Here is a 72,089-nt window from a genome sequence, read left to right on the forward strand (position 1 = left end):
TGACTTAGACCAGCGAATCCAACCGTCCATCATGTATTCCTGAACCATGGTACGCATGGCACACTAGTACTTGTCCCAAGAGTCGAATCACCCGATCAAATCATCATTGTCGGTCGGAGATGACATGGTCAAGCTGGAAGACAGGAACATGGATGATCCATCTATCTACAGTAGTGATGGCTCGGTGATATGTAAATCCAGTCCACCATCTCTTGCACAAAAGTTTTGTCTTAAAAATTATAACTATCAAACAATCCTATCTATCTGATCTGAATCTAACAAAATCGCTATGGACAACAACAAACAGTCACTGATCAAATTATCTGGCCATCTGGGAATCAATTAATTAGTTGTAGGATACCTGTTATAAAAATAAACTGTTGAAAAGTAATGAATATAATTGATACATAGGTTTATTTTCAAAAGAAGACATCCATCCTGGTGGAAGTACATGCATGGACAGGATTGATACATCACCCTGCAATGAATCTACAGAGAGGTAGCTCTACCACATTCCGGTTCTTCTGCCTCTCTAGTATCATCTCCCATCCATTCCTTTGAGTGCATATAAGCCATTGGTTGCTTGAGTGCAGATAAGAGGGTATAGTTTGCTCTACGTTCAAATTTTCAAGTTTTTAAGATTGGCTTCTCTTATGGCAACTCCCTCCTTGCGGTTCATTTTTCACTTGACATGGTAAATTGATTACGCTATTATCTGGAGCTTGATGATTAGTTAGTTGTGTTGGTGATTAACCCTTCTCTTTTAGAGGGTGTTTAGCTCGTGAGTTACTTTACATATTCTAGTCATGCATTAAGTAACTTATCTTAGTTTTTACTAATTGATCAAATAAATATATTTGATAGACAATGTAATCATGAGCCAAGAAGTTAAAAAAACATATGTTGGGTTTCTAGCTTTACACAAGTACTTATTCACGAAGTTTGTTCAGTTCGCTCTTAACATCCACCATCCATCATGTGGCCTAACCTTTGATGTTGACCATGAGCCAAAAAGTTAAAAAACATATGATGGGTTTCCAACTTTACACAAGCACTTATTCATGAAGTTTGTTCAGTCCGCCCTTAACATCTACCATCCATCATGTGGCCTAACCTTTGATGTTCACCATTCATTATGTTGGGCCCCACCTTGGCCCTACAATTATGTGGCCTAACCTTTGATGTTGAAGTTCATTATATTGGGCCCACCTTGGCCCTATCTTCAATATGAACCGTCCATTGTGTGAGGCCGAACTTCAACATGGACCATCCACCTTCGATGTGGGCTATCCATCATGTGGGGCTCACCTTAGATGTGGGTCGTCCATCATGTGGGCCCACCTTTAATGTGGAACGTTCATCATGCAGGGCCTAACTTCAAACTTGTCTGTCCATCAAGCGGGGCTCGCATTAGATATGGGTCATTCATCATTACGAGCTGACCTTTAATGTGACGTCCTCATGTGAGGTTGGTCTTCTATCATGTGTGGCCCACCATCAATGTTACAACCTATCATGTGGGGCTCACATTTAATATCCATCACCCATCATATTAAGCCCACCTTTGATGTGGACCATACAGTATATGGGGCCCCACCATAATTGGGTTATCCATCATGTTGAACTCACCTTCAATGTCCACTGCCATGCATGTGGATCCCACCTTTTATGCAAAAGGTCCGTAATGCGGGCCCCACCTTCAATATGGGTCATCCATCATACAGGGACCGGTTGGATGTGGGTCATCCATCATGTGGGCTCACCTTCAATGTTATTATGCATCATGTGGAGCCACCTTCAATATCCACAACCCCTCATGTGGAGCCCACTTGATATAGTGAGTCCATGGTGTGGGACCCACCTTCAATGTCCACCACCCCTCATGTTGAGCCCACCTTCGATGTGGACCGTCCATTATATGGGGCCCCACCATAATGTGGGTTATCCATCACGTTGAACTCACCTTCAATGTCCACCGCCATGCATGTTGTCACTCCCCAAATTCGAGGACGGACAACTTCTGTGATGCGCCGAATCCGGCACTCGACTTCCATAGACCAAGTCCCGAGTTCAGCACACCACAAGGAAAATTTTTAACTATTTTTTTTAAAAAATAATAATACCTGAGCATGATGATCCGTAATCATGATACTAAGCAACAGTTTCCATTATAAAACCTGATGGTTACAAGTACAATGCTTTTCCAAAAGCTACACAACGTCAATATTGCCAAATCACAAAATAGATACAATGCATTGAGAAAGCTATGTCCTCCAAGCTACTCCTGCCCTAAAAAAATGGAAAATAGGAAGCTTAAGTAAAAAGCCTAGTCAGTACACTCATGTGTGCGTAGTATACAAGCATGCAGTAACAATTAAAATATCAGAGTACAAAAGATGAAGCATAGTGACCAAGTAATTTTGTATAAAGCCAAGAGGATGGGATGTAATGCAAGTGATGACATGCAAAGGTATGTTGGATATATGTATGCATGCAAGTCCTCTAAAAACCACATCACAATATAGTCATCACCATTGGAAATCACTGGGGCTAGGTATCCAGAGCAAGTCTGAAATTTGTTGAATAGAGGCCTTGCATACCTGTCCTGTCATTGGGAGTCTATATAGCCATGCTAATACCCATCTGACACACCAATAGCAGATCTATTTCAGAGGCTGATCAAACCCAACCACATTCGCTCTAACTCTTCAGCTAGGCATGGGCGAACCTCTTCTCATTCGACCGTGTCGACGGGAGTCAGGCCTATTATGGTCTTCGGTACCAGGTGACCCATGACATCCACCCAGTCTCGACAATGAGCCTCGAGGGTACTACTCGAGGTTTAGGAAATTTCACCTAGGGGTCTGGGACTTAGTATAAGAAACCCAAATTTTCGGTGCCCACAAATACCAACTACGATGCTGTTGTGGTGGTCTCATCAGTATAACCACGATGTTACTGTGGTGTTCAATCCATCTCATGAGGATGCTATGCAAAATGCAATGATAATCCGCAAGTATGCTATGCAGTATAATTGCACTTAAGCAATGCTATGCATATGTAAGCCACATATGCATACAAGGCAACCCTAATACCAATTGGGCTCCTCTGCCAACCACATCTGATCCGCAATCCACGCTCATCGTGGAAAGGATATACATGTAATATCAACATCGATATAAACATAAATTACAATGTAACATCAAGTGAGCTTTAGAGACTTCAACCCAGGGACCGTGTCCGATATATTCTCTTAGGGACTTCAACCCAGTGACTGTGCCCGATATATTCGCTTAAGGACTTCAACCTAGGGACTAAGCATTCGATCTCTCAGATCAGATAACATTTGCACATACTCCATGGTGTGCACCCCACACCAACATCCTCTACCACACACTCCATCATGTGCACCCCGCACCAACATCCTCTACCACATACTCCATCATGTGCACCCCACACCAACATCCTCTACCACATACTCCATCATGTGCACCTCACACCAACATCCTCTACCACATACTCCATCATGTGCACCCCGCACCAACATCCTCTACCACATGTATATGATCTCCACATGATTAAACTATGCACACCATGCACTCCTCATTCATGATGCATGTACATGTATGCATGCGTGCATATGCAATATGTACAAATATCATCAGACCAATAAAAAATGATCACGGTACCTTCATGGAAAAATAGTATTCTAATGCGCACTCTCTCCCATGATCATGGGGTTGTGCAAGTGTCCACATCTTCCACGTGACAAGTGTGAACCAACCACAATATCACAATTAGGCTTAATCCATCATTCGGTACCAATCGCATGGCTAAAATCTCATACAGTGTCACCACAACAGACTGTATATCAAACATGTGCAAGGAATATGCACATACCATAACATGTATCAAATCCATATATAGAGATCGAAGCATTTGAACACAAGCTACCATTATAACATATAATCATTGCATCAAACTATATGTATCACATCATATAATCACCGCACACATGTCATCACCACATTCATAATTCGATTTCAATCCAACATCTCAACAAGACTAGTTATCATCCCAAGTAGACTAAGGCCCAGTTCATTGCCACATTTAAATAAGCTGGTTAGTGGGTCGCTACATCTTAATCTTCTGGCTTGTTGGGTGGTCCAATAATCATACACACGAATACAAGGCTACACTAATTATGCTAAGTCTTAGGTAACAACTGCCTCATACTTCACACGGCTAATAATCTGGGTTTAGTGTCACATGATGAATGGACCAAGGGCCACATTTAATCACATCACTTAATAGTTTAATGGTACTTACTTCCGCTTCACTAATGAGTTAAATGTAGGGATTATATTCATGTCACATAATATCGAGTTCAAGACCACTCTATTATCAAGTTGTATAATCCAACCTATATCACAATTCTCATGACAAAGAAAATCTACAACGTACAACCCAATTGTTCATGGTTAGGTGACCATGGCTACGCCTAAAAGCACGTGGTCATATCATTAGGTGGCTACCAATGCCACCTGATTTCGTGTAGTTGGTTGGCTTAGTGTGCATTTCACATTCATATAGTTAGATGACTACATATACTCCACCATTGCCTATGATTAGGTGGCCATACATACATCAAATACCCACATGATTAATGGGCCAAACAGGTATATCACACCCTCACACCACTAGAGTCTACATATTTGTCATAATTGAACATGTTTAAGGATTTAAACACAAGTCACACGATCCCATTACTTGGGGCCACACTCCAACCAAAGTGCCAACTGGTCAAGGGTTGTCCACTCATTATATAATTGTCTAATCTAGGGTAGCAACCCAATCCCACACGATTTAGGGTAGCAACCCAATCCCACATGATTTCGGGTAGATAGCACATCACAAGATCACGTGGTGGTAGACCACTCATGCCGCACAATTTCACATGGTTTACGACATCATATATATTACAAGTTCATATGGCTTAGAGGCTGCCCGAGCATCACTAGATTTATGGTTAGGGACCTTAAGTTCACATGTTAGTGATCATCTAAGCACCACATAATCAGAGGATTTGGGCTATGCATTCGTCATAGTTGTATCAATTTCAGGCTATCCACGCATTACATAGTCACATGATTGTACATCTCCAATATATAGTAATTTTAACAAAGACCTGGACCATCCACATATCACATTTGCAAACTATCACACCCGAAACTTGAAAACTGGGCTCACGAAATTCTCGATCGCGGAATCCGGCACTGACAGTCTCCGTAGTACCCCATTCTCGACTCCTGCCACCCATACACCAGGTTCCGATCCTGGGATCCTACAAGGAGGATTTCTATAACATAAGTCTATTTCATAATCAGCATAATGAAGATCATAACCCACAAATAATAACTATAGGAACACTATAACAAAATCCAATAAGAATAAAAACTTTTACAATATAAGGTGCATAAAGGGAAAAATACAATGGCTATAATAAAACTTCAAAAGCTTCGTGGCATGCTCCTGCTCCTGCTCGGCTACTGTCTAGCATCACCTACATGCATCAATCGTGTATAAGCTTATAGATAGCTTAGAGGGTGGTGTAAGCGTGTACAGGATAGGTGCCAAGTATGCAATATCAGAGTATGCAAAATATGTTGGCGAGACCATGAATACCACTAGCCGTAATAAGGTTATGCAATACAAGGTAAGAATGCCATCAGCCATCCCAAGGCTATGCTACACCAAGCATGAATGCTATCAGCCATACCAAGATAATGCAATGCGGGGCTTATATAGCCAAATACTATATGCAATATGCAATGCGATCATGCTAGTCCTCATATCAAGTCCACATATCAGTATAGTTCCTTTCCAGGAAATCATCGGGGTCAAATATACTCTACACTAACTGCCGCCTCCCTAGCCACGCAGCTTAGCGAGCAAAAGAGACCTCACTACACGCCTGGCCAGTAGTCTACTAATCCACCCAGCTTGTCGATAGCAGACCCATTTGCGAGCTGGTCAAACTCAGCCTAGCTTACAGCCCCCTCACTTGGGCGAATAAGGCCACACCCCCTTCCAATCGACCACGGCATAGTGAGAAAAGCGGCCTAAGGGTATTCGGCACCGGCGCTCATGTTTCCACTCGGTCTAAATGTTGGAACATGTCCTAGTACCAAAAAGGTTCTGGGACTTTCGCTCAAGGACATCCTACGTGCCCACAGTTCTAGAACCAAGCATTTCCAGTGTCCAAATTGGTCATCCACGATGTGCCTATGGAGGCTATGACTGTGATGACAATAGGGTAAATAATAACAGTGCCATGCAAATGCGAGATGAATGAAACATACCAATCAATCATGCAATAGTCCTGTGCATACAACGCGCTTATGTGAGGCAACTCCATCACTCAGGGAGTCCCATAAACAACTTGCCCAATGGCTCATACCATAATCAATCACTCCTCAACCAAGTATATATATGATGCACATGGGAATGAATCATGATGATAATTAAGCATAACATGCGGTGATGATGTACTCTTCTCTTAGCAAGGTCGGGTTTACGTACTTAGACGATTCTACATGGTATGGAAGAAGCATAACCAATAGTGGGGGCCCAACGGTTTGGGGTAGCCCACAAAGTCTAGGTAATCAATACTATGGGCCCAATAGATGAGAATGGGCCTATCAAAGGGCATAGAGAGGTTCACACAAATAATCCAATTTGCATAATTAATGGGCCACTATTCCATCGTACCTACACATGGACACATATATGTAGGGTGGATTCTATGCCAACGAGTAGCATGGATAAGATGTATACACCGAGATAGATCTCACTATGCACTAGAATGGTACATTCTCATGACAAGGTGGCCTAGGAGTTTGGGTGGTAAAATATATAAGAGTGGGTCTTGTACCGCCCAACCTATCGAGATGGACGTTGTAGTTAAATACATGTGTCAGGTGGGTCACACGGTCTAGTGGGGCCACCACTCATGTAGGATATGAAATTAACATCATGATGAGCATTAAGAAGGCTTTACCAATGGGTGCAACCAACTGCTTGCAACAGTGGGGCCCACTAAGATGGATGGATGGTGGATGGATCCCATAATCACATTGGGTCTCTAGATATTGGGATCCACGCTAAATTGGTATGGAGAAATGAATGAACAGTTAGGATAGAACATATATATTATGGTTAAGCCCATGGGGACCTCCCATAAGGTCGAGTTGTGTGGGTCCCACCATGATGTGTGTCGACCCTCAACACCATCAGTCAGATGCACCAATCCATGGTGGGCCTGGGGCTTAAAATCAAGTCAATATGTGGCTTGTGTGAGCCACACCACACATAAAAGTTGAGAGGGTTACCTTCCATTAAACATTCATAATCATTTGTTGGGCCGACCAAGACGTGGTTCACGAATCCAGCCCATCCATTATGTGTGTCCCACTTGGTTGAGGGGTCAGACCAAGTTCCCCAACAAGTGATTTTATATGATTTACCTAGTCTTCACATGATATTAGATGGTGTGGGCCACCTGAGTTCCGTGTACGGTGGATTTTTGGGGTGACCCATTATTTAAAGGGGAACCATCAAATGCACGGTGTAAATACTCAACATAAATCATGGTGGCGTCTGTGGTGGGACCCACAGTCTCTGCCTGCTGGGATGCTGGGGCATTGCTTGCTACAGCATCCTCTGGACGCTAACAGCAAGTGGCGTCTAGCCCTGCTTCTTTTTTTTCAATGGATTTTCATAGGTGGGGCCCACATCAGGACGATCCACTTCGTATGTTGGGTTCTCTTGACAGGTCCAATGAGCCCAATATTGAATATGTTTAGGCATATAAAAACATCACAGTGGGCCTTAACAGATTTTTAATGGTAATTGTCACTTATCACTACTATTTTTAATGGTGTGGCCAACCAGAGATTTGGATTGGCTTTATTTTTCAGCTCAATGCCTAAAATGAGCTAAAAATTTGAATGGATGGCATGGATCAAACACATACGTCATTGAGAGGGGGGGGGGGGGGTGGTCCCACAGCCCCTCCCTTGTTCTCAAGCGGCATTCATCCTTTTATATATATATATATATATATATATATATATATATATATATATTGCATTATATGTGAACGTGTGTGCATGGGTGCGCGTGTGTGGCTTGCCTAATGGGCTACACTTGGGCATGTTGAATTTTTGCATAGACATCATAGGAGACCTTAGTCCTAAACAAGCTGGTATTTATGTTTTCTCTTCATCTAGATCCTTGTGACTGTATACCCATGTATGATGGTTAGTAAACATAAAGGAGGGCCCATGGCTAGTGGGTCCACACAAGCTTTAGATCAAGCTAATATTTTACATTCTTCCTTCACTCACATGTATGGAACCTTTGTGAATGGATTGGATGGCATACATCATCATGATGGGGCCCACTAAAATAGGGTTTTATAGCTACAATACAAGAATGAGAACATGAAAACAAAGAGGAGGAAGGGTGAGGGGGTGTACTCACTTTGATGGATAAGATGGATGGAAGGGATGGGGTTGATGAAGTTGATGGTGGCCCACCAAGATCACCTTTCCTTCTCTCTCTCTCTCTCATGGTAGAAAAATGGTGAAAATGTTAAGGGATGGAGGAGAATTTGTAGAGAAATGGATGAAAATGTGGTTAGGTTAGATTAATGTGATTATGGTTAGCTTAGGCTAGGATTATGGAAATTTATGCATGATTAGGACTTAATGGTGTATTAAAGAGACATGGGGTGTTATGGTGTGATGAGGTCATGCATAAGATATGGTATGGAGAAGAGTTGACTTTGAGGTACTCATAAGAGAGGGTTGGTATGGGTGTGTGACATCACACACATGGGTAGAGATTCTCTCACCCATGTGTGGCATGGTGCATGTGTGCATGGCATGTGTTGTGCACATGCGTGGAATGAAGTATACGGTGACATGCGCACATGATATACCAATGATTCTTCATGGCGTGTCTCACTAATGGAGCATCGTACAGATGCACGGGTGGTACCTCCGCGATCGCGTGGATGGGGCGGTTGATATGAAATAGGTTTCGAAGTCTTGGGTTTTCGGTTAGTTGGGTGTGCACTATGCATGGCCAATCTAGGTCTTGCCATGGGCGTTGATCATCGCACACATAGGCATAAAAAATGGTACGGAATGGATGGGTCTTACACATGTGGAGCCCACCTTTTATGGAAATGTGAGACCCACCTTCAATATGGGCTACCATCATCTAAGGACTGGTTGGATGTGGGTCATCCTTCATGTGGGCTCACCTTCAATGTTGTTATACATCATGTGGAGCCACCTTCAATATCCACCACCCTTCATGTGGAGCCCACTTGATATAGAGAGTCCATGGTGTGGGACCCACCTTCAATGTCGACCGCCCTTCACGTTGAGCCCACCTTCAATGTTCATTGCCAATGCATGTGGAGCCCACTTTTTATGTGGAACGTCCATCATGTGGTTCCCAACTTCAATACGGGCCATCCACCATCCAGGTACTGGTTGGATGTGGGTCATCCATCATGTGGGTTCACCTCCAATGTTATTATCCATCATGTGGGGCAACTTTCAATATCCACCGCCCCTCATGTAGAGCCTACCTTCGGTGTGGGTCATCACATTATCCATAATGTGGAGCCCACTTTAAATGTGGGACATTCATTATTTGGGGCATACCTTTGATGTAGACAATCCATTCTGTGGGCTCACCTTAATGTGGGTCATCCATAATGTGGGCCCACCTTTGATGTGGACTGTCCACTATGTGGGCCCCACCTTTGATGTGGACAAACCATCATGTGTAACATTCTTTAAGATGGACCATCCATCACATGGAGAGAGGGGGAGGTCAAAAGTTAAAAGGAAAAATAAATAAATTATGGAGATATGCAACTTCCATCACCTAAGTTAATTTTTATAATAGTGCTTACCAAACTAAATTAAGTTAAAAAGTAATTAAGTTCAAAAAATTAATTAAGTTACAATGTTACTTATTGGGTGGATCCAAATGGTCCCTTACTTGCCATTAGCATATACGAATATATATGGACCTATGTTGTGGATAGTCATGTTTTCTTTTCACATGGCCCAAGCTGTGGGCTCTTTTTAATTACTTTTATTTCTCACTTTTGGCTTTGCAGCAGATAATAGCATTTAGGGGTCAAAGTTGGGCAGGTTCAACCTAACCGATCCGTGATTGACTCGACATTGGGTTGGGCTCGGGCAGGATATATCAGGTTTGATCTTAAGCTTGGGCTATATAAACAACAACCCAATAAAACTTGGGTCGGGCTCAGGTTGAGCTCTCGGCTTGCCCAACCCAACCCGAACTCAATCGATACACACACACACACACATATAAGTTACTTATAAATTATAGTTAAGTGTGGATCGTTTGTGTTGAATGCACATGAAATTTTAGTGTCGTCAGGTCTTATTGGTCCACGCCATTTACAATGACTCAAGCTACTAAGATATGCTAAATTTCTCTCCCAAATAGATAACTTGCTACACAACACAACTTTTAAAGGAGTAGTTGTCTTATTATTTTAGTTTGTCTATTAAAAAAAATAAAGTTTTTATTTATTTATTTATAGTAAATAACTACACATATTATTAATAAAATCATAGGTACAAAAAATAAGACGTGTATTGAAATATAATAGACTAATGTAATATCAAACATATTAGCATGTATCCACCCCTCTAACTCGACTAACCCAGCTAACTTGACCGATCCCGCTTGCGTTGGGCTTGGGTTGAGAATTCCCAGCCCAAGGTTGGGTTGGATTGGGTTAGGGTCGAGGTATCGGAACCTTGGGTTGGGCTAGAGTTAAGCACCAACCCGACCCAACCCACCTGACTTTCAGCCCCAATAGTATTTGCTTACCTTCAAGAAATGGCCATGGGAGAACAAGCTTCTGAGAAGCGTGAGTGGGGCTTGTTGGAGTGTGTAAATGGCATCAAACGTATTCTGTAGGGTAGTCCACCAAAAAGTTGGACACCCAAGAATCAAGCTGATGTAACAATTATGTGGCCCACCATCATAATTAAGAAGTTTTATGATAGTTGTCCTTAGCTATTTATGGTGTGTCCCACCTAATGAATGTTTTCCATATTGTTAGAGAAACTAGTATGTAAGCAATAAAATGTTGAGAAAATAATGTTATAAAGCATTGGTGAATCGCAATTGTTTCATGTATGTAAACAACTCTCTCTCCCTCCCTCCAGTAACGTGTGAAGCCTAATTTTCTTATGGGTTTAGGCAAGTGTCTCCTCTCCTAGGTTGTTTTTTCTATAGAAGGGATAAAAGTAAAGAGAGGGATTAGTTCTTGATCAAAGTAATTGTAAATGATGAAGGGAAAGAGAGCCATGCATTGTATTTTATGCTTTCTCTTATTTTAATAAAGAAGAATATCTTTATTGATGTGGGGGTATATTATCAAATGACATTTTTTTGCCTCCTTTCTTGTTCTTCTTTTGGACTTTTGGGCTTTAGTTTCAAGTACATGTCATTTATGTTGAAGGCACAAGAACTTCTTATGGCATTGCCGATGAAACGGGCTCCAAAAACACACCAATTTTCTCTATGAGTAAATTGCATACTACACAACACAACTTTTAATGTGTGCAACTTCTCTGAGCTCTATCATGATTTATTTATTAGATCCACATCATCCATCAATATTTCCATATCATTTTAGAGCATGAACCAAAAAATGAGGCACATACAGTGGTAAAGTGGACCACACCATAGAAAGAAGTTAGAATTGAATGAACTACCGAAGCATGAATTTAATGCTCAAGAATTACCAAAGCAAGGATAGGATCTTTGGTGGTCAAGTGTTCACACCCCAAGTGCAGGGTTGTGATGTAGTAATAAACTCGGTAAGACCGAGGTCGAATCCACAGGGACTGAAACCTGTACGTTATCTGAAAATAACCAGATCTAGAACTAGGCTAAGATGAAATCTAAACCAATTGTGATTTGAGGAATAATGGTGAAATATTAATTTAAACTTAAAGAATTCAGAGAAAGTGAACTAGGGATTCAGAGGATCCACTTGTAGAGATCAGGGAGATCTTATGCCTGCTTCATGGATATTATACTGAACTTACTTGATATAGTTTTTAAGAGATGAAAGGTATAAGAATTAGGTATGATTCCATCACAAATCCATGCCTAAGAGACAAGGTAAACAACAGAACTTAGACCAATCCATAACCAACCAAAAGATGTATGAGTGTTAGGAAGGATCCCATCATCCAACCATGTCTATGAGACGATGACGAACAACAGGGTTTCCGAACATCAAAATAAAAGGAAAGGAATTATTCAAGCCATCACAGATCTACTGTAATTTAAATCACAACAAACCATTAATGACTAAAAGAATTTCTTAAATCAAAATAAAGTCAATCAGTTCAGTTCAATCAAACATGTAGAAGCTCCCATCACGCCACAAGCTTCACCTCTTAGCCCTAGCTAAGGGATTTAGCCTAACATAATCATAGGAAAAAGAAGAAAAATAAAGAAAAAATATAAAAAAATTCCAAACACTTCTCTCTCCGCCTCTCTCTCTCTATTTGACGTCTCCTATTCAAGCATACCCTCTTCTCCACGTTTGGAACTCTTTTTATAGCTTTTGGAGTGGTGGAAATCGGATTTGGGAAGCTATCACACGCGCAGTGAAAGCCTTTTCGCAGCCAAGTTCGGGGCTTCATAACTCTCCCGTTCCTTACATTATTTCTGTAAAATCAGCGTCTCTTGGAAGTGTTTTGGCTGGCCTACACGATGGACGGTTCAGATTTGCCATATGATCAAAGATGGTGGGCCACAACTGCTTGGAAAGTCCGATTTCACGGACGTGCGTAGCCTTTCGCACGTCCGGCGCTGATGTGATCGGTGGGCCCCACAGAGGTATTTTCTGGGAAATCCACCCCATCCATTGGATTCAGGATGAAATTTCGGTCAAGAATGGGTGGTTTTGAACGTCCATTGATGCGGAATCAGAGAAGAAATCACCCAAACATCAATTTGAACGTTGCAGGGTAGTCCACTTATGGCCTCTGTATCGTGCACGTGTGCTTGCATGGGTCCAAAAGTTTAGCATGGGTTTGAAGAACTCATGGCCCTCTACAATATGGACGGCTTGGATCATTCACTAGGACAATGTGTGGGGCCCACTAGCGTCCGCAAAATGGCCAGCATCCATCCGTTTCAACGTGCCAAAACGGCAATTTTCGTTTTGGAAGAAGATGCGGGTCAGCGTTGCTGACCCGCTTTAGTAAGTTCGATGCGGCTCGGGTACGTGTACATGTGAGGTGTACACACCTCACGTACGAGCCCCACTGTGATGTGATTCAAAAATCCGATCCATCCATTTACTTTCTCATCTTATTTAAACCGTCGAGACAAAAGTTAAGATAGTTCCAAATATCAGGTGGGCCCAGAATCAACGGTTTATGGGCTGATCTGTCACTTGGGGTACTTCTATAGTGATCCGAGGGATGAAATTTGATATGTACGGTTAATTTATGGCCCTCAGGCCATGTATTAAGTTTTGAGCCAATCAGATGGTGAGAACTATGTGATCTTGTATTTTTCACCAATTTCGGACCTCTTTAACGTGAATGGCTTGATTTCCTCGGATCCCTGGTGTGTAATTCCATCGATCTTGGTCCCCTGGAGTCCGTCCCTAGCCTTGGGTGTCATCAGAGCGTTAAATTCATGGTTTAAGCACTCTTTTTCAGTTCATGCTTGTAAATACACTCTGCATCACAAAACTGTAACGCCCTGAAATTCGGGGGTCCATCGCTAAATCCAGTTGTTCTGGAGAATTTTTGGAAGATCTGGATCGGACCTGGACTGCGCGTCGAAAGTCCGATGGTGATGATCTTAGGCTGTTGCGGTCACCGAGTGGGCTTGACCATCACCTCGAAAATCAAGTCCATGTGATGTTCTGGGTCGATTTGCTTGAGCTCGGAGTGAAGAGTGTGAGAACGGTTGGAATTTATTAAGCTTTTTATGAATCTGAGTCGTATCGCTTGCGCGACGATTTTAAGCTAACTAACCGTTGGATTCTGACCCAATTTCACCCTCTGATCAGGATAGTTGGCCCAGGCATATCCTAGTGCTTGTGGACCTGATCGAGATTCCGTGACCGTTGAATTGAGTGTGGTCCGCCACGGCTAATCTGAAGAGCCGGTCGGTATGAAAACTCAGCTTGACCTAGATCCATGGTCAAGGAGCTTAAGTCCGACCTTTCGTGGTTATAGGCCCACCAGAAGTGCTTCGTTGGATCGAGAAAGGCATGCTTTGGTTATAACCTAAGTATACCTTGACCCTGGGGTTATTTTCATCAAGAATAGGCCTATTTATAGTCCTTAAACCCTAGCTCTCTTTTCCATACGAATTTTCTCTAACCCTAGCTTGGAAAGAGAGTGGAAAAGAGAGAGGAAGTGAGAGAGATAAGTTGGTGAATCATCTTGGATTCTTCTTTGTTCTTCTTCATCTTTGAACCTTCACTTTGAATCGTTCTTCTAACGGTTCTGAGTTCTTTTGGGGTAAGTTAACCTAACCCTAACCTGTGTTAGAGCTTAGATTAGTCTTGGTGTTGTTGTATCTCACGTCTATCTTTGTTTTAGGGTATTCTAGCGCCGTTGACGAAGACAACTCGTCTAAATCAGTTCGGTGGTTCTTTCTTCGCTTAAGGTGCAGACTTTAAGTGTATAGTTTATGGTTTTCAAGGCTTTCAACGCCAGTTAGTGATTTATTCTTGTTATGGATGAGATTTCACATGCCAAATGTTGTGTTTACATTGCTTTCCTGATATGCATGTGCTATATTGAGATTTGTGTATTCTATGTGTATTTATAAAGTACCGTATACGTATAAAATATGCACTTATGATTGCCATGATTATTTGTCATGTATGTATGCTAGATGCATGTATGACGACTCCTTAGTAAAAGGAATTGTCTAAGTGCATGTATTCCAACATCCGTCATGTATGTTATTCCATGTATGCTAAGTGTTTGTAGAAATGCATGAATGATCTAAAGTGTAACTTATTACACTTATTGCGGGCGTTGAGAAGTGATTCTCAACACTCCTATTGATGCGCATGATTTCTTTTATGCAAGTTACATTCCAAGTTATTTAAATTCAAGCATCTCCTATGCTTACATTTATGTTAAGTTGATATTCCTTAAGTGCTTATGTACCATGATTTGAGTTGCTGTTCCATTATTGTTTTACATTCCATACGAATATCTGTAGTAGTGTAAGATGTTTGGGACTATGCCTTAGTTCAGGAAATCGGTAATTGACCCTATGTTCGTGGTTGAGATCGCTTTCGCCACGTAGGACGTATTAAACGAACCCGAGCTGTATTAGAGTTGGCGGTAGTGGTTTGGCCACGCGGAGTGTTTGCGCACTCTATGTCGTTCAATTCAACGTGCGCTCGTGCTAGTCGAGTTCGTCAAGTAACCCGATTGTCTGATGTATATTCACCTTGTATTGGACGCTACTACTTGAATCTAGGGTACCGAACTTACCAGTGAAATCCTAATTAACTATGGTACTTGATCCGCTAAGACTCATGAGCCGGACATGGTGGTATGGGACACCGTGGTCGAGCTGTCGGCCTATGCTGGGGTGACGAGCCTCCCCGTAGTGACCAGTGAGCAACTAATCTCGTGAGCCGATTATGGTGGTATGGGACACTATATTCGTGCTGTCGGCCTACATTGATTGGTGACGAGCCCTTTGTAGTGACCTCGAGCATACCTGGATACCGCAATGAGGTGACGAGCCGAACTGTGGTAGGAAGGGCATGAAAGGCGTGCATTGATTGGTGACGAGCCCTTTGCTACGACCTCAAACATATGATTGTATGAGATGACTAGGATTGACGACCCTAGTATGGATCACTGTTTAGATGGTGACATGAGGAAGGTATCTTAGCTTCCCAATCCTGCTGTGTGAAATGGACTAATAACAACTTGGTAATCATATCTATGCACCGCATTTGCACGTGCTTCGTAGATGTGGCGCACTTTGAGGCGATGTCATGTGTAACGTAAGATGAAGACGTTGAGGGTGTACGCGTGAGGGCACGCATCATATTGCATTCATCCTTGCATTAACAAGAGTACTTAGGATTTATTTAATTGTTCTGCTTTATCATTACTGTTTGATTGAACTGATAACATGTTAACCAGTGCCTTATTGTTCCACTGAGTTGATCACTTACTCCCACGTTTCTGGGGCTGTGTTAAACACCCACCAGACTCTGTCTTAGGATCTGATGTTGCAGATGTGGATGCAACTTCTGAGGCAGAGCGGGAGCTGGATGATGACGAGGCTGCCTTCTCCTATATGCAGTTTTCAGAAGGGTTCTAGAGAGCCTCGGTCTGATGTGCGGGATTTCTGGGATTATTTTTGGGAACTGAAATGATGTAATTTGATACTTATAATTTTGTTAAATAACACTTTCATACGATCTGGCTTGTATATGTACTTCAGGGATTTACACTTGTACACATTTTACTATAAGTCTTCCACTTGCTTTATTCACTTATCCCTGAATCATATCTGCATTTTGGCTTAATCTATTCCATGTTTTATGCACTAATACATTCAACATGCATCCTTCATTAAATATGTTGCATAAGTGATGTTTTGGAACTCGGGAGCTGAGTTATGCTCAACCCCCAAATTTCAGGGCGTTACAAAAACACGATTAAGTCAGGCTATTAAACGGTATCATGCTTGTAAATCCATGCAATAACTGGGTCTGATATGCAATATTTGACCCTCAACACAACCCCCAACCAGCATTTTGCTACTCCCGAGCAAAATATACGAAAAGTAAGTTGAGAATTACAGAACAATTTCTATAAACTCGAGTGATTTTTTGTAGAATAATCCAGATATGAGAATTCCCAGATTCATGAATGTTGGACATCACTTTCTCCTAGACTCAAGTGCACGGTAAACTTCATAATCAAGTTCAAAGTATTATTCCATTAATTAGAAAAATTCTAATCATTGAGATCTATGAGCATACAGTGTAATCTCAGCTTATCATCATTAAAATTTACTTCTCTATTTCAGGATATCACTGGTAACCAATAAGAAGATTCATGATAACCAAAACTTGCCTCACAGATCATCTTTTCATTCCTTTAGCTTTTGATTTTTTTCATTGAAAGTAACGCCAAGAAGGGGAAATCAAATCCTCACCTACAGGGAGCAAACCTATGATGAAGACTGTATACCCAAATTTTTCACATACCTCATAGAGAATTAAATCTACACCTATAGGGAGCAAACCTATGGTGTAGACCATTCGCCCAATCCTTTCAAATTCTCAGGTTGGTTCCTTTCAAGCTTAGTGATTACCAAATTAACCCTTCCATATCAAACTGAAACCTTTATGTGAAAGCAAGATGTGTCTTGTGAGATCATGACTCAATCAATGTTTAAAACCTCTAATCATGGATTAACAATTCAAACTTAACTGTGGAATCTAAAAGATACTGAATTCAAGAGTCATAAATTACCAACATCACTTATCTTGTAATTCTAAATCCAAGATGGCCGTCAAAATCACTTCGAATTCATACGAAATTCCAGAAAAATTTAAAATTTTCACAATTTTTACTCAAGACCAAGAAAACACTGATTAGGAAACCTAATCTCCCACCCCCAACTTAAAATCTACATTGTCCTCAATGTAAAAGAAATAAGCATGCAATGCACATGGGACAACAAAAATATAAGAGGAGTGATGGAAAGACAGTACCTGGACGAAAGAATCAAAAGGCTTTCCAAAGATATCTACGTAAGATCGGGTCAGCACAAGAGAGAAATCAACAAAAGTAAAATAAAAATAACAAAAATGAAATCCTACCTACACCACTTTCGCAGGTACTCTCGATTGCATTTAGCGTATGCAACAAGCCTTTAAACCCCTAGGTTGCCCCTAGTGGACGAGTTGTAGTCTCGTGAGGGTTTGCAGCAATGTTACCCACAAACATTGAACTAACTAACTAGGAAAATGAAATGGAATGAAAAGTTAGATTGGCTCGCATGAGCGCTAAGTTTACCGTCTATCCTAAAACAGCATAAAGGAAACTACCTTAGTCCTATCGGACTAGAGGTCAATCTCGGTAAACAGGATCAGTCAGAGGTATGGACATGTCCTCTGAATCAAATTTCTCGACAAATGGCTTTAAGCGATGTCCATTTACTTTAAACTCCTTGCCATTGTCGGGGTCTCTTATCTCGACGGCCCCATGAGAGTAAGCGGTGATAACAGTAAAAGGGCCGGTCCAACGAGATCGAAGCTTACCCGGAAAGAGATGTAATCGAGAGTTATACAAGAGGACTTTCTGGCCTGGCGTGAATGATTTTCGTAAAATATGTTGGTCATGAAACACCTTCATCTTATCCTTGTAAATTCTCGAGTTCTCATAAGCGTCGTTCCGGATTTCTTCGAGTTCATTTAACTGAAGTTTGCGTAGCGAGCCAGCGTTGTCCAAATTGAAATTCAAACTTTTGATTGCCCAATAGGCTTTATGTTCCAACTCCACAGGCAAGTGGCAAGCTTTCCCATAGACAAGTCTAATGGGAGACATTCCAATAGGGGTTTTAAAAGTAGTACGGTACGCCCATAAGGCATCGGTCAATCGAATTGACCAATCCTTACGGTCAGGGTTAACCATTTTTTCCAAACTGTGTTTCATCTCCCTATTGGAAATCTCAACTTGCCCGCTTGTCTGTGGGTGGTATGGGGTGCTCACCTTATGAGAGATACCGTATTTCTTCATTAAACTCTCAAATGGTCTATTACAAAAGTGTGAGCCCCCATCACTAATGATAGCTCAAGGCGTTCCAAATTGGGAAAGGATGTTTTCCTTCAGGAATTTAATGACCATGCGATGGTCATTAGTTCGACATGGAATCGCTTCGACCCATTTAGTGACATAGTCTACGGCAAGCAAAATATATAAATTCCCAAAAGATTGGGGGAATGGCCCCATGAAATCGATGCCCCAACAATGAAATGCCTCGATGATAAGGATATGGTTCAAAGGCATCATATTTCGACCGGACAACGCTCCTAATTTTTGACAACGCTCACAAGCTTTGCAAAACTCGTGAGTGTCCCTGAACATAGTGGGCCAGTAAAAGCCACACTGCAAAATCTTGGCCGTGGTCTTTTTAGCAGAAAAGTGACCACCACAGGCCTGTGAGTGACAAAAGGAGATGATACTTTGATGCTCATCGTCTGGCACACATCTCCTCAGGATTTAGTCTGGGCAATATTTAAACAAATACGGATCATCCCAGAAAAAGTTACGTACCTTGGTGAAAGATTTCTTCTTATCTTGCGCAGTCCAATGCATCGGTATGGAACCTGTGGCAAGATAATTAGCAATATCAGCGAACCAAGGTGAATGGGAGACTCTGAACAATTGTTCATCGGGGAACATGTCATTGATATGTGTTGTTTCAAGGGAATCAGAGGGATTAAGGCGAGAAAGATGGTCAGCCACTACGTTCTCTACTTCCATTTTATCTTTTATCTCTAGGTCAAATTCCTGGAGTAGAAGGATCCATCGTATCAGGCGGGGCTTAGCATCATTCTTAGACAGAAGATACTTAAGCACTGCGTGATCAGTGTAAATATTGATCTTGGATCCAATCAAGTAGGACCTAAATTTGTCTAAGGCGAACACTACGGCTAAGAGTTCCTTTTCCGTAGTCGAGGAGTAGTTCACTTGGGCAGGATTTAGAGTCTTACTTGCGTAATGAATAACGTAGGGTTTCTTATCTTTTCTCTGGCTTAGAACTGCCCCAAGAGCATAATCAGACGCGTCGCACATAAGTTCAAAAGGAATGCTCCAGTCAGGTGGCTGTATGATGGGTGCACTAGTCAATATGCCCTTAAGCTTAGTGAAAGCTTCCTGACATGGTTCAGTCCACTCGAATGGTGCATCCTTTTGAAGTAGATTACATAGAGGACGAGAGATGAGACTAAAGTCCTTTATGAATCTTCTGTAAAACCCGGCGTGTCTTAGGAAGGATCGCACGTCCCTTATGTTCTTGGGTGGAGGTAGGTTAGAGATAAGATCGATCTTTGCCTTATCCACCTCGATTCCTTTGGATGAAATAATGTGTCCAAGGACAATTCCCTTCTGAACCATGAAATGGCACTTCTCCCAATTAAGTACCAAGTTCTTTTCTTCACATCTCTTCAGCACGCATTTAAGACTTTCCAAGCACTCGCTGAAAGATGGACCGAAGACAGAGAAATCATCCATGAAGACCTCTAAATAATGCCCCACCATGTCAGAAAATATGCTCATCATACATCGCTGGAAGGTGGCAGGAGCATTACATAGTCCAAACGGTATCCTTCAGTAAGCAAAGGTGCCGTAGGGACATGTAAACGTAGTCTTTTCTTGATCTTCAGGGGTGATCTCTATCTGGTTGTAGCCCGAATACCTGTCAAGGAAACTGTAATAGGAATGACCAGCTAACCTTTCCAAGATCTGATCAATGAAGGGCAAAGGAAAGTGATCTTTCCTCGTGACGATATTTAATTTTCTGTAGTCAATGCACATCCTCCAACCAGTAGTGACTCTAGTCGGCACGAGTTCATTATTGGCATTGGCTACGATGGTGATCCCAGACTTCTTAGGAACCACCTGAGTTGGACTCACCCATTGACTATCAGATATAAGGTATATGATACCTACATCCAATAGTTTAAGAACCTCGGCCTTAACCACTTCCTTCATGTTTGGATTTAGTCTACGTTGTGGTTGCCGAGCGGTCTTCACATTATCCTCAAAATATATGCGGTGAGTACAAATCGGGGGTCGATTCCCTTGAGGTCCGCGATTGTCCATCCAAGGGCTCCCTTATGCTCCAGGAGAGTAGATATGAGCATACTCTCTTGTTCTTTCTCAAGGTGGGCAGAAATCACCACCGGGTATGTCTCATCTTGACCTAAGTATGCATATTTTAAATCAGAGGGCAAAGGTTTTAGGTCAAGCTTCGGTGGCTTGAGGTTAGATGGTAGAGGCACTTCATCAGTTTGGGGTAACTCTTCAAATTGTGGCCTCCACCGGTTAACTTCAAGTACCGGTACCGCATCAAGCATGGCACACGTCTCCCTAATTATGTCATCATCAAACTCATGGGAGTGGGCCAGGCACGTCTCTAGAGGATCAGAGGATAAGGTAAGGGGTGTCCTGTCATCCACGAAAGTATCGATCATGTTAATATCATAGATATCGTCATCTTCCTCTATCCGTCTGGCCGTGTTGAAAAAGATATTCATTTCTAATGTCATATTCCCGAAAGACATACTCATGACACCATTCCTGCAATTGATAATTGCGTTTGAAGTGGCAAGGAATGGGCGACCAAGAATGACGGGAATCTGAGTGCTTGTGTTACCGATGGGTTCGGTATCCAGGATGATGAAATCAACTGGGTAGTAAAATCGATCAACCTGGACCAACACATCCTCAATTATCCCTCTTGGTATACGAACAGAGCGATCAGCAAGTTGTAGTGTGGTTAAGGTGGGTTTTAATTCACCTAAGCCCAACTGTTTATATACCGAGTAGGGGATAAGATTAACGCTCGCTCCTAAGTCAAGAAGTGCGTGATCAATTCGATGGTCCCCAATTACACATGATATGGTTGGGCTACCGGGGTCTTTGAATTTTTGTGGCACATCTTGCTTTAGGATGGCACTCACTTTCTCAGTCAGGAAGATTTTCTTTTGAATATTTTGCCGTCTTTTGGTCGTACATAAGTCTTTCAGGAATTTGGCATATGAAGGTATTTGTTTCACGGCATGTAACGACCTTGGAAATTTTGTGCTAATCTTTCCTTAAGTAGTTGTTTTTGGGGTAATTAGCGCTCTACTTGATTGCTTGTGAAATTCGCATCAATCACTTTAAATTGTATCTGCATGGCTCTAAACGTGCAGATTAGTGAGCGCTACGTTACTCTGAAATCTGGGATCCATCGCTAAATCCAGTTGTTCTGGGGAATTTTTGGAAGATCTGGATCGGACCTAGACCGCGCATCGAAAGTCCGATGGCGATGATCTTAGGCTGTTGCGGTCACTGAGTTGGGCTTGGTCTTCACCTCAAAAATCAAGTCGATCTGATGTTCTGGGTCGATTTGATTGAGTTCGGAGTGAAGAGTGTGAGAACGGTTGGAATTTAATAAGCTTTTTATGAAATCTGAGTCGTGTCGCTTGCGCGACGATTTTAAGCATTCTGACCGTTGGATTCTGACCCAATTTCACCCTCCGATCGGGATGGTTGGCCCAGGCATATCCTAGTGCTTGTGGACTTGATGATTTTGTGACCGTTGAATTGAGTGTGGTCCGCCACGGCTGATCCAAAGAGCCGGTCGGTACACTCGCTGACCTAGATCCATGGTCAGTGAGCTTAAGTCCGACCTTTCGTGGTTATAGGCCCACCAGAAGTGCTTCGTTGGATCGAGGAAGGCGTACTTTGGTTATAACCTAAGTATACCTTGACCCTGGGGTTATTTCCATCATTTTAAGGCCTATATATAGTCCTTAAACCCTAGCTCTCATTTCCATACGAATTTTCTCTAACCCTAGCTTGGAGAGAGAGTGGAAAAGAGAGAGTTAGTGAGAGAGATTGGTTGGTGAATCATCTTGATTCTTCCTTGTTCTTCTTCACCTTTGAACCTTTGCTTTGAATCGTTCCTCTGACGATTCTGAGTTCCTTTGGGGTAAGTTAACCTAACCCTAACCTGTGTTAGAGCTTAGATTAGACTTGGTGTTGTTGTATCTCATTTCTATCCTTATTTTAGGGTATTCTTGCGCCGTTGACGAAGACAACTCGTCTAAATCAATTCGGCTATTCTTTCCTCGCTTAAGGTGCGGACTTTAAGTGTATAGGTTATGGTTTTCAAGGCTTTCAATCCCAGTTAGTGATTTATCCTTGTTATGGATGAGATTTCACATGCCAAATGTTGTGTTTACGTTGCTTTCCTGATATGCATGTGATATGTTGAGGTTTGTGTATTCTATGTGTATTTATAAAGTACCGTATACGTATAGAATATGCACTTATGTTTGCCATGATTATTGGTCATGTATGTATGCTAGATGCATGTATGACAACTCCTTGATAAAAGGAATTGTCTAAGTGCATGTATTTCAACATGCGTCATGTATGTTGTTCCATGTTTGCTAAGTGTTTGTAGAAATGCATGAATGACCTACGTGTAACTGATTACACTAAATGTGGGCGTTGAGAAGTGATTCTCAATACTCCTATTGATGCGCATGATTTCCTTTATGCAGTTACATTCCAAGTTATTTAAATTCAAGCATCTCCTATGCTTACATTTATGTTAAGTTGATATTATTCAGATGTGTATGTAACATGATTTGAGTTATTGTTCCATTACTGTTTTACATTCCATATGAATATCTGTAGTAGTGTAGGATATTTGGGACTATGCCTTAGTCCAGGAAATCGGTAATTGACCCTATATTCGTGGTTGAGATTGCTTTCGCCACGTAGGACGTATTAGACGAACCCGAGCCGTATTAGAGTTGGCGGCAGTGGTTTGGCCACGCGGAGTGTTTGCGCACTCTATGTCGTTCAATTCAACGTGCGCTCGTGCTAGTCGAGTTCGTCAACTAACCCGATTGTCAGTGTATGTTAACCATGTATGGACGCTCTTGCTTGAATCTAGTGTACCGAACTTACGTGAAATCCTAATAACCATGGTACACGATCCGCTAAGACTCATGAGCTAGGACATGGTGGTATGGGACACCGTGGTCGAGTGTCGGCCTACGTCGCCGGGTGACGAGCCTCCCGTAGTGACCAAAGTGAGCAACTAAACTCGTGAGCCGATTATGGTGGTATGGGACACTATATTCGTCTTTGTCGGCCTACATTGATTGGTGACGAGCCCTTTGTAGTGACCTCGAGCATACCTGGATACCACAAGGAGGTGACGAGCCGATCTGTGGTAGTAAGGGCATGAAAGGCGTGCATTGATTGGTGACGAGCCCTTTGCTACGACCTCAACTATATGATCGTATGAGATGTCTAGGATTGACGACCCTAGTATGGATCACTGTTTGGATGATGATATGAGGAAGGTATCTTAGCTTCCCAATCCTGATGTATGAATTGGACTAATAACAACTTGGTAATCATATCCATGCACCGCATTTGCTTGTGCTTTGTAGATGTGGCGCACTTGGAGGCGATGTCATGCGTAACGTAAGATGAAGACGCGAGGGTGTACGCGTGAGGGCACGCATCATATTGCATTCATACTTGCATTAACAAGAGTACTTAGGATTTACTTAATTGTCCTGCTTTATCATTCCTGTTTGATTGAACTGATAACATGTTAACCGATGCCTTATTGTTCCACGAGTTGATCACTCACTCCCACGTTTCAGGGCGGTGTTTCACACCCACCGGACTGTCTTAGTTGCAGATGTTGCAGATGTGGATGCGACGTCTGAGGCAGAGCGGGAGCTGGATGACGACGAGGCTGCCTTCTCCTATATGCAGTTTTCAGACGGGTTCTAGCAAGCCTCGGTCTGTTGCGCGGGACCTATGGGATGACTATTTTGGGAACTGAAATGATGTAACTTGTACTTATAATTTTGATAAATAACACTTTTACACGATCTGGTTGTATATGTAATTCAGGGACTTACACTTGTACACATATTTTACTATAAGTCTTCCGCTTGCTTTATTCACTTATCCCTGAATCATATCTGCGTTTTGGCTTAATCTATCCCGTGTTTATGTGCTAATACAGTCAACATACATCATTCATTAATTATGTTGCATAAGTGATGTTTTGGAACTCGGGAGCTGAGTTATGCTCGACCCCCGAATTTCAGGGCGTTACACGGCATCAAGTAGTGGAATGTTGACCTTCACTTGTTTCAACACCTCTAGAATATCCTGAGAGTTAGAGAGCGATTTTGGTGCAACCAACCGTTGGGGAAATGGAGCAACCGGCTTTCCTTGAGGTTCCGGTTCTAACTCTGGTGGGGCATGGCTAGATCCATCTTCTTTATCCACTTCCGGGTCCTTAGGCTTTTCAGCCCTAACCGGAATGGTTTTGTCAATGATCTTTCCACTCCTAAGAGTGGTGATGGATTTAGCTTGCTCCATCTGATTTAAAGAGCTTGGGTCGCTAACTTCATATTGCGGTTTAGGATTGGGAAGAGATTGAGCTGGGAAGCTCCCCTTGTTCCCAATCGTATTTTCAGCCTTAAGTCCTTGTATTGCTTTTGTAAGGTCTTGGAAGGCCTGTAGCATACCCTGATTGAAAAGCTCTTGCTTTTGAAAATGTTTCAGAACCAAATCCTCTTGAGGTTTCTCTTGAGTTGGATTTTGATTTAGGTAACCTTGAGGTGTAGCGGTTTGTCCATTCCTCCAACTGAAGTTGGGATGATTTCTCCAGCCAGGATTGTATGTGTTAGAGGTGGGCCCACTGAAAGGTCTTTGGTAATTGCTTACAGCATTGGATTGCTCATTTAATACCTCTTGAAAGGCAGAGATAGTTGGACAGTTTTCAGTAGTATGAATGTTGCAACCACAGATGCTACAAACAATTTCCTTACCCTTATCCTTCTTAAATTCCATGGCCTCAAGTTTCCTAGTGAGATTAGCTACCTTAGCATTAATATCATCGTCTTCTCTCAGGAGATACATTCCACCCCTTTCCTTGGAGTGAGTCGGCCTAGACGTAGTACTAGGTCTAGGGGAGATATCCCATGTTTGTGTGTTCTCAGCAAGTTTATCAAAGTAATCCCACACTTTATCGACTCCTTTATTCATAAACTCCCCATTACACATTGTCTCGACTAATTGGCGCATGGGAGATGTCAGTCCATCATAGAAAAAAGTTCGTGATGCGCCACGTTTCAAAACCATGTTGTGGGCATGAACTGACAAGATCCTTGAACCGCTCCCAACATTGGAAGAATGTTTCATCTTCCCTTTGGGCGAAGTTCATGATCAACTTTCTTAGGGTGTTCGTCTTATGGTATGGGAAAAACTTCTTAATGAACTCCCTTGTCATGTCATTCCATCTGCCAATTGATCGAGGACGTAGTGATGGCTTTCTCTTTCAAAGAAAAGGAAAAGAGTTTCAACCTGACCGTGTCATCAGACACGTTAAGAAAGTATAAGGTAGCTATGATCTCGTCGAATTCTTTTAAATGTAAGTAAGGATTCTCTGACTCAAGCCCATGAAATTTAGGGAGGAGTTGGATCACCCCTGGCTTGATATCCATGTGTCCTTCATTCTCAGGAAAAACTATGCATGAGGGCGTACTCACCCCCGCCGGTTGTAAGTAATCTCGTAAGGTACGAGGCGGGGGTGCTTGATGCACCTCATTCTCATCCTGGAGATCTTCTTCCCTAGGTTGGGGTAGAAGAGGTTGATTTCCAGCCATATCCTCAATTAACTCAGGGGATTTCGAGCGGTGTCTAGTCCTACGATGGACAGTTAACCCCTCAACTAATCCTCCTTCAGTCAAGAGACGTCGAGTGTTGTCACGAGCCCACTTGGGCATGAAACACTCGCAGCCCTTAATCAAATTCTAAACCTAATCCTAAGAAGGGAAATAAAAATCTAAACAGAGAAAGAGGGTTGGAAGGAAGTTACCAAATTGGAGTCCCTAAATTGAAACCTGCAAAATAGAACAAAACAAGTTAGTTTCTAAGAATAGCAAGCCTATAAAATTCCTAAGAAGAGAAATATAGAAATAAAAAGAAACAAGGAAGAATTCCTAAATTAGAAAGTAGAAATTTAGAAAGAGCGTACCGAATTTAAAAATTTCTAATAAGCCTACAAAACAGAAAAGTTAGTTTCTAAACAGAAAGTCTTAAGATAGAAAATTTCTAAAAATAAAATAGGAAACAAAATTAGATTCTAAAAGAGTTAGAATTAAAAACTTACTAAAAAGGAATTCTAATCTAGAAATTGAAGGAAGAGAAAAATTACCAATTTAGAAACCTATCTCAGAATCCTACAAAATAAGAAAGTTGGGTTAGTTTTTTTTTAAAAAAAGGAAAACTATCTAAAAATAGAAAGTTATTTAAATAGAAGATTTCTAAAAATTAAAGGAAAACCTGGAATTAGAAAATTCTAAAATAAATCCTAAAAATCAGAAAAGTCCTAATCTTAAAATAATCCTAAAACCAGTTATCTTCAGGAAACGTAGCCGTCAATCCCCGGCAACGGCGCCAAAAACTTGTTCACACCCCAAGTGCAGGGTTGTGATGTAGTAATAAACTCGGTAAGACCGAGGTCAAATCCACAGGGACTGAAACCTGTACGTTATCTGAAAATAACCAGATCTAGAACTAGGCTAAGATGAAATCTAAACCAATTGTGATTTGAGGAATAGTGGTGAAATATTAATTTAAACTTAAAGAATTCAGAGAAAGTGAACTAGGGATTCAGAGGATCCACTTGTAGAGATCAGGGAGATCTTATGCCTGCTTCATGAATATTATACTGAACTTACTTGATATAGTTTTTAAGAGATGAAAGGTATAAGAATTAGGTATGATTCCATCACAAATCCATGCCTAAGAGACAAGGTAAACAACAGAACTTAGACCAATCCATAACCAACCAAAAGATGTATGAGTGTTAGGAAGGATCCCATCATCCAACCATGTCTATGAGACGATGACGAACAACAGGGTTTCCGAACATCAAAATAAAAGGAAAGGAATTATTCAAGCCATCACAGATCTACTGTAATTTAAATCACAACAAACCATTAATGACTAAAAGAATTTCTTAAATCAAAACAAAGTCAATCAGTTCAGTTCAATCAAACCTGTAGAAGCTCCCATCATGCCACAAGCTTCACCTCTTAGCCCTAGCTAAGGGATTTAGCCTAACATAATCATAGGAAAAAGAAGAAAAATAAAGAAAAAATACATAAAAATTCCAAACACTTCTCTCTCTGCCTCTCTCTCTCTCTATCTGACGTCCCCTATTCAAGCATACCCTCTTCTCCACGTTTGGAACTCTTTTTATAGCTTTTGGAGTGGTGGAAATCGGATTTGGGAAGCTATCGCACGCGCAGCGAAAGCCATTTCGCAGCTAAGTTCGGGGCTTCATAACTCTCGCGTTCCTTGCATTATTTCTGTAAAATCAGCGTCTCTTGGAAGTGTTTTGGCTGGCCTACACGATGGACGGTTCAGATTTGTCATATGATCAAAGATGGTGGGCCACAACTGCTTGGAAAGTTTGATTTCGTGGACGTGCGTAGCCTTTCGCACGTCCGGCACTGACGTGATCGGTGGGCCCCACAGAGGTATTTTCTGAGAAATCCACCTCGTCCATTGGATTCAGGATGAAATTTCGGTCAAGAATGGGTGGTTTTGAACGTCCATTGATGCGGAATCAGAGAAGAAATCACCCAAACATCAATTTGAACGTTGTAGAGTAGTCCACTTATGGCCTCTGTATCGTGCACGTGTGCTTGCATGGGTCCAAAAGTTTAGCATGGGTTTGAAGAACTCATGGCCCTCTACAATATGGACGGCTTGGATCATTCACTAGGACAATGTGTGGGGCCCATAGGCGTCCGCAAAACGGCCAGCGTCCGTCCGTTTCAACGTGCCAAAACGGTAATTTCCATTTTGGAAGAAGATGCGGGTCAGCGTTGCTGACCCGCTTTAGTAAGTTCGGTGCGGCTCGGGTACGTGTACACATGAGGTGTACACACCTCACATACAAGCCCCACTGTGATGTGATTCGAAAATCTGATCCATCCATTTACTTTCTCATCTTATTTAAACCGTCGAGACCAAAGTTAAGACAGTTCCAAATATCAGGTGGGCCCAGAATTAACGGTTTATGGGCTAATCTGTCAGTTGGGGTACTTCCATAGTGATCCGAGGGCTGAAATTTGATATGTACCGTTAATTTATGGCCCTCAGCCATGTATAAAGTTTTGAGCCAATCAGATGGCGAGAACTATGTGATCTTGCATTTTTCACCAATTTCGGGCCTCTTTAACGTGAATGGCTTGATTTCCTCGGATCCCCGGTGTGTAATTCCATCGATCATGGTCCCCTGGAGTCCGTCCCTAGCCTTGGGTGTCATCAGAGCGTTAAATCCATGGTTTAAGCACTCTTTTTCAGTTCATGCTTGTAAATACACTCTGCATCACAAAACACGATTAAGTCAGGCTATTAAACGGTATCATGCTTGTAAATCCATGCAATAACTGGGTCTGATATGCAATATTTAACCCTCAACATCAAAATTGAAGATTTCAAGAGTCTAAGATCTAAGAAAACCAAGTGAAGAAGGAAGAAAACTAAGATTCTGAAGTGCAGAAATCTAAAACTGCTGAACTTGGCTGTTGATGACATCGAACATAACTTTGATGACATTGAAGTAAGTGTTTGATGCCATCGAAGGAGGGTCGATCCTATTGGAGAAATCAAAGAAAATCAAGTTTGGTTGCTGGTCAATTGGATGCAATTCTCGAACCCATCAAAGACACACTCGATGCCATCGAAGTCAGTTCAATGACATTGAATTTATTAGGAATTTTGGGACAAACTCACTAGATAGTTTAGGTCATTTTTGGATCCCAACAAAGAAGTCTTCGATAACATCGAAGCTAGTTCGATGCCTCGAAGGTCAAGCGATTTCATCGGACTTACGTAAACAGTTTTAACACTTTTCAAATTCGAATCCAACTAGGATTTAGACCTTCGATGCCATTGAAGACCCATCGAATCTGTTTAAAGCTGCGTAAATTGAAGCCAATTTTCAAAGTCGGTGGAACAAAGCCTATATAAAGGAGTTTTCTGAGATTTTCTAAGCATGAATAAGGGTTGGAAGAGTAGAGCAAAGGGTGGTGTTGCCTTCAATGAGTTCATCTTCCTTTTTTAGCTAGTTCTTATGTTTTTCCTTAAGAGTGTTAGTTTAATCATGTCTTTGGTTAACTAATGTCATGCCACAAACTTGGAATCCGGGCTCACAAAATTTTCGATCGCTGAATCCAACAACGACAGCCTTCGTAGTACCCCATTCTCGGCTCCTGACACTCATACACCAGGTTTACAAGGAGGATTTCTATATCATAAGTCTGTTTCATGATCAACATAACCAAGATCATAACCCATAGATAATAACCATAGGAGCATCATCACAAAATCTACTAGGTATAAAAACTTTTTACAAGGCTATAATAAAAGCTCCACGGCACACTCCTGCTCCTGCTCAGCTACTATTTAGCATCACCTGCATGCATCAATCTTGCATAAGCTTATAGAAACCTTAGATGGTGGTGTAACTGTGTGCGGGATAGGTGCCAAGTATGTAGTATCAAAGTATGTAGAATATGCTAGCACAACCATGAATACCACCAGTCGTAACAAGGCTATGCATTACATGGCAGGAATGCCATCAGCCATACCAAGGCTATGTAATACCAAGCATGAATACTATCAGCCATCCCAAGGCTATGCTGTCATGCCCCAAACCCAGAGATCGGACTCACAAAATTCTCGATCATCGAATCCGGTGCTGACAGCCTCCGTAGTACCCCATTCTCGGCTCCCAGCGCCCATACGCCAGATTCCGATCCCGGGATCCTACAAGGAGGATTTTCAGTATAATTTTTTTTTGTAATGGAGCATAACTACAAGCATAACCAAGTTACAAAACAACATCATCACCACATATCCACTAATATAATCATTTGAATATAATGTTGAAAGGGAAATACATATGTCAAAATCAAAGCTCCAGAAGATAGCTGCATGCTCCCATCTCAATGCTACTGTAACCTAACGCCACCTGCATGCATCTATCGTGCATAAGCTTATGGAAAGCTTAGAGGGTGGTGTAAGTGTGTGTGCAAGGCAAGCGCCAAGTGTACAATATCAGAGTAATGCAAAAATATACAGTAAGTCCATGAATGCTATCAGTTGTACCAAAGCTATGTGATGCAAGGCATGAATGCTATCGGCCATACCAAGGCCATGCGATGTGAGGCCTATGTAGCCAAATGTCATATGCGAGATGCAAAACAAGCATACTAGTACTCATCAACTACACATATCAGTACAGTTCTTCTCTGGGATATCACCGGGGTCTAGTACACTCCACACTGACTACCACCTCCCTAGCTGCATAGCCCAGCGAGCGGAATAGACCTCACTATCTACCTGACCAGTAGTTTGCCAATATCTACCCGGCTCATCGATAGCAGACTCATTTGCGAGCTGGTCAAACTCAGCCTAGCTTATAGCCCCCTCACTCAGGCGGATAAGGCCACACCTCCTTCCAACCGACCACGACATAGTGGGAGACGTGGCCTACTGGTATTCGGCACTAGGGCGCTCATGTATTCACTCGGTCTAGATGTTGGAGCAGCTCCTGGTACTAAAAAAGTTCTGAGATTTTCACCCAAGGACATCCTAAGTGCCCACAGTGCTATAACCAAGTATTTTCGGTATCCGATACGGCCATCCACGATGTACCTGTGGAGCTACAGCCCTGATGTCGCTAGGGCGTACAATGATCAAGTCACACATATGCGAGATATATGAGTCACACAGTCAAATCATGCAATAATTCCGCGTGTACCGTGCGCTCATGTGGGGCACTCTGTCTCATAAGGAGTGCCGTAAATGTCTAAGCCCAACGGCTTATGATATGATCAAACATTCCTCATATCAAGCATACATATGATGCGTATGGGCATGAATCATGGAGCTATACTAAGCATGTTATACAGTGATAAACTGTCCTTACAATGAATATGGGCCTAGATAGCCTACACACAACAAGTACGGGCATATCAATGGGCCTTAGTGAGAGTTTAATGCGAACATTTAACCAACAGTATTCTTACAATGTGGATGTCAAACCAACATTGCTCCTAAGGCATGGCCCGCCATAAAACATCATTACACAAACTATGGAGGAATCATACATTGTAATGGACCTTAAGGACATCCCGTTAGGCCTCGACCCATGGGCCTTAAATACATCAAATAGGCTGCATCACATGGGCCTTATATTCATCAAGTGGGCCACACCAATGGGCCGCACCAATGGGCCTTATGTACATTGTAATGGGCTATAACCCATGGGCCTTGAATTCATCATAATGGGCTTCATAACATGGGCCTTACATCATATCAAGGTGGGCCTCAACAACGGCCTCATACACATCAAGGTGGGCCTCAACAACGGGCCATAAATATGACAAGTGGGCCACATCACATGGGCCATATGTACATCAAATGGGCCCCACCAATGGGCCCCATATGTACATCAAATGGGCCACACCAAAATATAAGTGGTGATAATGATTTCCACTATTAAAATTCACAAGGCCAACATTGATTTCCCATCCAATTTGATTATAAGGTCACAATGACCTGAAAGGGGTTTTAATGGTGGATGGTCAAACCCACTGATTTCTATAGTGTGGTCCACCTAATCTTAGATTTGCCTTATTTTTAATCTCAAGCCCTAAAATAAACTTTCAAAATGGTTGGATAGATTGGATGCAACACATGCATCATGGTGGGTCCCATAAGGATGCACGGCATGGATAAAGCATGGACCTCATGGTGGGGTCCCTGCCGTCCAGTAGCCCAGCCATTTTGGGTAGACGACATAGATATAACACATACGTCAGTGGTCCCACCATCCAATGGTGTGGACAGTGTGGGTAAAACACATACACCATAATGGGTCCCACGTGGGGCCCACCATAACGTTTATTTGACATCCAACGGTGAATAAGGTCACACGGACCTGGATGAAAGAGAAAAACAAATTTCATATTAATCCAAAACTTCTGTGAAAACCCCAAATGGGTTTCAATGGCAGACATTCAATCCCACTATTTCCTATGATGTGGGCCACCTGAGTTCCAGATAGGGATGATTTTTGGAGGGGGCCCACTTCAAGAAGGGGCCTATAAAATGCACGGTGTAGATGTTCTACACCATCATGGTGGGGCCCATGGCTGGGACCATGGGTCCTGCTGTCCATCCGCCTACACGCCGCAGGCGCTGCCTGTGCGCCTTTGATAGCAGCAACGTCTGCTGCATACGTTATTTTTTTTTGTTAAAATCTAGTTTTTTCACAGTTTTTCATGCATGGGCCGCATCGAAAGAATCCGCTCCAGCCATTGCACCTACGGCTCAAGACAGATCAAACGAGCCTTCTATTCGACGTGTTTCGGTATGTAGAAAAATTAAAGTGAATTTAAACGGTGAATTTCACTATTTTAAAAGGTATGACCCGCCAGAAAATTGGATCGGCTTCATTTTTCGGCTCAACGCCTAAAATGGATTGGAGAATGGAATGAATGGCATGGAGTAAATCCATACATCGAGGTGGGACCTACACAAGTGGCCCACCTAAATAGCTTATGGAACCAAGCTAATATTTGTGTTTTTCAAATAACGTCCAGCGTCCAGGGATGCTGAATGGTTTGGGCTTTCCAAGTGTAAAAGGTGAGCCTGCTCAGGTGGGCCACCAAATGATGGATGGTGTGGATACAACACATAAAGTAGGCCCCACCTATAGATAACTTGGATAAAATACATGCCTCATGGTGGGGTTCATCCGGGTGGGCCACACAGCCACATCATCACATAAAAAGAAAGAGAGAGAGAGAGAGAGAGAGAGAGAGAGAGAGAGAGAGAGAGAAATTGACACATGTGGAGGGACCTCGACACTATGGGCCCTCCCTTGCATTCAATCATACATCAAGTGGGTCCCAATATATGTGGTCCCACCAAATCAAAGATCAATGGTGGAGATTCCTTCTCCACTCAAAATGGACTATCTAGATGACCTCTTTTCATGTAAGGAAAATAAACATCATGATGGGGTCCATGGAGAATGTCCCCATCATGGAACGATCATGAGAATCAAGGTGGGCCATCGGCCACATCTAAGGTCGTGAGATCCATACCAACAATTGGTAAGCCTCACTTGGCCCATCATTAAAACATGAAAAATCTAGCCTATAAAAGCACCCACCGTTCGATCTTCTTAGTCTGATGGAAAGCCGATCTCTTTGTGTCTCACTTTGATGGTGAAAAATGGGAAATGAATGGCTAGGATGAAGGTTTTTGGGAGAGGAAGTGGGACACACACAACTCTTTCTCCCCTTAGAAATGCATGGATGTGTACTCCTTTTGGTTGCTTGGAATTTTGTGTTGAGAAAGAGAGAGAGAGAGAGAGAGAGAGAGAGAGAGAGAGAAGGGGTTGTAAGGGAGAGAGAGTAATGGGTGATGGAGTGATGGATGTGAGGTGAGTGATGGGTGAGGTGAGTGATGTACTTGACATGTATGGGTGTGTAAGAGAGAGGGTGAGAGAGAGTTGATTTGGTGGTTGCTTGACTTAGAGAGAAAGAAAGCAATGATTGATTGATTGATTGATGGGATATGATGTAGAGATTCTCTTGGGATTGCAAATGCACGACGTTTTCTTCAAAATAAATGCCGACCCACATCTCCCTGCCAGGGTATCAGATCGGTATGCAAGACGCGCCGTTGGAACCGTGGTGACGGTGCGGTCGCAATGGTATAAGTCTCAGATTAAGTCAACTCAAATTTAAAGAATACGACTCAGGGTCACGCGCAAACATCAATTATTGGTCGCAGATTGCCGGACTTCGATGGGAAGGATCGCGAGAGTCGACAGAATAGTATGGACTAGGGTATGGGTCTTAAATATGTGATGGGGCGCCTATATAGCCAAATTCCATGTGCAATATGTAATGCGATCATGCTAGTCCTCATATCAAGTCCATATAACAGTACAATTCCTCTTTGGAAAATCACCAGGTCAAATACACTCCACACTGACTGCCACCTCCCTAGCTGCGCAGCCCAACGAGCGGAAGAGACCTCATTACCTGCTTGTAGTCTGCCAATACCTACTCGGCTTGTCGGTAGTGGACTCATTTACAAGCTGGTCAAACTCAGCCTAGCATACGTCCCCTCACTCAGGTGGGTAAGGCCACACCCCCTTCCAACCGACCGTGACACAGTGGGAGACGTGGCCTATTGGTATTCGGCGCTGGCGCTCATGTTTCCACTCGGTCTAAATATTAGAGCATCTCCTGGAACTAAAAAGGTTCTACCACTTTCACCCAAGGACATCATATGTGCCCATAATGCTAGAACCAAGCATTTTCGGTGTCCAAAAACTGGCCATCCGTGATGTGCCAGTGGAGGCTACGGCCTTGATGATGCCAAGGCGAATAATAACCGTGCCATGTAAATGTGAGTTTTATGAATCATACCAATCAACCATGTATCAATCATGCGCATACAGCGCACTCATGTGGGGCAACTCCATCACTCAAGGAGTCCTATAAACAACCTACCCAATAACATGTACCATGATCAGTCACTCCTTAACCAAGCATACATATGGTGCATATGGGAATGAATTATGAAGATAAACTAAGTATGACATGTTTTGATGTTGTACTCTCTTCTTAACAAGGTCGTGTCTAGGTACTTAGATGATTCTACATAGTATGGAAGGAGTATGACTAATAGTGGGGGCCTAACGGTTTGGGGTAGCCCACAAACTCTAGGTAAGTAATACTATGGGCCCAATAGATGGGAGTGGGCCTAACAAAGGGGCCTAGATAGGTTCACAATATGGACATTTAATCACCATTGTTCCCTAAAAGGCAGCCCAACAAGGAATCTAGCTAAAACCAGGCCTAAGGCCCGAATACAACCATGAAAATAAAATGGGCAGCAATCCATACATCTCATACCACATGATGGGCCTCAAGAAACAACCCAAAGCCATCATACATCAATGTGGGCTCAATGGGGCAAACCATGGCCCAAGAATCATGGCCAATGAATACATGTATTATGATGGGCCTCATGGGTAACCCATATGTGCCAAAATAAGTGGTTAAGGTACTTTCAACACTCAGTTTGTGGGCCTTATCCCAAAAGTTGGCAAATTGGATGGGCCATAAAGATACAATAACATGCACCATAGTGGGCTTACAACCAGCCCACAAGGCCCAACACACTGGATGGGCAGCACTTGCATTTGAAAAGGTATTAAGGCTGGACGTCCAGCCCATCTGGGCCCACCTGGACGTAAAAAAATCTGGACAGCAAGGTCTGAATTCAATCAGAGGGGTAGTGGGCTGTATAAGACACAAATGGGGCCTAATACCTCAGAAAAATACAAGCATGGTGTGTATAAATAACACCCTCAGTGTGGTGGGCCTCATAACTTCAAAACATACAACTATATGTGGCAATTTTGGGCCCTTGATGGAAATCCAGCCCACCTAACTTCTTGAGCACGTTGGAGTCCAGTAAAACAGATTATCTGGATAAAATTAACACTCCATGGTAATCCATACATGTCACAGTGGGCCCCACCAGATGGAAGGTGAGAGTACAACACATAAATAAAAGTGGGCCTGTTGCTTGACTGTAAGTCCAGCAGCACCCCAAACAGCCTGAGCATCATAATGTGGCTGGACGGCTGGCCCTGGAAACATCCAAGGTGGACCCCACTTGTGGAGGTCCCACCAAAGGGTGGACCACGTCCAAGTGGGCCCCACAAGGGGAGGATGGCGTAGATAATACACATCATCAAGGTGGGCCACATGGGAGGGACGACCAGCCCCTGCTGGACGTCAGCCTCACTGGAACGTCCAACAGGTGGGCTGCTAGCCCAGCCATAGTAACCCCTGAAAATGGGGGGTCAGGATGGCCCACATACACCTAAGGTGGGTCCCAACAAGGTGGACTACAAGGGAGGTAAGGGGAGAAGCCATACATGCATACAAACAGAAAACAAAAATTCTGGATAGCAAGGTTTTAAAATAAAAATCTGTTGCTGGAATGTTGCTGTCCCCATCTTGTACACCTAATGGAGTGGGCACAGGCTAGCCCAATCAAGGGGAAAATGGGTGGATTACATGCACCCATGAATGTGCAACAAGTGGGGTCCACAAGAGTGGACCACCATCCCTAAAACCAAGCTAATATATGTGCTTTTCCTCCATGCAGGACTGCTAGACGGTCCAGAAACTTGGACCATCCAGCCCTCTTAGGCCTGCTCCATGGGGCTCCAATCAAGGATGGATGGTGTGGGTTTCATCATACATCAAGGTGGGGTCCATACCTCAAAAAACACCCCACATTAGGAAGAAAGTAAGGCTAAAATCAAGGCTAAACCCAAATACAAAAATCAGCAACAATGGCCCAAAAAAAATCTAGATAGCAATATGTTGTTGGACATATTAGTCCATAAGCTGCTGGACAAGAAGAAATATCTCAAATAAATCATGATGTGGCCTACCTTAGTGGGCCCCACAAAACCCTAGACCAAGACTCCACATCAAATCTCCTTGCATGTCACAAATGGACAGCAAGTTGGATACCCAACATCCAGGAAATGGACAGCAAGGGCGTTCCACCTTGCTGGATGGTCTAGACATCCTAAGCACAATAGGTGGGCCACACACATCAGGAAAATAATAAGAGATGAAGAGAGAGAAGATCATGACCATAGGAAGAAGGGCTCCACCACTATGAGTCCTTCTCCACCAATCACAACCACTCATCATGATAATACATCAAGATACTACATGGCTACATGCATACATGGGCCCCACAATCAAAATCTAAGGTGAGGATACCATTTCCACCATGGATCTAGGGTCTAGATGACCCATCGAGCTATGGATCAAAGGAAAATCATCATGATGGGGTCCATGAAGAATGGGCCCCATCATGGCTCATGCATGTACAAAGATGGGCCGTGGGCCACACCTATGGAGTCAAGGAGGGCCTCCACCATTGATTGGTGGGTCTTACAAGCTCCCAAAATTGAGAAACAAGATTATATGAAGGAAAAATCAGAAAACTAGTCCTAAGAGTACACCCACCTCTATGATCTTCCTTCTTCTTCTAGCCTTAGGTTCTTTAGCTCCAATGGAATTGTTTTAATGGTGGAGATGGGTTTTGGGAGGGCTAGATTGATGGGGATTAAGGGAAGAAGGGGCTAGAGGAATGGAGAAGGGTGGACATCCCAAGTTCTTGCAAATGGAGGGAGAGAGGAATGAGGGAGAGAGAGAGAGAGAGAGAGAGAGAGAGAGAGAGAGAGAGAGAGAGAGAGAGATGGGTAGTTTGATGAGTTTGTAAGGTAATTATGGGTCTTGGGAAGAAAAATATCCATCATAACACATGGGAGATGGAGAGCAGTGATGTTTTTAGGGAAGAAAATTCGTGATGAGTTGCTAGGTTAGGTAGGGTTATAGGCTAGGCTAGGCTAGGGTTGTGGGTAATGATGCAACTAGGGTGATGTCATCACCTACGAAAATGTGCACATGCACAAGGTGGGTCCCACATCATGATCAACGGTCCAAATATTGCGTGGGGTACATCTTTTGATCGACACCTCGAATTAGCACACAAGACGTGGCGTTAGAACCGCGGTGACTATGTGGTCGCAAAGGCATAAGTTTTAGGTTGAATTGGTTCGGGTTTATAGGGCGGAACTTAGGGATGATCACAAATACCTCCTATAGGTCGTGGGCCGCCAAAATTTAGCCGGAAGGACCGCGGGACCTAACGGAATGGAATGGATATTAGGTTATGGGTCTGACAGCACTTCCCTCCAACGAAAAAAATTTTATCCCTGAAATTTACTATAACCAGGATAAAATAAAGAAGACAAAACATCATCACATATATAGAAATCAATACGAGTCAATACATGACACGATATAATCAATCACTTAACGAACAAATGGGGATAACGCTCCCTAATCTCAGCTTCGCGCTCCCAAGATGCCCCTGCCTCAGAATGGTGACCCTATTAAACCTTCACTAGAGGAATGACCTTGTTTCGGAGAACCTGCTCCTTCCGATCAAGGATACAAATCAGCTGCTCAATATAAAAAGCATCTTAACAAACCTCAAGAGGCTTCCAATCAACCATAGGAATAATGTTTGATACACACTTTCGCAATATCAAAACATGAAAAACGTTGTGGATACCTGACAACTCAGAAGGTAAGGCAAGCCTATAGGCCACAACGCCTATGCACTCGGTGATCTCGAAATCTCCTATGAATCTCGAGGAAGCTTGCCCTTCGCTCTGAATCGAACTACGCCCTTCATGGGTGAGACCTTGAGACACACACTGTCCCCAACCGCAAAATCCAGGGGACAATTGCGGCGATTAATAAAACTCTTTTACTGGCTCTGAGCTGTGCGCATCCTCTGCCTAATGATGTCGATTACCTCTGATGACTACTGCACAAGCTCGGGACCTAGGAGACGCCGCTCCCCAACCTCGGTCCAACAACTAGGAGATCTACACGGTTTGCCATATAATACTTCAAAAGGAGCCATCCCAATGTTCGCCTGATAACTTTTGTTGCACGCGAATTCAGCCAGGCACAGATGCTCATCCCAGCTATCTGCGAAGTTGATCACGTAAGCTCTGAGCATATCCTCAAGAATCCGGTAAACCCTCTTGGTCTGCCCATCGGTCTACGGATGATATGCGGCACTGAGCTGTAAAATGGACCCCATAATTGACTGAAGCTCCTCCAAAACTAAGACGTGAATCTCGGGTCTCGGTCAAAAATGATTGAAACGGGAATATCGTGCAATCTCTTTATCTCTTCGATGAATATTCTCGCAAGCCGATCCAATGTCCAGATCGTACGAATTGGAATAAAATGTGTCGACTCCATCAGATGATTAATGACAACCCAGATGGTGTCATGACCATGTTGAGTCCTCGGCAAGCCCATGATGAAATCAGTGGATACGTGCACCCACTTCCACATTGGAACGCTCAACGACTGCAAGAGACCAGGGGGTCTCTGGTGATCAGCCTTGACACACTGACATATGTCCCACTCGGCCACAAAGATGGCAATTTGACACTTCATTCCTGACTAAAAATACTGCCTCCTCATATCGTGATACATCTTCGTTGAGCCTAGGTGATAGTAAGTCATGATCGGTGTGCCTCGGTCATCAGATCTCTACACAACTCTGACACATCTAGAACACACAATCACCCTCTAAAATGAAGTCCACCATTGGAACCAATCTGCTAGTTTGACTGCTCTACGGATGTGGCCGCTGCTTGGTAACCTTGTAACGACTCGTCTGTCTGCTGAGCCTCGATTACCCTTGCGACAAGAGAGGGTTGAATCGACACGTCCGATAGCTGAATAATGGAAGACTGCAGACCAAACTCAAAGTCGTACTCTACTACATCCTCGAGCATCTTCCACTCTCGTACCATCATCTGTGCCATCAAACCTGGTGCTTGACAGTTGAGCGCATCGGCCACGATGTTTGCCTTGCCCGGGTGTTACTGAAGGTCGAAATCATAGTCCTTCAAGAGATCCATCCAGCACCTCTGTCTCATATTCAGCTCCGACTGAGAAAATAGATACTTCAGGCCCTTGTGGTCTGAGAAGAGCTCGAACCTAACCCCATAAAGATAGTGCCTCCACACCTTCAGTGCGAAGACAATTGCTGCCAACTCCAGATCATGCGTGGGATATTTCAGCTCATGGATCTTGAGCTGGTGTGACACATAAGCCATTGGTTTCTCGTGCTGCATCAAGACAACACCCAATCTAAATCTTGAGGCATCAGTAAAAATAACAAATCCATCACTCCCAGAGGGAAGAATGAGGACAGGAGTGGACGTGAGGTGGTCCTTTAGCTCTATAAATGCCTGCTCATAGGCGTCACTCCAGCCGAACTTGGTGCCCTTCCGAGTCAACCTGGTTAGCGGTGCTACAATGCAGGAGAATCCCTCAATAAATCACCAATAATATCCCGCTATACTAAGAAAACTACGGATCTCAGATGCGTTCGTGGGCTGGCCCCACTAACGCACTGCATCTACCTTCGAGGGGTCCACAGCGACACCCTCCCCCATCACTACGTGACAGAGGAACTTCACCTCCTCCTACCAGAAATTGCACCTCTCCAGCTTCGTATAGAGCTGGTGGCCATGGAGGGTCTGCAAAAGAATCTGCAAATGTTGCTCATAGTCCTCATGGGTCCTTGAATAGATCAGAATGTCATCGATGAAGACCACAACAAACTGATTGAGGTAAGGCCGGAAGACCTCATTCATTAACTGCATAAAGATGGTGGGCGCCTTGGTCAATCCGAAGGACATGACTTGAAACTCAAAATGACAGTAACGCGTCGGGAAGGCTGTCTTTGGGATGTCCTCCTCTCAGACTTGAATCTGATGATAGTCGAACCACAGGTCAATATTTGAAAAGAACTGTGCACCCTGCAGCTGGACAAATAAATTGTCGATCCTTGGGAGTGGGTATCTGTTCTTGATCATGACCCGGTTAGCTCGAGGTAATCCACGTAGAGCCTGAACGAGTCATCCTTCTTCTTCATGAATAATACCGAGGCTCCCCACGGTGAGCTGCTCGGATGGATAAAGCCTTACTCTCGTAACTCGTCCCACTGCTCCTGCAGTTCCTGTAACTCCATCTGTGTCATACGATACGGGGCCTTTGAGATAGGCGCAGTACCAGGCACAAGATCAATCTGGAACTCAATCTGCCGGCATAGTGGTAACCCCACAACCTCTTAGAACACATTGGGGAAATCACAGACAATCGGCTACTGATCGATAATCATAACCACTGCCTCCTCTACTGCACACACTATCAAACTAGACAACAACTCTTCTCTAGGCTCGACAATGAACTGGAACAGCAATAAGCCACATATATAGAACATGACTATCCTCTTGGAGGAGTCCAATACAGCGTGATACTCGGCAAGCCAATCCATGCCCAGGATAACATCAAAATCAGACATCGGCAATATAAATAAATTCGTAGGTAGAAAGATATCCTCAATCAGAATGGGGCAATACGAGCAAAATCGGCCCAATACTGTAGTCTTCCCCAAGGGAGTCGATACCGATAAAGCCTCATGAGCGGACTCTAATAGTAGACCAGTCAATTGGCAGAACTCCTCTACCACAAGAATGAGATGCTCCAGAATCAAACAGCACATGAGCAATGCAAGTGGAAATAGGAAGAATACCCTCGACTACCCCTCATGATGGTTGGGGGTCCTGCTGAGCAGCAAAAAGTTTGTCTTGGGCTAGCGAGGGAGGTGCCTATCCCCTTTACGGTCTCTACTGCTTCTACTGCCACTGTGGTGACCTAATTTGCTTCCTCTATTGCTATGTGGGATGCCTCAAAGGCTGGTGTTGTGGTCGCTACTGTTGCTACTGTTGTGGAGGCTGATGTGGGGGCTGCTGTGGTGCCCTCGGCTACTGCTGCTGCTGAGGATGGGGACACTCGTGCCTACGATGTCCCATCCTGCCACAACCAAACCAAACACTTGTGAATGGTCTTAAAGATGATGCTGGATGTGCTGCTGGTGCTCAAAATCCTGGGTGAGCCATACACCGACGGTGCTGCTGCTGACGAAGCCACCGGAGTGCGCCTTCCTCTCCGGTCTCCTCCCTGGTTACGGGTCCTCTGCAAGGTGGCCCAATCATCCTTGTAGACCAAAGCTCTCTGAACAACTTGATTGAACATCGTAAGCAAGTGTCCGACCACATGACTCCTGAGAACGGGATGCAAGTCGTTCATGAAATGGCAGGCCTTCCGCCTCTCATCATCCACAAGATAGGTCACAAATCTGGATAATGTGATGAAACATGTCTCATACTATGACATGGTCATGTCCCCTTGAACAAGCATCTTGAACTCCAATGCATGCTGTTGTTGAACATGCTCGGGGAAGAACTTTTGCTCCATAAAGTCCTTCTAAGTCCACATAAAATCTGGCCCAGCCACTCGGGAAATGGATGCCCACCAATGACGAGCCTCTCCCTGAAGAAGGAATACTGCTAACAGGGCTCACTGCTGAGTCATGCATTGCATGGTGTCAAAAATCTTCTCCAACTCAGAACACCATAACTCAGTTGCTACAGGGTCTGGCTAACCCTAGAAATGTGAAGGATCATGCTGACGAAAGTCTCATAAAAGAGCACTTGTGTGCACCTACTCTGTCTGCTCTGAAGTCTCTACTGAATGTCTGCCCTGCCCCTGGAGGGTGGCTATAACGGTCTGCAGCATCTGCTGCAACCGCTCTGCTCCAACAGGTATGATAGGAAATGTAGGGGCTACACTGGCCCCAGGCGGAGGTGCAGGAACTGCGAGGGCCTCTGACATAGGTATAATAGGCTCAGGCAAGGGAACGGGAGCAACTGGAGGTGGAGTGAGAACCTCGAGAATAGGATCCTCAAGAGGTGGAGTTGGATGCGCTCGGGTCGCTCGAATACCACGGGTGCCTCTACCTCTCGTGCCTCGTCTAGGCGGCATGGTATACAGAAAGAACAAAAGCATCCAAGGCTGATGGATGTTAGAAAACCAAATTAAAAAGTACGTACTCGGGACAAGTAGTGTCCTAAGCTCGAAGCAAATAAGTGATGTCGTCCCGAGTTATTCCTGGGTTATGCTCTGATATGAACTCATGTCATGCTCCAAACTAAGAAACCGGGCTCACAAAATTTTTGATCACTGAATCCAGTGCTGACAACCTCCATAATACCCCATTCTTAGCTCCTGACACCCATACACAAGGTTCCAATCTTGGGATTATACAAGGAGGATTTCTATATCATAAGTCTATTTCATAATCAACATAACTAAGATCATAACCCACAAATAATAACCACAGGAGCATCATCACAAAATCCACTAGGAATAAATTGTTTTTACAAGGTGTAGAAAGGGAAAGATATAATGGCTATAATAAAAACTGTAAAAAAAAGCTCCGCGGCATGCTCCTGCTCCTGTTCTACTACTTTCTAGCATCACTTGCACGCATTAATCATGCATAAGCTTATAGAAAGCTTAGAGGGTAGTGTAAGTGTGTGCAGGACATGTGCCAAGTATGCAATATCAGAGTATGCGAAATATGCTGGCAAGACCATGAATACCACCAATCATAATAAGGTTATGCATTACATGGCAGGAATGCCATTAGCCATACCAAGGCTATGTAATACCAAGCATAAATACTATCAGCCATCCCAAGGCTATGTGATGTGGGGCCTATATAGCCAAATGCCATGTGCAATATGCAATGCGATCATGCTAGTCCTCATATCAAATCCACATAACAGTATAGTTCATCTCTGAGAATTCACTGAGGTTAAATACACTCCACACTGACTGTTGCCTCCCTAGTCGCGTAGTTGAGCGCGGAAGAGACCTCACTACCCACCCGTAGTCTGCTAATACCTACTCAGCTCCTCGGTAGCGGACCCATTTACGAGCTGGTCAAACTCAGCCTAGTATACGCCCCCTCACTCGGGCTGGTAAGGTCACACCCCTTTCTAATCGACCATGACAGAGTGAGAAATGTGGCCTAATGGTATTCGACACCAACGCTCATGTTTTCACTCGGTCTAGACATTGGAGCATCTCCTAGTACCAAAAAAGTTCTAGGACTTTCACCCAAGGACAATTTACGTGCCCATAGTGCTAGAACTAAGCATTTTTGGTGTGCAAAAATTGGTCATCCATGATGTGCCAGTGGAGGCTATGACCCTAATGATGCTAGGGCGAATAATAACCATGTCATGCAAATGCAAGATGCATGAATCATACCAATTAACCATGTATCAGTCCTGCGCATACAGCGCGCTCATGTGGGGCAACTCCATCACTTAGGGAGTCCCATAAATAACCTGCCCAACGACACATACCATGATCAATCACTCCTCAACCATGCATACATATGGTGCATATGGGAATGAATCATGAAGATAAACTAGGTATGACATGCATTGATGTTGTACTCTCCTCTTAACAAGGTCGAGTCTAGGTAATTAGATGATTCTACATAGTATGGAAGGAGTATGACTAATAGTAGGGGCCCAACAGTTTAGGGTAGCCCATAAACTCTAAGTAAGTAATACTATGGGCCCAATAGATGGAAGTGGGTTGAACAAAAGGGCCTAGATAGGTTCAAAATGTGGACATTTAACCCCCATTGTTCCCTAAAAAGTAGCTCAACAAGGAATCTAGCTAAAACAAGGCCCAAGGCCTGAATACAACCATGAAAAGAAAATGGGCTGTAATCCATACATCTCATACCACATGATGGGCCTCAAGAAACGGCCCAAAGACTACATACATCAATGTGGGCTCAATGGGACAAACCATGGCCCAAGAATCATGGCCTCTGCTTTGCTGGGTCGTATCCCATCTGCTGTCGGTTACCAACCAACATTGGCTACTGATCTTGGAGGCCTGCAAGAGCGTATTACCACAACAAAGAAAGGTTCCATCACCTCTGTCCAATCTATTTATGTGCCCGTTGATGACTTGACAGATCCAGCTCCTGCAACTACCTTTGCTCATCTTGACGCCACGACTGTGTTGTCACGACAGGTTTGTTTATTTCTCTACTGATCCAAAGCTGCTGCTTCACATAAGGATTTCTTCTATGTTTGGCCCCCCATATTTTATGGCTATCTTCTAACTGACCCAAATAGCTGGGACAAGGCTATGATGACACTGATGGTCGTTTTCTACTTGTGCCCAGATCTCAGAGCTTGGTATCTATCCTGCTATCGATCCTCTTGATTCAACATCTCGTATGCTTTCCTCCCGTATTTTAGGACAAGAGCACTATAATACTACTCGTGGTGTCCAAAAGGTTCTCCAGAACTACAAGAATCTTCAGGATATTATTGTAATTTTAGGAATGGATGAGCTCAGTGAAGATGATAAGTTGACTATGGCTCGTGCCTGTAAAATTCAAAGGTTCCTGAGTCAGCCATTCCATGTTGTTGAAGTGTTCATAGGTACTCCTGGAAAATATGTTGAATTGATGGAATCCGTTGCCAGCTTCCAGGTAAGGAATAAAGAAATTCTGCCTCGTTGAATGGGCATTTATTTTCAAGTTTTCTTTTTTCTGTCTAGAATATGAATATTAAGAAATTTGGACCAGTGGAAGATTGGCAGATAGCATTAGCGTATCCTCATCCTTCTCTGTTGTCTACATTTAACGTATATATTGTTCTAAAATGTTACTTGTAGAAGCATTGTAATTTCATTGTATGTGCATTATAGAGGTATAAAATTACCTATAAGACAAAAGGAAGAAAAAAGAAGAGTATAAAGTTCCGATGTGGCTCTTTTCAATAGCAATGAAAAGAATGTCACTGCTAAATTTTGTGATGATGGGTCACACCAGCAATATTGCAAATGTTAAAGTAGCTCCAAGTCGGGTCCATACTCCATCATCACCATGACTAGTCATATCCATGGAACATTTTTCTCTCAAAGTTCGGAGTTACTCGGGTAGGATTTCTTGCTAAAAGTGGTGTCTTAATTGCCTTTGAAGATTTGTAGCTAGCAAGCTAAGTGACTGTTGAACACAACGTAGGTCCCGCCTGCATTGTGTTATGATGGTGGCAACAATACCTTTTATGTTTAGTGGCACTTAGATTGTAGCCAAACCTGATTTTGGCCACAATTATTTAGTTCTGTGACCACACCATCCACAATAGGGCCTCCAGATGAATGGACTGAATGTACGGATATTAGAGTGCTTGATGACTAGCTTAAAGTATACGAGCTTTAATGTTAAGCTTTAGTGACACTTTTGCTGTAGCAATTACTTTTTGACCACACCTGACAGTAGCCAGTGTAGGCCTGACAGATAATGAGCTTATATATTGGCACTTTGTGTTGGATGCTTTGCATTCCCAATTTATTAGTAAATTATCAGTTAGTGTGTTGGCCACAGACAAGTACTTGCCTTTCACGGACTTGTGTTGAATCTAATTTTTTTCCTGGTCAAATTGTTTCATACACAGCATACAGATTCTATTAATTTAACACTTGGCTCTTCACTTCTTATCATGTCTTTTAATGCACATGGTTTTGTTATGGTTGACAGGGTGTTTTGGATTGGAAATTTGATGATCTTCCCGAACAGTCAATTTACATGGTGGGAGGAATTGAGGAGGTCATTGCTAAGGCTGAAAAGATTGCCAAGGAGTATGCCCAAGGAGAACTAACCACCCAAAAAAGACCATGAAATAGAGATTGCCCAAGGAGAATTAGTCACCCGAACAAGTACACAAAGGTACGCCCAAGGAGAACTAACCACCTAGAAAAGAGCATATGTCATGCGTGGATGTCATGCACCATGATACTCATGTACATTTCATAGGATTAACAAGAATGCTTTCATAAATGTGGTTAAAACTCACGGTCTTTTAATAGAATATCAATCATCCACACGTGAGCTAAATATAAATTCATTTACTTTCTCTAAGCCAAAGGAGGGCCCATGAATGTAACATGTCAAGTATGATTAAACAATTTGGAATATTTAAAAGTTCACACAACATTTCTTACAATAGAAGACGTTCAACATGTATTCCGCATTGTACAGTTTATAAGACAAAATAAAATGTAATTTGAAGGCTCCTATCATAACCACTAGAAATATACCTATATTTAAGCAATCGCATAAATGCCATAGAGGGTACAAGGCTAAATTCTATATGCATGGATAATCTATCTAGAATAGGAATTAAAGCATTAACTCATATGCATCAATACTAAATAGGAGTGAGAAGAACAAATTTATATTCACAACATTTTAAAATTATCTAGACATTAAATTTGTACTAAGATAGAAACTAGTGGTTGTAAGAGTCAATAAGGGTAATTCTTTGCTATATGATTCATAACTAGATTAATATGAACATCTCTATTTCATGTCATGATTAGTAGAAGCATATTCAAACAATCGTAAATGGAAATCTTAGGACAACATTCTATAACCATGGTTAATAGATATGGAGTTAGAGTAATAGAGTTTAAGAGTTACTTCATGACTATCAACCCAAACTAAGAACAAGAAGGATAAAATAAACATTTATGATTCTATATTTAGAGGATTAAGTTAACATGGAAATGAGTGAATGAAAGAAGCTATGTGGGATATTCCTCACCTTTAGTGTGGTCATACTTCTCACATCACGCTAACACCCGATCTTGAATTCAAGACACTTCGAATTTAATCAAACCCAACTGAGCTAACTCCACCGAATTTGCCTTGGTTTGCTATAGACAGCGAGTTGACTCATTGAGTCAACTCAGTAGACTAGTTATCTCATTTTCTTCTCTCTTTCTCCTCTCCTTTCCTCTTTCTTTTCCTTTCTTTCCTTTCTTCTGCTTCTCTGCTTTCTGAGTTGGTTAATAAGGAGCCCAGCCTTTGACCTGATTCATCTGATGTGCCTTGGCTAAACTCAGTAACCGCCAACTCGGTTGGACTTGTTGCAACCGAGACAGTTTAGCTTGAAATCGGACCTGAACGATAATCTACCTCTCTCCATTTCCTTCTTTGTATTCTTCTTCTTCCTCTTTCTTTGCTCTTTATTTCTACTGAATCTCAGCATCATTCAGTTCGAACCAAGGCCTAGACTCGATCCACAACTTAGCTGCGACTCAAACCAGATACCACGAGTCAGGCGGTCTCACCTTCTTTCGTTATTCTCTCAGTTTCATTCCTTGTTTGCTTTCTTTCTATCCCCTTCCTTTCTCTTCCTTTCTCTCATCTGTTGCAGGTCCATCAGAACCACTAGACAACTAGGTCTGACCTTATCCGAATGCATCAATTCAGTTTGGTACAATGTAATGGCAGCACCTCTTCCTCTCATTCTTCTTCTTTCTTTCTTCTTTCTTTCTACAGCTAGTGACCCGCAGCTGGACTTAACAAGACTCGCCATGATTTAAGGCAACTCGGATCGTGACTCAAAGATAAGGCCGACTAGATCCGATTCTCTTGGTGTTGTAGCTCGATGTGGCACAGATGGGAGCATCTCACACTCTTTCACTCTTTCCTTTTCTCCTTTACCTTCCTTCTATCACAGCTATTTGGTGTGGATTGATGTAAGACTCGGACGAGTCAACTCAATGTAGCATCAAGCAGCCCCCTTCCTCTTCTCTCTCTCTCTCTCTCTCTCTCTCTCTATTTTTCTCTTTCTCTCTTTTTTGCATTCCTTTCCCTAAAAGGAAAGAGGCTATTTATAGCCTTGAGGAAGGTCCAGAAGGATCGACTCTTAATCCTCCGATTAGTCATAGTTTTAGTTGCTTAGCCTATAGTGTTTTATAGCCATGAAATTGAATCAAGCCTGCATGACTTTGATCAGAGGTCATGGATGATTTTCTGGCATCAAAGTTGTGAGACTCGTGTCCTAGCCCATACCGTTCCGTAGGCCTCTGCGGTCCTCCCGGTCAAATTTTGGTGACCCACAATCTGTTATGGGCATTTGCGCGTGACCCTTAATCGTATCCCATATTTTAGAGTCGGCTCAACCCAAGACTTGTACCCGTGCGATCGCGCCGTCACCGCGGTTCTGATGCCGCATCTCGCGCGTCGAGGCGATACCCAGGCCAGGAGATGTGGGCCCACATTTAGTTTGAGAAAAAAAATGTTGTGCGTTGCAAATACCAAGGAAATCTCTACGACACATCACATCAATCCATCAATCAAATGTCAAGTACAACACCCATCTCCAAGTACAACCACCCCTCCCTAAGTCAACTCTCTCTTACAATTAAGTACACATCCATCACCCATCACCCATCTCTCACCCATCACAACCCATCACTCACTCATCTCTCTCTCTCTCATCTCTCTCTCTCTCTCTCATTTCCTCCTAAGCAACCCACATCCAAGCTCCATGAGAGAGCTAGGTGTGGCCCACCTTCCTACCTCCCATCTCCACCCTCTAAGCCTCATCTCAACCGTTGAAATCGTCCCCTTGGAGCTCTAGCATGCTTTGGCGAAGGAGGAGAAGATCATAGGTGGGTGATTTGTAGGTTAAATTATATTTCCTTTCCTCTATTTTCTATTTGAGGGTCCACATGAGGTGAGACCTATCTTGATATATGTTTTGTATCTAAGAGGGGCCCACAGTGGCGCGGTCCCTCCACTACTCCGATCATCTTTCTTTCTCTCTTTCCTCTCTTTCATACTTGTTTAGTGATGATATGGCCGTGTGGCCCACCCGGATGGGACCCACTTGAAGTATGCACGTTATCCAAGCTGTCCATCAAGTGGGCCACCTGGCATCCCATAACCCATAGGCCCGGATGTAGGGAAAACACAAATATCATATTGATACAAATCAGATGGGCCACATCCATGTGGGACCTACCATGATGCCTGTGTTGTATCCATACCATCCAACGTCCAGGGACGCTAGACGTATGCATTTAGTAAAGTGTGAACTAACGGTGGAGTGTACTAGCCAATTAACCAAAAAATTAAAATAATTTATATAATAATATATAATATGTATAATCTTATATACATGATATGGTGGGCCCTATGTGGGACCCACCTCTGCCGTTGTGCATCGGACAACATTTATATTGCTGCTGTACTGATGTCACAGGTACCAGACACCCTTGCTGACGTGGGACCCAGCGGCTGTGTGGATGACATCCACATAATCCGTCCATTTGCATGGGACCCACCTGCCGATATGATGCATCCAACACGTATGACCTACCTTGATGTACCATCCATGCCGTCTGTACATGGGCCATCCAGACCATCCAGATCATGAGGCCGGTTGTGATGTGTGCCGTCCACACCATCCAGTGACGGTGGGGCCAACCTTGATATGTGGTAATCCAACCGTCCAATCTAGGATGTAGATAGAAGCGGATTGACTGGTGAACCTCGCACCAACTATGTGATTGTTGCTTTAACGTCAGTAACTCTTTGAGTCCCACCTACCTGCTGTGGTGACGTCAGCAAGAGGGTCTGATCAAGGGTATGTGTAATATCTAGACCATTCATCTCCACCGTCCACTATCTAGGACGGTGGAGATCCCACTTTGATGTATATGTTTTAGCCACGCCGTCCAGACTGTTGGACGTGCAGCCCACCTTGATGCTGATGACTATCTAGCCGTCCATCACGAGGGTTGCACCATGATGCATGGGTTTTATCCAGACCGTCCATCTGTATGGACAACAACAAGATCTATGGGCCCTTTCATGATGTATGTGTTACATCCAAACCATCTGTCCATATGGTGAGCTCGTCTTTAAGGCCTGAGACAAAAGTTAAGGTAGGTCTGCTTGTCAGGTGGACCACACTGCAAAAATCAGTGGAGGGTTGAACGCCTACCATTGAAATTCATTTGGATTCTAAGAACTCCAGATCATATGGAATTTGATTTCCCTCTTAATTCAGGTCTTTGTGACCTCACGAACAAATTAGAAAATAAACATTATGGTGGGCCCTGAAATTTTTAAATGGTGAAAATCATTGCCTCCACTGCTATTTGTGGTATGGTCCAGATGATCTTTCGATACGATTCATTTTTTTACGATTCATTTTTTTAGGAATGTATGAGGCTTATTGGTGTGGCCCATTAATGCGGCCCACTTAATGTTTATGAGGCCTATTGGTGCGACCTATTGATGCGGCCCACTCGATGTTTATGAGGCCTATTGGTGCAGCCCATTCCTGCGGCCCACTCAATGTTTATGAGGCCTATTGGTGCGGCCCATTGATGCGGTCTACTTGATGTTTATGAGGCCTATTGGTACGGCCCACTTGATGTTTATGAGGCCAATTGGTGTGACCCGTTGATATAGCCCACTCGATGTTTATGAGGCCTATTGGTGCAGCCCATTGATGCGACCCACTTGACATTTATGAGGCCTATTGGTGCAACCCATTGATGCGGCCCACTCGATGTTTATAAGGCCTATTGGTGCGGCCCATTGATGCGGCCCACTTAACATTTATAAGGCCAATTGGTGCGACCCGTTGATGTAGCCCACTCTATGTTTATGAGGCCTATTGGTGCGGCCCACTTGACATTTATGAGGCCTATTGGTGCGACCTGTTAATGCGGCCCACTTGACATTTATGAGGCCTATTGGTGCGACCTGTTGATGCGGCCCACTCAATGTTTATGAGGCCTATTGGTGCGGCCCATTGATGCGGCCCACTTGACGTTTATGAGGCCTATTTGTGCGACTCGTTGATGTGGCCCACTTAATGTTTATGAAGCCTATTGGTGCGACCCACTCGATGTTTATGAGGCCTATTGGTGCGGGCCATTGATGCAGCCCACTTGACGTTTATGAGGCCTATTGGTGCGACCCATTTATGCGGCCCACTTAACGTTTATGAGGCCTATTGGTGCGACCCGTTGATGCAGCCCACTCGATGTTTATGAGGCATATTGGTGTGATCTGTTGATGTGGCCCACTCATTGTTTATGAGGCATATTGGTGCAACTTGTTGATGTGGCCCACTCGATGTTTATGAGGCATATTGGTGCGACCCATTGATCCGACCCACTTGATGTTTATGAGGCCCATTGGTGCGACCCGTTGGTGCGACCCACTTGATGTATTTGAGGCCCATTGTGTTATATTTTAGGCCCATATGATGAGGCCCATTGTGATGTATTTTCTGCCCATTTAGTAAGGCCCAATGAAATATATTTCCAGCCCATATATTGGGCCTATTTGACACATATGGGGCCCATGTATTGCGACCATTGTGATGTATTCGAGGCCCATGCAATGCGGCCCACTTGATGTGTATATAACCGTTATGTGAGGCCACGAGCTCATTATATGTTTTGACTCTATATGTAAGCCACTCATTGGGAGCAATTTTGGTGAGATGTCCACATTGATGGGCATTGATGGTTGAATGTCCACATTATGACCTTCCCTTAGGCCTTGGTAGGCCCATTCTCATAATTCTCTTGTGGGTTAACCCAGATAAGTGGGCCCCATTCACCCTAGACGGATGGTTTCACGCTATCGAATTGGTACAACCATGGCCGAGGGCCGATCTTTTATATTATGGTTGATCAGCTGTTCATCTATGGATCCCGCCTTGTTTATATGTTAATTATTGGTGCCGATTATCGATGCTGATTGTCGGTGCCGATTGTCAATACTAATTATCGATTACAATTGTCGAGGTTGATTGTTGATCAATTCTGATTATTGTGGCCGATTGCCGATTAGCAATTGAGGTTAATTATCGTGACCGATTGCTGATTCTGATTATTGTGACCGATTGTCGATTTTGATTGTTGTAACCGATTACCGATTTTGATCATCGAGGCTGATTATTGATTAATTCTGATTGTCATGGCTAATTACCGATTCCGATCAACGAGGTTGATTATTGATTGATTCTGATCGTTGTGGCCAATTGCTGATTGTGATTATCAATGCCGATTGTGGAGGCTCAATGTGATATATATGCAGCCAATATTTAAGGCCCATTGTGATGTACATTGGACCCGTATTTGAGGCCCAATGTGATGTATATGCGACTCATATTTGGGGCCCATTGTGATGTGTATTTAGCCCGTGTTTAAGGTCCAATGTGATGTATATGAGGCCTATGTGATGCGGCCCATTGTGATGCATTGAGGGCCAGGCGATGGAGCCCACTGTAATGTATGTTAGGCCCACGTGAAAGGCTCATCGTGATGTGTATTTAGCTCTTGAGTGAGGCCCATGGTGTTGTATATTTGGCCCTTGTGTGAGGTCATGGGCCCACTATATGTAAAGGCTCTATGTGGGCCATTCCTTAGGGACAATGCTGGTTAAACGTCCACATTGTCGAGGCTAATTGTCGATGCCGATTACTAATACTGATTATGAGTATGTGACAGTATAACATCATGATACATGCCCATACGCATCATCTGCACGTTTGTTATGAGATGTGGTTGACCATTGCATATGTCATTGGGCAGGTTATGAGACTTCCTGATAAGTGGAGGCTATCTCACATGAGTGCACGATATGTGCAGGATTGATGCATAACTGGATTGTATGACTCATGCATCCTGCATTGTGTGTTGTGATTACTGTACGCCCTAGCGATATTAGGGTCGTATCCTCCATAGGCATATCATGGACGCTAGATGGGACACCGAAAATGTTTAGTTCTAGCATATGGACGCCATAAATGTCTCTGGGTGAAAATTCCTAAGCCTTCGTCGCCAGGAGACACTCCAACGTCGAAACCGAGTGGATATATATGAGCGCATGAGGGCCATATACTAGTAGGCCGCGTCTCCTACTGTGTCGTGGTTGGTTGGGAGGGGGTGTGACCTTACCCACCCGAGGATAGGGGGCATAACTAGGCTGAGTTTGACCAGCTCGTGAATGGGTCTGCTATCGATGTGCCGGGTAGATATTGGTTGACCACTGGTCAGGTGGATAGTGAGGTCTCTTCCACTTGCATGGTCGTACATCAGTGGGCGGCGATTTGCATGTAGAGTGTACTAGACCCTGGTGATGATCCCAGAGATGAACAGTACTAATATATGGACTTATTGAGCAGGAGTTGCATACTTATTCATCCATTCATTCACTATCCACTCGGGCTGGTGGTGTGCAATTATTTGTTACGTATACCTTCACAATGGCAGGGATTTCGGTTGGGGTGCGCGACTAACCCGAGATCAAGAGTTTACAACATTGAGCCTGACTATCCAAATTTAGGTATAGGATTGGTTTGGATAGAAGTCCCTTGTGATGGACCCTATAGCTTGTGATACTATGTACTATCTTCCCGAATTCACTCCAGTTTGTTCATTTCATTCGCATTGCATATTACATTGTATCCGTAGCATTTAGCATTTTGGGTTGCTATTTTCTGCACTTATATGACCTACAAGACTTAGCAGGATTTATATATTGCATTGTACCCTCGCCATCTGATATTTAGCTCTCTTTGACTCCTCATTTGTATAACTGATTTATATTACTTACTCCGATACTAGATGACTCATGGACTTGTCAGTATTTCTGCTTACTCTGATATTGTATGACTTATGGACTTATCGGTATCTCCATTTACTCAGATATTACATTTTGAGCACGCATATTCTGTTCACACACTTTCACTACCCACTAAGCTTTCTATAAGCTTATGCATGTAGATGCGTGCAGGTGGCGTTAGGTTTCAGCAGCGTGGAGCTTAGAGCATGCAGGGACCTCTGGAGCTTTGATTTTTTGATATATGTATTTCCCTTTTAGCATTGTAATCAAATGATTATATTAGTGGATATGTGATGATGATGTTGCCCTTGTGATTTGGCTAAACTTGTGGTTATGCTTCTTACGAGAAAAATGTACATTGAAAAATCCTCCTTGTAGGATCCCAGGATCGGAATCTAGCGTATAGACGCTGGGATCTGAGAATGGGGTACTATGGAGGCTATCGGCACTGAATTCAACGATCGGGATTCTTGTGAGTCCGATCTCCGGGTTTGGGGCATAACAAAGGTCCTCTAGATGGACGACCCTGATTAGAGAAATGGGCCATTCAATGGAGGTGAGTCCTTTCGATTGAAGGGAGAAGATGACTCCTTTAATGGTGGAATGAAAGCGAATGGTTTATCTTATGATCCACCGCATGTAAACAGTCTGGATCAGTCTAATGATCATTGTAGGGGCCATTAATTAATAGTTTGTGCTTCATATACTAGAGACGAGCGAGATATTACATCTCAACTCGATTTTTATGACAGTTGGCAAGTTATCGCACAAGTTCTCATTTAAAGTGAGCGTGGGTGAGAGATGCCCTAAATTCGATGCCTCAAAGTCGATGTCCTAGCTGCATTTTCAAAAGCTCCTCGAGATGTTGCATTTTTAAAAGTTCTTAGAGATGTTTGGGTGGCTAAGATCGAGCCAGATGTTTAAACGGAAAGGGTTCCTTTCGTAACGTCCTAGTCTACTTCAAAAACCTTAAAATAGCTCTAAATTTGAATCCATGGTTGAGATTTTTTTGAAATGGAGGGTGGAGATAGCGTCTTCGGAATTGCCAGCTAAGTGGAAAGTTATGTTTCTGTTTTCGGAAACGAACCGAGTGCATCCTCCTCTTGCGTCCGCTATTGTGCGCATGATCGTGTGCATGACTTCGCATGGATTTCATGCAATTAGTCAGAATCGCGTGCTTGACACAATTAACGGTTTACCCTAGAACATGCTAGAATAGTGGCTCGATCTAGATTAAACGTTCAATGTACGTTCAAGACTTGGTTGCTTGTTCTCAAAACTATGCACATGTGGTGGCTTGAAAACGTGTGGAGGGAGTTAGGGTTTGGTCTAAATTCCATCTCAGACATGATGGTTGGTTCAGATCAATGGTCCAATCTCAACTGGGGCCCGCCTGATCGAGTTTTGCAGACACAGTCTGCATGCTGAATATTTTTAAAGAAAAAGGAGGGAAGTAGCTCCCTTTTTTGAAAGGCATCGGGTCAACACACGGTTGACCCAATTTTTGTTTGGTATGTTGTGGGTGCACAAGCACTAATGCATACTCAGCTCATAAGTGGGGTCCACAGTGATGTCTTTGATCAATCTATTCCGTTAATATGACTTTACTATTACTACTAGACCATCAGACTAATTTTCTAGTGGATCCATCCATCAGATGGCCCATAAATTTAGGTTTTGGCCCCTTAATTGTAGATTTTTGTTGATCCGATGGTTTGATCATAACGAGATTCGACATCAACGGTAAACAAAGTCCAAGGAACCACTTAACTAGAGTTTAATGGCCAGATTATATATCAAATGGCCTGTTACATAAGCGTAATATTAAATATCATTTTTACTTTATTTTTAATATCATTGGTATTATTAATTTTGTTATTATATCATCTATTTATATTTAATCAGATGGTTCTCTCTTTTGGCCATGTTTTATAGGTTTATCAAATGTAAATTACTTATTTATATTTAGATATATATATATATATATATAATTATTATCATTATTATTATTATTATTTTACATATTATTTACATGGGTCACACACCAATCAATGCCATCTATTCATTGGGCTTTAATTTGAAGGATTAGATCATTTTAATTTTGTAAGTGGGCCACAATACGTGGGTCTTAACATTCGGTTATTGATTTATTTAAATTAGCAGTTATATATGAAATTTTTATTATTCTAACTATTAAAATTAAATGGTGGGTTGAGATTTATCAAATGATGGTGAATAAAATAGGTTATTTGCTCCTTCCCTCAGATGTACTAATATAGTTTGTAATAGTAATACTTGAGCACACAGGAATGTACGGGGCATTACAATCTACCCCCCTTAAAGAAAATCTCATCCTCAAGATTTGGTAACATACATCCTAAGAATTAACATGACTAGTAGTAAAATCACATTGACTCATCTATGTTTCAATTATGCTACCACATTGTAGATTTAAACGAACTATATCTAGCTTTCCCATTGCAACTCTTATATTTATACTCTAGTTAAGTAATGTATATAAGTTCTAGAGATTTGAGAACTTTTAACATCTATCGAAAGTAGGGATTTATTTAAATACCTAATGACCTCACAATTTCCTATAGTATTTATTAGGATTTTAAGTTCATTTAAGTGACAACTAACCATAATATGATAGTTCCCCATTTTCTAAATACAACTTAATTTTCGGTTTTCATGTTCGCGTTTAACACGAGCAGATGGTCATAGTGGGTTTGAACCTAATACATCAATCCTTTGCCTACGCAGAACATAGGACTTACTGTATCATTTCCTAATCCTGGAAACTCTCGATCTTCTGCCTGATCAGGGTGTTGGGATCATTAGAATTTGCTAGGATATGGAACTTAGATCAAACAGTGCAACTTTGCTTAAATATGGTTCCATCAACCCGTGATCCCAATTATTCTAGACTCCGAAGGAATATCAGGTGATCTTCTAAATTGACAATGAGAGTGCCTGAAATCTACGTGAATAGACACAAATGGCCATCGTGCTTCCACTGCGCACTCTGGTTAATACACTACTTAAAAATTTCGGGACAAAATTTCTACATGGAGACTTGAGTTTGAAATTGCTAAATTTCATCCAAACTCTCAAATTTAGTCCTCACAAGCTCAACTTAGGGTCAAAAATTTAACTAAAATTCTATAACTTCACTTCTAATTAATTTTTACGTGGTGGAATTGTGAAAATGTTACCTCTAAATATGGAGATGTATTAGGGAATTCAAACTGCAATTCCTAATGCGATTCTTAACCTTAGAGTATACTTGTGTCCAATCAAATGTAAAATTTGGTGATCAAGGAAACTCCTATGAAGCGTAAGTTTATTCCATTCGTTGAATACTGTGATAGTTTTAATTATAACTAATGATATTTTGAAAATTTTCAAATTATGGATTTCCTGAAACTTGTTCATTGAGAGCCAAGTTCAAGGAATGTTTTTGTATGTTCTTATGTACATCATAGTGGGTATTTATTCTCCCTCAGCATTTTAGGTTTGGCTTCTAAATTCAAACAACAGTTTTGGTAGTTTACATGGGAACTAAAGTTTTTTGTTTCCAAGTTCAAATGACTAAACCTAAGATGTTCAAAAGGGCCTAAGTTCATTTATAGGTCCTACGGGCACCCAAACAATTTTCTAGGGGGTCTAAGATCTTGGGTCTCTATACTCTTAATACCTCTTACCTTTAAGGGGATTCCACACCAATTCAAATGATTATCTTAACAATTATAAGGGACCTAAGTTTGGTTTCTGAGTTCAGACAATTAATAGTTCATAATGGGAATCTAAATTTAATTTCTACGTTCAAACAACTAAACATGAACTTTCCTACGGGGCCTAAAGTTTTGCATCTCTATGTTCACAATTTTCATAATTCCTAAGTAATTCCAAACAAGTTTGAATGGCTATCCTAATGATTTCATGGGAACCTAAGTATGGATCTTTATGTCCTCAAAATTTCTCATAATCTAAAGGAGATTCCCCTAAGTTCCAACATTAATTTCTAACATCCTAAGTTAAGACATTCGAGCTTCATATCAGTTTTTTTCCCCAAAGACAAGGTTTGTCTAAACTCTCTCTCCGATACCATCTTGTAACACCCTAGTTCTCAAAACCCAAGGATAGTCGCTCGAGTACGAGAACCCGAGCATTACGTTATAGAATGGACTATCATACATATAATCAGTAGTAATCTCATAATCATTAAGTAAGATAACTACTACATGAATTAAGGATATTATAAGTAATAAAAAAGGAGTTCAATACAAGTAAGTGGCAGTAAAATGGAATCCCTAAGTAGGGATATTTTTATTACAATTCAAGTATAACGCAAAGTCTAAGACATGAAAATATGTAAATCCTAAAATACCATTTGGGCTCCAACGACTCAACTACATTCATATAGGGTTCTTCTTCGCCAAACTCCACCTCAGCCATCCTTGGGATCCTGTCATAGGGGTCTCCACCTGTCATCAACCTACATCTATTTGGTGCAACCGCATGATTGGGTGAGTGAAAACTCAATGGGAATTTCCCACAAGGATTCATGCATATCAATTCATTCCAAAATAGTTTTCACCAACATATCGATTCATAACAAGAATAATATGAACTTGTGCATAAATGTATGGATGCATGTATGTATATGCTCAAGTCATAAATCTGGGGATGCACATCCAGCTGTAAAAATAAAGGGTCGCCCAAGGAGAACTAGCCACCTGGAAAGTACGCAAAGGTACGCCCAAAGAGAACTATCCACCCGGAAAAGGCCATGAAATAAAGATCGCCCAAGGAGAATTAGTCACCCGAAAAAGTACATAAAGGTGCGCCCAAGGAGAACTAAACACCCAGAAAAGACCATATGTCACGCGTGGATGTCATGCACCATGATACTCATGTACACTTCATGGGATTAACCAGAATGCTTTCATAAACATGGTCAAAGCTCATGGTCTTTTAGTAGAATATCAATCATCCACACATGAGCTAAATATAAATTCATTTACTTTCTCTAGGTCCAAAGGAGGGCCCATGAATGTAACATGTCAAGTATGATTAAACAATTTGGAATATTTAAAAGTTCACTCAACATTTCTTACAACAGAAGACATTCAACATGTGTTCCACATTATATGGTTTATAAGACAAAATAAAATGTAATTTCAAGGCTCCTGTCATAACCACTAGAAATATACCTATATTTAAGCAATCGCATAAGTGCCATAGAGGGTACAAGGCTAAATTTTACATGCATGGATAGTCTATATAGAATAGGAATTAAAGAATTAACTCATATGCATCAATACTAAATAGGAATGAAAGGAACAAATTCATATTCACAACATTTTAAAATTATCTAGACATTAAATTTATACTACGATAGAAACTACTCGTTGTAGGAGCCAATAAGAGTAATTCTTTGTTATACGATTCGTAACTAGATTAATATGAACATCTCTATTTCATGTCATGATTAGTAGAAGCATATTCAAACAATCGTAAATGGAAATCTTAGGACAACATTCTATAACCATGTTTAATAGATATGGAGTTAGAGTAATAGAGTTTAAGAGTTACTTCATGACTATCAACCCAAACTAAGAACAAGAAGGATGAAATCAACATTTATGATTCTACATTTAAAGGATTAAGCTAACATGGAAATGAGTGAATGATAGAAGCTATGGGGTATATTCCTCACCTTTGGTGTGGTCGTACTTCTCACTTCACGCTAACACCCGATCTTGAATTCAAGACACTTCGAATTTAATCAAACCCAACTGAGCTAACTCCACCGAATTTGCCTTGGTTTGCTATGGACAGTGAGTTGACTTAGTGAGTCAACTCAGTAGACTAGTTATCTCATTTTTCTTCTCTCTTTCTCCTCTCCTTTCCTCTTTCTTCTCGTTTCTTTCCTCACTTCTGCTTCTCTACTTTTTGAGTTAGTTAACAAGGAGCCTGACCTTAGACCTGATTTATCTGATGTGCCTTAGCTAAACTCAGTACTCGCTAACTTGGTTGGACTCGTAGCAACTAAGACAGTTTAGCTCGAAATCGGACCGGAACGACAATCCACCTCTCTCCATTTCTTTCTTCTCTGTCTTCTTCTTCTACCTCTTTCTTTTCTCTTTGTTTCTACTAAATCTCAGCATCATTTAGTCCGAACCTAGGCCTGGACTCGATCCACAACTTGGCTGCGACTCGAACCAGATACCACGAGTCAACTGGTCTCACCTTCTTTCGATCTTCTCTCATTTCTTTCCTTGCTTTCTTTTTATTCCCTTCCTTTCTCTTACTTTCTCTCATCTGCAGCAGGTCCAGTGAAATCACTGGACTATCGGGTCTGACCCTGTCCAAAAGCATCAATTCAGTTTGGTGTGGTACAACGATAGCACCTCTTCCTCTCGTTCTTCTTCTTTCTTTCTTCTTTCTTTCTACAGCTAATGACCCACAGCTGGACTCAACAGGACTCGCCCTGATTTAAGGCAACTCAAATCGCGACTTAAAGATAAAGTTGACCAGATTCCGATTCTCCTGGTGCGGTAGCTCAGTGCGGCACGGATGGGAGCATCTCACACTCTCTCTCTTTCCTTTTCTCCTCTACCCTCCTTCCATCATAGTTGTTTGGTGTGGATTGAAGCAAGACTCGGACGAGTCAACTCAATGTAGCATCAGAGCGGCGCCCTTCCTCTTTTTTCTCTCTCTATTTTTCTCTTTTCTCTCTTTTTTGCACTCTTTCCCCTAAAAGGAAAGAGGCTATTTATAGCCTTAAGGAAGGTCCACAAGGATCGACTCTTAATTTGCCAATTAGTCATAGTTTTGGTTGCTTAGCCTATAGTGTTTTATGGCTATTAAATTGAATCAAGCATGCATGAGTTTGATAGAGAGGTCACAGATGATTTTTTGGCATCAAGGTCCTCTAGATGGACGACCCTGATCAGAGAAATGGGCCATTCAAAGGAGGTGGGTCCTTTTGGCTGAAGGGAGAAGATGACTTCTTCTTTAATGGTGAAATGAAAGCGAATGGTTTATCTTATGATCCACCATGTGTAAATAGTCCGGATAAGTCTAATGATCATTGTAGAGGCTATTAATCGATAGTTTGTGCTTCATATACTAGAGACGAGTGAGATATTACATCTCGACTCGATTTTTATGACAGTTGGCGAGTTATCGCACGAGTTCTCATTTAAAGTGATCATGGGTGAGAGATGCCCTAAAGCCGATGCCTAGATGGATTTTTAAAAGTTCCTAGAGATGTTTGGGTGGCTAGGATCGAGCTAGACGTTTAAACGGAAAGGGTTCCTTTCATAATGTCCTAGTCTACTGTAAAAACCCTAAAATAGCTCTAAATTTGAATCCACGGTTAAGATTTTTCCAAATGGAAGGTGGAGATAGTGCCTTCGGAATGGCCAGCTAAGTGGAAAGCTATGTTTCTGTTTTCGAAAACGAACCGAGTACATCCTCCTGTTGTGTCCGCTGTTGTGCGTGATTGTATTCACGTGGATTTCATGCCATTGGTCAGAATCACATGCTTGACACGATTAACGGTTCAGATCCCTAGAACAGGGTAGAATAGTGGCCCGATCTGGATCAAACGTTCAATGTACGTTCAAGACTTAGTTGCTTTTGCTCAAAATTGTGCACATGTGGTGGCTTGGAAACGTGTGGAGGGAGTTAGGGTTTGGTCGAAATTCCATCTCAGACATGATGGTCGGTATAGATCAATGGTCTGATCTCAACTGGGGCCCACCTGATCAAGTTTTGTGGACACAGTCTGCATGCTGGATATTTTTAAAGAAAATGAGGGAAGTAACTTCCCTTTTTCGAAAGGCATCGGGTCAACACATGGTTGACTTGATTTTTGGTTTGGTATGTTGTGGGTGAACATGCACTAATGCATACTCAGATCATAAGTGGGGTCCACAATGATGTCTTTGATCAATCTATTCTGTTAATCTAACTCTACTACTATTGCTAGACCATTAGACTAATTTTCCAGTGGATCCATCCGTCAGATGGCCAATAAATTTAGGTTTTGGCCCCTTAATTGTAAATTTTTGTTGATCCGATGGTTTGATCATTTTGAGATTGGACATCAACGGTAAATAGAGTCCCAGGAACCATGCACTTAACTAGAGTTTAATGGTCAGATTATAGATCAGATGGCCTATTACATACGCGTAATATTAAATGTCATTTTTACTTTGTTTTTAATATCGTTGGTATTATTAATTTTGTTATTATATCATTTATTTATATTTAATCAGATGGTTCTCTCTTTTGGCCATGTTTTATAGGTTTATCAAATGTAAACTACTTATTTATCTTTAGATATATATATATATATATATATATATATATATATATATATATAATTATTATCATTATTATTACTAATCTATATATTATTTACGTGAGTCACACACCGATCAATGCCATCTATTCATTGGGCTTTAATTTGAAAGATTAGATCATTTTAATTTTGTAAGTGGGCCACAGTACGTGGGTCTTAACGTTTGGTTATCGATTTATTTAAATTAACGGATATATATGAAATTTTTATTATTCTAACTATTAAAATTAAATGGTGAGTTGAGATTTATCAAATGATGGTGAATAAAATAGGTTATTTGCACCTTCACTCAAACATACTAATATAGTTTATAATAGTAATACTCGAGCACACAGGAAAGTATAGGGTGTTACAAATTACTAATCGGATTAAGAAAGTGTAGAGATAGATCAGGTCTGGGCTATGATAAAAAAATGCCTTTGAAAAATAAGATTACTCCTAAGTTTGTTAAAGGAGAGTCCTCCAACTCAAAAGGGAAAAGTTTAAATCAAAATAGTTTAAAAAATCCTAAAACTATTCAAGCTATCAAACCTAATGTCAACCATATTAATTTTAGAAATCAGAATCATAACCCCTTAGTTGAGAAGATTGTAGATTTACTTAAGGAGCTTCTGAAATCTAATTCGACTGTGAGGGTTAATAACAATTATAAATGAAGGAAAACCAACAGTGTTCTAAAACACAAAATGATAATGAAGTGGGTTCCTAAGGTTACTTGTCTAGTTGCCTACACCGATCTCAAGGCTTCGAGTCAATCAAAGTGGTACCTAAACACTGGTTGCTCTAGACACATGATAGGTGACAGAGATTTATTCACCAACTACAAAGAAATGACTGATGGGTCAGTCACATTTGCTGATGGAAGCAACTGTAAAATAATTGTCCAAGGTATGGTTCAACTTTTCAACCTTCCTCTTTTTGAGAATGTTTTATTCGTAGAAGGTCCTAAGCATAATCTTTTAAGTATTTCTCAAATATGCGATAATAAGCATAGTGTTAAATTCACTAATCAAGGATGTGAGATCTCAAATGAGAAAGGTTGTGTGATATTGAATGGTTGAAGAACATCTGAAAATTGCTATATTGTAAGTGATTCTACCTCATCTAAATTATCTTGTTACATGGTCCAAACCAATGAGACCAAGTTATGACACAAACGCCTTGGACATGTAAACTATCGGAATTTATATAGACTGAGCAAGGTCGATTTAATAAGAGGTCTACCCAAATTGAAGAAAATGGATAATATTTGTGGCAAATGTCAAATCGGGAAATAAACAAGGAGTAGTCACAAGAAAGTGAACTCCGCCACATCTAAACCCCTTGAACTCCTCCACATGGATCTTATTGGGCCAACTAGAATGGAGAGTCGAGGAGAAAAGAAATACTTTCTAGTAATTGTGGATGACTTTGCTAGATATACATGGGTAACTTTCATGAGAGAAAAGTCTGAAACTCTCGATGAAGTGAAAAGGATACTTAAGCGTATCCAAACTGAAAAGGAAATGAGTGTCTCTAAAATCCGAAGTGACCATGGATTAGAGTTTGAGAATAGAAATTTTGAGAAGTTCTGTAGCTATCACGAAATATTACATGAGTTTTCTGCACCTAAGACACCTCAATAAAATGGGGTTGTTGAAAGGAAAAACTGTGTGCTTCAAGAAATGGCTAATGTTATGTTAAATAGCATGAAGTTACCTAAAAATCTATGGGCTGAAGCTGTGAACATTGCATGCTATATAATAAACCGTGTTTATATTAGAAAATCCAAAGATAAAACAACATATTAACTATGGTTTAGCAAGAAGCCCACAATTAAATTCTTTTGAGTTTTGGCAGTAAGTGTTATATTTTGCGTCACTGTGAAAATTTAGGGAAGTTCGACATTAAAAGTGACGAAGGGATTTTCCTAGGGTATACTCTAAATAATTGAGCGTATCACATTCTCAATAAGAGAACTGGTGTCATTTAGGAATCCATAAAATGTGGTTATTGATGATCACCTGAATACACCATCTACAAGTTCAAAAGATGATGAAGTCAATATAATAGACAAACTTGACTCCTTATCTAATCAAGTCAACACTGAACTTCAATCAGTTAAAGACCATCCTACTGATTAAATACTAGGTAACCCTCTCACTGGTGTGGGTACATGAAAACAATTAGAAAACATATGTAATTATGTGTGTTTTACTTCACAAATTGAGCCAGCCAATATAAAAGAGGTGTTTACTGATGAAAAATGGATAATAGCCATGTAAGATGAACTGAATCAATTCATTTAAAATTATGTGTGGTATTTACTTCCTAGACCAATTGATAAACACATCATTAGAACTAAGTGGATCTTTAAAAATAAATCTAATGAGTTAGGGAAAATTATAAGAAACAAGGCAAGACTGGTTGTACAAGGGTACACACAAATAGAAGGAATCAATTATGATGAAACCTTTGCCCAAGTAGCTCATCTTGAATCCATCAGATTATTCATACCCATTACATGTTTTCAAAAGTTTAAAATTTATCAAATGGATGTCAAGAGTGCTTTCTTGAATGGTGATTTACATGAAGAGGTTTACGTTGAACAACCTGAGGGATTTGAAGATGCTAAACACACTGATCATGTGTATTGACTAAAAAAAGCACTCTATGGTTTAAAACAAGCTCCCAGGGCATAAACGAGAAACTGACTAAGTTTTTACTAAGTCATGACTTCTTATTGTGTTGATAAAACTCTGTTTGTTAAGGGTAATAATGAACACATTCTTATTGTGCAGATATATGTTGATGACATTATCTATGGCTCTTCATGTTCTAACCTATCTACTGAGTTTGTAGAGTTGATGAAGTCCAAGTTCGAAATGAGCATGGTGGGAGAACTGAATTGGTTCCTAGATCAGCAAGTGAAACAACTTAAAGACGGTATTTTCATTTCTCAAACCAAGTATGCTCTAAACTTGGTTAAGAAGTTTGGTTTTGAAAGTGGTAAGCACTTTGATACTCCTATGAGTACAACTCTTAAGATTTCTAAAGATGTAACAGGTAAGAGTGTAAATCCTTAGTTGTATCGTAGTATGATTAGTAGTCTATTATATTTAACTACGAGTCAACTTGATATAGCATTCAGCGTAGGTATCTGTGTTAGATATTAATTAGATCCTAAGGAATCTCACCTGATTGTTGTCAAAAGGATTATTAGGTATGTCGCAAGTTTGATTAATCTAGGCCTATGGTATTCACATGATACTAATGTTGATTTAGCTGGTTATTCAGATGCTGACTGGGCTAGGAATATGGATGATAGAAAATCCACTAGTAATGGTTGCTTTTATGTTGGGAACTATTTGGTTTCCTGGAATAGAAAGAAGCAAAGTTCTGTATCCCTATCCACAACTGAGGCTGAATATATTGCAGCCGGAAATGCCTATACTCAGCTTGTGTGGATGAAAAGAATGTTAAATGATTACGGCATTGTGTAAGACACAATGATTCTATATTACGATAACTCTAACGCAATCAATATCTCTAAGAATCCCATATAGAATTCTTGTACCAAACATATTGACACTCGGTATCATTATATTCAGGAATTAGTGGAAGATAAAATTATTTCATTGGTTTACGTTCAAATTGAAAATCAACTTGCAGATATATTTAATAAACCACTTGATAGAAACATGTTCTCTAAATTAAAAATGGATATTGGTATGTGTGATTTGATCTGAGTTTATCATGTTTGCATGTTCTATTTTTGTATTTTTTTTTTTGTAAACTTTCAAATTTTAGATTAATAAAATTATGATTTTTTTTTCTTACATGACTGGTCGAGCATGTACTCGACTAGTCGTGGTGCATGGTTGGAGGGCTTTTTAATGTGTAAAAATCACTTTTTTTTTTCTATTTCTTTCTTCTTCTTCTCAAGCCCCTTCTCCGATCAATCAAACCCACCTTCGATTACTACTTAGTATGTGCATCATTTTCATTTTTCTTTTGGATTTGGGTTCCTTGATTGTCATTTAGCTTGATTCTTGTCTTTATTTCAAGTTTCTTTGTGATTCCCTTGGTATTTTAGGAAAAAATTTGTTCGGTTTGAAACCCTTAAAATCCTTTCTTGCATTTTCTTGTTTACTCTTGCAATAGAAGGTAGACCGAAGAAGAAACCTACTCAAGAATCTTCTTCTCGTTCCATTTCGGTGCGTACTCTTCGATCACTTGAAGAGGACCCAAAATAAGTGCGTTATATCCGTCTCCACAACATAATTGTTGAGCGAACCATCAATGTAAACCATCTTGTTTAATTCAACATTATTCCCCTCGTTGTTATAGGATGGGATAACATTCTGAATTGGGGCGGACCAGCATACCGCTCCATTGCGTAAGCAATGTATGCATGTATAGGTGATGTTTCTATTGAAGATTTGACATTCACTATCATATTTAGAGAAGGTTCATATAAAGTAGATCGTCACTTGATTTCTAGGTTGATGGACATTCAAGTGAATGATGAAGGCATTCTTATTCCGACATTGGCTGAAAGATTAAATGAGTCAAAAAAATGTTTATTAACCAGAAATTTATGCAACATGGACTCGGAATGGAGTTCCGGAATGCGCTCTGGGCCAGAAAAATGTTTATTAACCAGAAATTTAATGTGAACTGAGTGAATCTATGTATTATAATAGGTTAATCATCTGTAAGTTGTTTTTGTCACAAATTTGACAAAGGGGCAGATTATAATTGCTATGTTGTAAATCTAGAACCCTGTATTGTCAAATTCTATCGTGTAAAACACTTCAGAATGTTTGACTTGTTTTGATAGATGGAATGTTCACATTCAAGTTCAAATAGATGGAAAGTTCACCTTCATTCGAAGATGAGCTTCATGTTATCTACATCAACATTTAGTGTGCTACAATTATGCATGTCCAACTATGAGAATAACTTGAAGTTCACCAAGTCGAAGGACTTAAGTCCGAGTGCACTATTGCAAGCTCAAGTTCGAGTGCATCACTTGCTCAAGCTTAAGTTCAAGCTTAAATTCAAGTTTAAAGCTCAAGATCAAGCTTAAGTCACAAGTCACATGCTCAAGACACAAGTTTGCGACACAAGCTCAAGTATATGAGGTCGAGCTTCATGTGCTTCAAAGTGTCCTATCTACCGAAGCGACCGATGTTTGAATTTTAATTCTGACATTTAAGGTATACATGACCCTAGAAAGACCTCAAGATTAGGTCATTAACATTGCATGTTTAATTTGGGTCATAGTACTTATTTTAGGCTTTGCTTCGACTAGTCCTAGTCTTGGTTCAACTAGTATAGGCACTGGCTTGACCAGTCTAGGGTCTTTCTCAACCAGTCTAGGATTTTACTAAAAAAATCAAATAAGGTTATTTGTTCTTTGACCAGTCGAGTACCTTGCTCGACTGGTTGTGGAGTCTGGCTCGACCAATCGAGCAGTACTCGACTCGAAGTCCAGCAACGTAATTTTTATTCACTCAACCAGTTGAGCTGGCCAGTCGACCAGTCGAGGGTCTGTTTAATCCGATCGCGCCAGAAAATTTGAAAGTTGGTTCTGCTAGGACCAGTCGAGCCGAACTTTAGACCAGTCGATGGAACCGAATTGCAGCTTATAAATAGAGGACATTTCTTAGAAATTTTCATTCATTCCAAGCCAATTCAAGCCACCACTCTAAGAGATAAGTCCCCACTATTGTGAGGTATTTAAAATTTATTTTAATAGTTTTTTTAGTTTCTTAATTTCTTGATCTCTTGATTCCATTCTATTTGATATAAAAGGGGATATTGCTTTAACCCTTTTTGAGATCCAAGAAATTGAATCCAAGTAGCCAAAGGTTGGATTTAATTTAAAACTCATCTAGACCTAGAACCCCTTCATTTGTGAGATTGAACTTTGAACATCATCATCTACAAAGAAGCAATTTTACCAGCTACATCGAAAATCATTCTTCAGATAAGTATTGTATTTCAATTTTCTATATTTTTTGTTTGTGAGATTCAGCCAGGAAAATCTCTATTTGTAGTTTTGACTGAGATCAGTAAGGAAAATCTCAACGTGGGGTTTTTGATTGTGTAAGCCCATTGAAAAACACATCTGTAAAGGTTTTAAGGTAAACCTTGGAAAACCTTCTTTCTCAGTGAAAGCCAATATCCCGTGGGTGTGGATATTCGGAGTGGAATAGTTGTGTGGCTGTTTACGAACAATTGATGTACACACACGAACCACTATAATTATTCGAGCTGTGGAGGAGGATTGTATTTGATTATGTGTGTGAATGTTATAATCTATTTTAACTTTTGTGGTGAATGTTGTAATAGTTAGGTTTATTTCTTTTGCCTCTGTATCGGTTTGAGTTTTTGATACTAATTAACATTCTAGAAATCAGGTTGTCCTACCGTAAGCTATTGGTTTTTGGTGTAATGTTGTCCTTAGAATAACGTTTGTATCAACCTCTCAATACTTGTGCATTTAAGGTTGCTTTAGACTTCTGCTATTTGAGTTTATTTTCTGCCTTTTTTTGGCATAGTCCTATTTACCCCCCCCCCCCCCAGGACTTGGAGCTCGCCCTTTTCAGGAATTCCAGAGATGAGCACGGACTCAGGCCTCAAAAATTCAGGGTGTTACAGTTTGGTCGAACCAGATGATTTCTGTCCATTTTTCTACCATTGGAACTTGGTTCCTATATATAAGGCATTTGGTACTTGGGCATTTGAATGAGTTTTCAATGCAATAGAAGCTTAGGGGATTCCCCACTCATATCACACATTTATAGCCTCTAAGTCCATGAGATTTAAGTCACATTCGTTATGATTCCTTACTTGAAAAATGATTTCAACCTCATTGAAGAAGATGAACTTGATATCAACTTTATTTTAGAGATTAGAACCCATAGTAAAATTCTTGTCTAAATCCTCTAGAACACTAATCTAAGTGAATCCCCTAAGAATTACTGAAAAGGCCAAGCTATGTCCTTGTGGGGGGGGGGGGGGTGGGGGTGAATAAAACTGTGCCAAATTAAAATGATAACAACGGAATTTAATTAAATAAAGGAAAAATAGCGCTTTAAACAATCCACAATACTGAAATGTAAAGCAACCTTAAAATTCTAGATGTTCTAAGGACAACCTTACACCATGAAAACCAAGGGTTTATGGCAAGGACAACCTTACTAGAACAATCTAAGAATCAATACCACAAACTGAAGAGAAATAAAATAGCAAGAATTAAAATCTACACTATTACAACATTCCCCATAATGCTTGAAATGAAAATATTACAATATTCACATCCACAATACATTCACAACTTTGAATGATAAAAGATATAGAAAATAAATCACACATCCACAAAACATAAAGAATTATAGTGGTTCGCCAATGTGTACACCAACTGTTCAACAACAGCCACACAGCTACTCCACTCATAATATCCTCACACAGTGGAAATTAGCGTTCACTATGAAAATAGGTTTTTCTCAGGTTCACCTAAAACCCTCACAATTGTGTCTTTCAAGTGGGCTTACACAATTCAAAAACCACACTCTCTGAGTTTTTTGGCTCTCCTCAGATAACCAAAAAGAATGAGATTTTTCTTGCTTAATCTCAAAAGAAACCAACGCAATGGAAATTATAATAATGTAAAATACTTGGATTTCTCCTTTTGTTGCAGCCCGGAAGAACCATGATGGAGTAGAAATTCGAATATAGAAGTTCAACGTCTACACTCACTTTGAAATGGTTTTAGGTTCTAACTGATTTTAAATTAAATCAAGTTGGGGCTAGGTCTATTTGATTTTGAATCTAAGAAGTGAAATATCACAATTCCTCTTTCAAATCAGATTGGAATGCAGAAACAAAATTAAATATAAAAAGCTAATAAAATGAGAATATTAAATATGCACAATCTAGCTTAAGAAGATTACAAACTTATCTCTCAGAGTGATGCCTTGATTTTACTTGAATTGGACATCAAACTCTGAAAATTGTGCTCTATTTATAGTTGGAGAAATCATGTCTACGACTGGTCCTGTGGACACTATGACTGGTTGTAGAATGAACTAATTTTTGAAATTTTGAGCGCGATCAGATAAAACCGTTCTATGACTGGTCGTAGGCACTTCACGACTGGTCATGAGACCTCCATGACTGGTCGTGAGGAGCTAAGAATAGTTGTTGGAGTTTGAGTCGTAGTGCTGGACTGGTCGTGAATAAGTCGTGCACTGTTCACATGACCGGTCGAGCAAACTCCAGGACTAGTCGTGGCTTAACAAAAAAAATCTGAAATTTTGTAACAAACTTAGGACTGGTCATGAAATTTCTTGGACTGGTCAAGCCAGTGCTAGGATTAGTTGAACAGAGTCCAAGACTAGTCTAAGAATAGACCAAACACTTATAAAATGATTTAATTTGAGTTATGTATCCAAAATGACCTACCCTAAGGTCAATCTAAGGTCTTTCATACCTTGAACATGACGTATGAACATTGAACCTTCTTTTCTTTAGATGATGGTGATCTTTGATGTTCATGAAGCTTGAGATCTCGACACATGATGAAGGTTGAACTTGAATTCGTAGTTCTTGAGTTGTACTTCACCATGAGTCTTGAACAAGATCTCGTCTTTCGATGTAGT

At 41.5% G+C, this 72,089-nt stretch overlaps 1 protein-coding gene and 1 non-coding gene across 2 annotated transcripts; both read left to right on the forward strand.

The window, feature by feature from the left end:
- Positions 1-26,056: 26,056 nt before the first annotated feature.
- Positions 26,057-26,163, forward strand: LOC131228376 (small nucleolar RNA R71). Its single transcript, XR_009162880.1, has one exon. It is a non-coding gene; the product is annotated as a small nucleolar RNA R71 (small nucleolar RNA).
- A 19,255-nt stretch (positions 26,164-45,418) lies between these two features.
- On the forward strand, positions 45,419-47,291 carry LOC131226924 (ATP synthase subunit beta, mitochondrial). The gene is made up of 3 exons (XM_058222625.1): positions 45,419-45,634; positions 45,789-46,100; positions 47,151-47,291. The coding sequence occupies exons 1-3, from the start codon at positions 45,419-45,421 to the stop codon at positions 47,289-47,291; spliced, it is 669 nt and encodes a 222-aa protein (XP_058078608.1).
- Positions 47,292-72,089: the final 24,798 nt, after the last annotated feature.

This window comes from Magnolia sinica, chromosome 15 (assembly GCF_029962835.1).
Source record: "Magnolia sinica isolate HGM2019 chromosome 15, MsV1, whole genome shotgun sequence".
Lineage (NCBI taxonomy): Eukaryota > Viridiplantae > Streptophyta > Magnoliopsida > Magnoliales > Magnoliaceae > Magnolia > Magnolia sinica.

What these genes read in the sequence shown, in the direction of transcription:
- LOC131226924 (XM_058222625.1), top strand. Translation starts at nt 45,419, where the DNA reads ATGGCCTCTGCTTTGCTGGGTCGTATCCCATCTGCTGTCGGTTACCAA. An exon ending in CGACTGTGTTGTCACGACAG is followed by an intron (nt 45,635 to 45,788) that starts GTTTGTTTATTT and finishes ACTTGTGCCCAG; the next exon opens with ATCTCAGAGCTTGGTATCTA. An exon ending in AATCCGTTGCCAGCTTCCAG is followed by an intron (nt 46,101 to 47,150) that starts GTAAGGAATAAA and finishes TATGGTTGACAG; the next exon opens with GGTGTTTTGGATTGGAAATT.